The following is a 60,948-nucleotide window of genomic DNA, read 5'->3' as shown; positions in this document are numbered from 1 at the left end:
TAAGTTTTAGGAAAAACATATTAATAGTTTCCTCCATGTACACTGTGTGCCGAATTATTAGGCAAGTACTGTTCCTGGAGATAATGTTAGCAGAAGTTGGACAAGCTTATAAAAGTGAATTCAGAAATGTTACATTAGTCTGTTGCAAAAAAAAAAAAATGATTATCAGTGTGCATAATTATGAGGCAATGAATCAGAAACTACGTGGATTTTTTCTCTTCACCATCAACAGAAATAATAATTAAAAACAGTTTTAGTTATTCAGTTTATGTAAGGGATAATAAACTATTGGCCATTCTATGCAGCCCACTTTATTAAGTTTAATGTCCTGTATGGTGACCTTTCTTCTCAGTGACCATCACGAGCCTGTTATTCATTGAACCAATCAAGCTTTTGATTTGAGCACATCCTATATTAGCTGAGGCAGCTAGGACCGCATCCCAGACGCTGCTCTGAGAAGTGTACTGCTTGCCATCTTGGTAAATCTCAGTTTAGAAAGGCAGAGTAGCTTTCTATGGGGATTAATTAAGTCATGCGATGAAGGGGGTCTGGTCATAATTCAGTCAGCTTTCAAGCCTTTCTTAGCCAATCTATTGGATACTTTGTTGCATGGGAAGGGGCATTGTCCTGCATGTATCATAACCTTTTTGAAAACTGCTGACTTCTTGTTCATCACTGATAATTGTAGCCCACATCATCATGCTCCACCACCTTGTTCGCGTTTAAAGATGGTGTCCATCCACTTGGTCGATCAAGAGTCACTCTAATCATCTGTCCATGAAAACTTCGTAAAATCTTGAGACTTATCCATACCCAATCTTAAGTGTTTTACCTTGTATACTTTAGTGGGTGGATATCATATTTCAGCCTTTGTGGTTTGTTTTTCTCTGCTCTGTATAAGATTCTATTTTGACCTGTTTTAATAGCAGTAATAATTTGTTTAATAATTCTGCAGAGGAACGCATCTACAGTTTCCAGTTTAATTTCAAACAGAAAGTACTCAGACCAAATGCTGACAATGCTCCATATTTTAAAGATAGTTCTTAATTGGAGATTAATCTGTAGTGAAGCTATTGGTTGGAAGGGAAGATACAAGCAAAATACACACTTGCCTAATATGTATGTGTGTTGTACTGTTGTTTATTCCTAATAATCAATAATGACTAAAAAGTAATCAAAACTCACCAAAGAACACCAAGTAGACATCAGAGCTTTATTGGAAATCATCAATTTACTTTGATATCACTTTGTAAAACATTTACAACATTAGTGTAAGATCCTTTTAAAAGAATACATCCTGGTACAATCTATGGCTATAAGTTTTAGACACACGTTCTCTACTAATAATACTAAAATCTATCGCTAATCTTTGTTTTCTTAGAAGTGTAGATCTACATTAAATGTAGGAAAATACAGACCGTAAATAAGCCTTTTTATTACGAGAAAAAAATTAGCTCGAAACAGTCATCATACTAAGAGGTTTAGAGGAACTTGACCTCCTTATTCTCAGTTCATCCTTACAACTGATCATTTTATCAGTGGAACCTCCATTTGCCAGTACTGGTGGCGGTGGCGTGGACTCATAAAGAACACAGATGGATCCGTCTTCCCCTATCCGATAAGAGACCTCGTACGGGTCGATCCACATCGTCAGTTCACTCGGAAGCAGCAGGAAAAGTTGCTCCTGGGAGAGTCCTACGGTACTCGCTGCCTTGGCGATTAGAGGATCCATTTCGTGGTTGATCCTGATGCATCGGTAACCCGAACCTCGGCAGGGGGTTTGAGGAAACCAGTGGTGCTGATAGTGCTCTGGGGGAGGGGCGATACAAAAAACATCCAGAACTTTGCTTTGAGATCCACCAACCTTTATGTCCAAACAAATCCTCTGGATTTTAACTTCAACTTTACAAATACTGCGACTGTACGTATTACTGCTCTAACGAGAGGTAACATTCAGCTAGATACTGAACTATATTCTTATAGTGAGGTATCTGACTTCGGTAATATAACACACACACGTATGCCAATGGCACCCAAAAACTACACGCTCACGCTGTAATAAAGTCGAGACAGAAAGACACCCACCTCCCAAAGCCTTCTCCAGCGAAAGGCTGAACTGTTCGAGTTGCTCCTCCGTCAAAAGTCCGGTAGTTTTCAGCAATCTGGTGATGAAACTCGCAGCAGCCGAAACCTCAGTTTTCATTTTAACAACTTGCTTTGCTCATCAAACACTGGAAAGTACAAACGCTTTCGGGATTCGCCAAAATGGGTATATGCAAGCAATTTTACACAGGAAGCGGAGTTTTTTTAACGTTATAGCCCAATACAAAAACAAGAAAGGCCATCCACAGGCCCGTCTGAGATACACTTTTCCCTTTGTTCATACAGCTGTAACCAACAATCACAAAGCAAGTCTACTATGTCAAGACGTTCAATTAAGACTTTATGCTCTGTTAATACTAACACTGTAACCTCACTTCTTTAACTGTGGTAACCTATATCACTTAACATCAAGCTAAATTTCTTTACTTTTTACTCTCTATCGACGTTCTTTTCATCAGGGAAAATTTACTCATTCACACGGATGGTAAACATTCTCTGGCTACACAACCAGGGCCAGCCAATCACGATACGCGGTCCTCTTGACGTCAGCGCACAAAGTGGGGGATTTTGTTTTTGAGCCGCACTAGACGAACGCATTCGACGATGATTGGCTCATGATGGAGGTTATGTGAAAATCATCCAATCCGAAGGGAATGTGTTGAGTTTTTTTTCCCCTTGAAAATAAAGCGTTTTTTGTAAATATTTCGCTTGGCTAGTGTTCATTGTACTCTCATGCATGTAGTACTAAATATATATTATTGTGTAATCTGACTTTTTCCCAGTCGTTTGAATAAATCCGCCAGGTTTTTACAAATGTAGCTGACTGTATATTACTACTCGACTAACTTTATACGATAAAATGACTTGAACATGAAAACCTGAACATTGCACATGAAAAACTGACAATTGTGTCCGCAGACTTGTTATTGTAAATAAAATAAATACTAATAAGTATATTGAATGACTATCCGTAAATTGCCATGTTCCCTGTACGTGTGCGTATATACGCATTTTCAAGCCAACGACTTCAGATACGCAAGATATTTTGTCCTTATTGGCTTTCCGTACAGAGACAGCGTTCCTGCCGTATCTTCCAATGAAATTTTACCTTACTTTTTTGCTGGAAAGTGATTGTGTGGTTTGCTCAAAAAGCTGAGTGGTTCACGTTGAGTACGGAGTGGGGCTATGTTATAACAGAGTAGCGTGCTTTTTCACGACAAAACAACATTGACTGTCTGAATGTAAAAAAAATAATCATGAGGAGCAGTGAAGCGTGGCTTCTAAAAGATGTTGCTTGCTGCCCGTCATTCCTCCAGCCATTCAAGGCACATAATCGTGAGTAGACGGTCCACTGGAAGGCATCATTGTTTCAATAAAGTTACATAACTAAAGATACAACTGAAGTTACTGTTATCAATGAACCCACTGGTAGCGTGACTATAACATCTAATTAGATTATTAGTTTATCAAGCAGAAATGTTTGTGTTATAGCCTTCCGTGGGGAGTTTCAGTGTAAAACGTAGTCTGCATTTTAATTATTATAGTTAATAGGATCTGCCTGTTGCCTCATGCATTTGTTTCATATTATACATATATTATCCTTATTTCTCAGACTGAGAAGCGGCTCATTGGGGAATAAGTAAGGACCATTAGGGGGCCAAGTGTTTCACTGTCGCTGTTATGGAGTACCCGCCGAACAAGCGTCTCAAAGGGGAGAGGTACGATGCTCATCCTGATGCAGACCCGTTTGGCGATGATGAGGACTTCACCCAGGCTGACCTCGATGAAATAGATATAATCGCATCACAGGCAATCACGGACGATTTAGCGCCGCCTTCCCCCAAAGAAACCCGCGGCTCCGGATTTCCATGCCAGGGCCCACCTCGCAAAGCTGGACTAGAGGCTAGAAGGACATTTGGTTCAGCAGGAGTCAGTGGTGATGCTCGAAGGAACGCAGGGACCAGTCTGAAGAATGCAACAATGGAAGCTTTTAGTAAGCCACATTCATTTCTTTGCTCTTTATTTGTAAACAGGTGGAAATAATTATAATTGAAACTTACTGTAACACACAATGTAATCTATTTAAACGACAGAATTCAGTTTTGAAATATGTGTCTGTGTTATTCTGGTGAAATATTGTGGTGTTTGTACACAACATGAAATGGTGTGTGTTGGTTAGCATCTGACCAGTTGTCATGCAATCTTTTTTGTGGCATGGGGATGCAGGACAGGGACAGCAGCAGAATAAAACGGACAGGTGTGAGATTATCTGTGAACAACTCCAAGCACAACAAGCTGAGCTCAAGAAGAAGGTAGGCATGTATAAAAACCACCCTTTTGACACACTATACCTGTGATATACTGCATGCGTAAAGATAAGTGCATGTTAAATTTTCTTTGGCCTGTTGGTAGTGTGTGACACCAGGGCACTGAATCTGTATCCTGAAGATATTATATATTACCTTTAAGTTTATAAGGTGTAAGTTTTACACTTTTATTATCAGATTATTTATTATTTCAAAAGAATTATGTTGTATTTTATTTGTATTACATTCTTCACTTATTTTTGTTTAATTTTTCACAAACGCGCCACACAGTCTATGAGTGAGCCCAACAGCAAGGACGATAATGATTATGATTGTCTCATAGAGTGCTGATGTAAAAGCAGTAGCGATAAACTTTCTTTTAACATACACTAGATCAAGTTGAAAAGGAATCATTTTATTGAGAGTGGCACTGTGGCACTGTGGGTAGCGCTGCCACCGCACACTGCCGCTTTGTGTGTGTGGAGTTTGCGTATTCACCCTGTGGGCGTGGCTTTTTGCTGGATCCTCTCATTTTCCTTCCACTGTCCAAAAGCATGCAACATAAGTGAATTGGAGTGTCTAAATTGACTATATGTCTGACTGAGTGTGTACTGCAATGGTTGCTTGGTTCCTGTCTTGCGCCAAATGCAAGGTATTATATTATCCATCCATCACCGTTATCGCTTAATCCTAACCGGGGTTGCGGGGGGGTACGGAGCCTATCCCGGGAATAATGGGTGCAGGCAGGAACCAACCCTGGGCAGTCGCCAACACAGTATTATACTATATTATATTTAAATTATTGCTGGAATTTTCAGATTAACCAGCAGATTATACCTAAGATAACAACAATAACGGCGTTTGGGGTGTTCATGGTGTATGCTGCATCTGGGGTAATCAGCTGCAGGAGGTGGAGGAGGAGCTGCTGATGAAGAATGGGGAGATCCAGGTGCTGCGAGACTCCCTTAGACAAACCAAGCAGGAGAAGGAGCAGCAGAGGCAGGCCCAGCTGCTGCAGGAGCAGGAGAGAGCCCAGGTGCAGACTGAGAAGGAGAAGGCACTCTCCAAAAAGGTAGCAGCGGGGCCGCAGCTCCTGGGGGTGTCTGCTAAGCTGCTGTATCACCTGTGTTCATAAAGGACAAGTTTCACATTCAGACTGCAGAACTACTGTGTGCTGTTTGGTAAATACACTCCTGGGTTCAGAGGTCTCACCAATCAGATTATAGAGGAGGTGGGTCCAAGCAACAGCAGGAGGAGGGTACAACCAATCAGATGTTTTGGTCCTGCCTTCTCTACAATCTGATTGGTTATCTCTCTGAACCAATCATTTCTCATTCTGCCCTCAGAACATTTTTAAAAAGTAAATCTCCCACAAGCATAACAATGGGCCAAATCCAAACTGCACAACATTGAGCTTTGGCGCATTTTTTTTTTGCCCAAGAGTGTTGTCACATTGTTGGTGTATTGTGATATATATTGTATGCTAAATTTAGTGAAAAATATCTAAATACAGTTAAAGGCAATAATTTGATGTAAGTTTTTACATTCATTTTTTTTTCTTCACGGGATGCTCTTTATTTTGTGGTTGGTCAAAGTGAGTGGCTCAAATAAGCATGAAATTATCACTATGTACAAAACAAAGTACAGTTTTGTATATTTTAAGATTATTTACTTGGTATGTTGTGTTTTCAACATTAATAAATGTGCCATGAGCCAGCTTTCACATGCGCATGCTCCCAGCTTCGTTACCTCTCTCTCTGCAGGTTCAGTGCTTGCAGTCTGAGTTGCACTTTAAAGAAGTGGAAATAAATGAGATGAAGACGAAGCTTCTGAATTCGGAACGAGCTAAGCTGCCCGCTTCACCCACCATGAGAAACAGGTGAGCTTTCGTTCATAAGAACATAAGAACATAAGAAATTTACAAACGAGAGGAGGCCATTCGGCCCATCAAGCTCGTTTGGGGAGAACTTAACTAATAGCTCAGAGTTGTTAAAATCTTATCTAGCTCTGATTTAAAGGAACCCATGGTTTTAGCTTCCACTACACTAGTAGGAAGACTATTCCATACTCTGACTACACGCTGTGTAAAGAAGTGCTTCCTCAAATTTGTTTTAAAATGTTCTCCCGCTAATTTCCACTTATGGCCACGAGTTCTAGTATCTAGACTAATATTGAAATAGTAATTTGGCTGAACAGCATCCAGACCCGTTAGAATCTTATAGACCTGAATCATATCCCCCCTTAGTCTCCTTTGCTCAAGGCTAAACAGATTCAGTTCCGCTAATCTCTCCTCATAAGACATTCCTCTAAGACCAGGAATCATTCTCGTAGCTCTTCGTTGCACCTTTTCTAAGGCAGCAATGTCCTTCTTGAGGTATGGTGACCAAACCTGCACACAGTATTCTAGGTGGGGTCTTACCAAGGAATTATATAAGTGTAACATCACCTCCCTTGACTTAAACTCCACACACCTAGAGATATAACCCAACATTCTGTTAGCCTTTTTTATTGCCTCCCCTCACTCTCTCATGGTAGCCTCTCATGGTTTTCTTAAGCTCCCAGCGGCGGCCGCATGCTTCTTTAAGCGGAAATGCAGCATTCTGTGGATCATCGTTCGGTGGCACGGTGGTTCCTTGGATAGCATCGTTGACACACACCCCCAGGGTTGAGGGATCGATTCCCGTCCCTGTTTGTGTGGAGTCCAGAAGCATGCAGTTAGGTTTATGGGTCTCTATTAATTGCCAATAGTGTTTGTTCCTCATGCTGGACAGACATACCTGCTCAGGGTGTCCCCTGCCTCGTGCTCTTGGATTTTGAGGATAGCCTCTGCATTTCTCTGAAGTAGATAAATCGTTTGAACATGATTGTATGACTATACAGTCGTCTCTCGCCATTTCACGCTTCGACTTTCGTGGCTTCACTCTATCGCGTTTTTTTCAAATACATTTATTAATTAAAAAGTTGATAGACAATGAAAATGCGCGCTCGATTGTCTGAGTCAATTATACACCTTTGTATTACAATTAAAATTAAAATTACTGTACGTATGGCTGTAGGCCTATGTATTCGAGCACCCCCGCAAATCCTTCAACGCCAGGTGCAGCCGAATAATAAAGAAATAAAGAATCCTACTTCACGGAAATTAATTTAACGCGGTAGAGTCTGGAACGGATTAACCGCGATAAACGAGGGACGACTGTACACTGTTTTTTTTAAGAATTTCTTCTCAGTTTTTATGATTGTATTTATAAGATTTCTACGTTACTTGCACGTGCGACTAAGCAGCCTAGTGATCCGGATCCATCTGGAACACATCTAGCAAATGGACTGTAAAAACGAGCTACGCCTCCTTAGTGGAAGTGGAAGTCGGCGATACACGGCTGCTGTTGTGCTGTGAGCTGGTCTCGATTAAAGTCGCCATTCTCACCGTTCCCCCGTGTCCCCCCCAGTCCGAAGAGGAGATCCTTGCTCCCGCACCCTCAGGAGGGGGGCGGGCCCTCTGCCGGCGTCAGCCACTTCCTCACCAAGGAGGCCTTTGCAGCCCAGCTGCCCAAGGGAAGATCGCCACTCAAAGAGCATTCGAAGGAAGGTAACATATTTAGCACGCTTACTTCATAGCTTAATTAAGGGGTCGTATGCAACTGCTCTGTCGTCTGGAAAGTGTGAAGAAACAGACTGATCCCTAACCCACACCCTGACTGATAGCTTAAAACACAGGTTATTTCACCAGTGAATAATGAATTTGTTAAAGTAGTGCTCCCTCTTTTGGAGGGCAGGAGCCATGCATCCCTGATCTCCCGGGGTGTACAGCATTGTACATTTTCACCCATTTGTTTGTGAGCATCCTTTGATGACCTCAGAAGACTGCTGCTGAGACAGTGGACCGGTCGTCACCCCCCAGTAACCACACTACAAGATCAGCAATGTGACCTCATGCAGTGTTTTATCACTACTATCACTGTAAACTGTCCCTGCATAAAAAAAAACACTAACAGCCAGAGCTGCAAAGGCCCAGTGTTGCTCAGGTTCCCATGCCAACCGTCCTTGGCGTGATCTTCAAAGTACCCTTATCTACCCTCCTGGTCTCATGAGACACTTTACCACCAAGTTCAGGATCCTGTTTCCGAGTTCCTGGGCCGTCTATTGTCCCATATTGCTTCAAAACAGAACGGGTGGCTCTAATTAGAAGAGGTATTAAATCTGGCAGAATAAAAGATGATGTAACGTAATCATCCCTGGCACGTTTCATGACAGAGAAGCCAGAGCAGTTTTACATTGGATTACTGAGATCTGAGGCAGAAATATTGAAACGCAAGCAAAAAATGGTTTTCATTTATGATTTTAATGCTGTTGAAAATGAATTCCATCTGTTCCATTTTCTCTGTTCCCTGCACTTCTGCATAACTTCCATGTTGGAGCTGGTGCTTGTGGTCAACCAGTCAGTAAAGTCTATCGCTATAAACCCCACCCCAGTAGTTCCTGGTTGTCCGAAAAGTGCCTAGTCTAGAGTAGGCATTTAAAAAAAAAAAAAAAAAAGACCTGGAATTACAATCGGGCTGAGTTCCTGTGGTGGAAACAAAACAAGTTTCTGGTTTCTGAAAGAAGTTCCTGTGATGGGAAAGGTCCTTTGCGCTCTTATTTAGAGTATCTATTTCATTTTGTGCTTTTCACAGTTTCACATTCACACTTTGATATTGCCCGGTAATTACTGACAGTAACTGATGTATCTTGCTCCAGGCACAACAGTAAACAAAGAACTTCTCAGGGAATCTTTTGTTTATTCCATCCTTAGTTCTCTCAAAAACCTGAATGGACTGATATTAATTAAAGTGACAGAACCTGCTGTCGCACAGGTGCCCTCAGCTGTGATAATTCTGTCCTTTTAAGATGGAAAACCTGTGAACGGAACTGTGAATAACATCATTGATGATGCACATCGAGGCAAATCGTCCAGTTTGCACTCGTGTCATAGTCAAGGTAAGATATTTGTTAGGTTTATTCAGTAACATGAGCGTGAGTTAAGGGGATTCCTGACAAGCCGCCATAAACAGCTATTTAAATACAGATGAATTTGTGAAATATCTCCATGACTATCAAGCTGATGTTTTGTGGGTTTCTGCTGGCATGTTTGCACTGTGACTCATGCCTTACTTCCTGCTCCTCACTTCCTGTGTTGTCGCCACATCCTCTCCTGAAGGGTCTTCTCTGCTGAACCTGCTGCTCCAGCACCCCCTGGACCCCAGTACGCTGGGCCTCTGTCACCTGCTGTGCGTCAGCCCGGATGCCCTGCCCTGGCCGCTGTCCCAGAATGGCTCCATCAGCCTGTAAGGCTTGGCCCTGGGGGTGGGGGTACTTCATGCTGGTCACTTGCAGTGTTTACTGATTAGTTAAATCAAACAGGAACTGAGAAATGGTTAAGGAGGATTACCCATGACTAAATGGTTGTGAGTTTGAGGCCTTGAAGGGGCTCTGTTGTCATGTATCCTGTTAACCAAATATTTACATTAATTTAGCAGATGCTTTGATCCAAAGCGGTCTAAACTTAAGGGCTTAGCTCAAGGCCCCAGAGGTGATGATAGTGATATATAGTGACAGAATGAGATTCGAACCCACCACCTTCTGGATGCGAGGGCAGACCCCTAACCTGCTGAGTTAAACACCCACATATAAATATATAAAGTAAATGATGTGATTATACATTTAATCGTTTCAGAAGAATCAGATCCTTTAATTTGTTAAGAGGGATCTCCCCTTTTATTGTAACTATCACCAGACATGAGCCTTTCTGCAGACCTGTCTCATCCTGTCTATAGAGATCCGTTCAGATCCGGGTCATGCTGGAACAAACAGCTGGCTCTTTGTTTACAGGGTAATGCAGCATGCCAGGTGCACGCAAATATGAGCAGTCCACCATGAGCTTGGTTCTCCTTCTGTGCAGAGTTCCCATTTTGCCCTTGGCTATGTAAAACACGTCTGTGGTTTGCATTTTGGGAATTCTCTCCCCCCAGAGAGTCTTCCAGCCGCGCCCCTATGGAAGCCAAGCAGCAGGATGGGGCCTTCGGCAGTTTCGGCCGGATACAGAGCCTCGCCATGTGTGGCCTGTCCAGGCTGGCACTGGGATACCCCCGGCTCCCTCCTCAGGCGCCCATGTCGGAGCGCTCATGCCCCGAGGCGCTGAACCTCCTGCCCCTCCTCCAGCAGCATGTGGACCTGTTCTGCCGGGCGCTGGAGGCAGTGGACAGGCCAGCCGGGAGTCTGCTGAGGGATGCCTCGCCTCCTGACTCCGCCCCAGCTGGTGAGGAGTCCGCCAGCAGCTCAGAGGAGTTGGCCCTCGCCTCGCTTGGAGCCTTGCGCCACCTAGTGTCACACAGCGAGGAGGTGGTGCGCGTCCTGCTGTCCTCTCAGGCCCAGGAGCACACGGACGAAAGAGATGTGGAACGGACTATGCCCGGCCCGGCCTTTCCAGAGCCTTCTGGGGGGAATCGTGGTGAGGGGGCGGAGCTCTTGCACCCCCTACTGCGCTGGCTGCTGCGGTTGACTGACCCGGCGGTGGCCGGTGCCGCCCGTCGGAGGGACGCGGTTCTGACGAGCAGCTTGAAGGTGCTCAATGCACTGGCCGAGGATTCTGGCGGAGAGCTGCTGCGCATGTGAGTTTGTGTGGTTTTCCTTTTCCTGTGCCTCCCGTGCCATTAAGTGTGACAACTTCTACTGAGACTCTGCAGCCACAAAAGTTCTTTATTATTATTTGCAATTTCAGGGCATTATTTCCTTTGTCATATGGGTGGAATTTTCTGGGGAAAAAATACCTGACTCTCATTAGTGCCCCCTACAGGTCTCTCTTTCACACTGCAGGCCGTTGGCACATTGAGAAATGTGGTGCATTTTCCTGTTCAAGCCAGCTCTCCTGCACCAGGCCTGTTCTATATACGTAATACAGGCAGACCTAAACATTTAAAATAATAGAGCACATTCCTGTCTAAAGAAATCCAAGTCAATTAATGTTGCCTGGAGATTTTTGAGGTATGAATTGGAGTGCAGTAACAGTTCTGTGACAATAGACAGAATAGGAAACAAAATGAGCTTAACCGTGACCTGGGACTAAGTAAATTACATTTCTCACTTCATTGCTACGTGTGTGTTTGTATGTACTGTAGATAAGAGCGAGCTCCTCCTTTATGCAGGGCCTGGGGCCACAGAAAAAAAGGCTGAGCTCTGGGAATAATTAAACCCTAGGGGGAGCTGAACAGTATTTTACTCGAATTCTAGATTTTTTTATAGATATTTCTTTGTTGTCTTGGTGTGGCTCAGCACTTCACGCTTAATTGGCCCCACACTGGATGTTGTACATTCTTGGGAGATTGCAGCCCCCCCTCCCCCCACAACCCCCTTGCTCATAAACATCATCCTGAGCCATCCTGCTCTTCGTTCCATGTGTCTGTTTCACATTGCAGGCATTCTGATCCGGTCAAGATGACCCAGGTGACATAAAACCTACAAAAGAAGTGCATTAATTATGAAAGTGTACACCAGCAGCTGACATACTGCTCAAAGGCCTCAGGCTGCGATACTCCTACCTGTCTTTTATGAGAGAGAGATGGATGGATGGATGGATGGGTGGATGGATTGATAGGTAGATACTTTATTAATCCCTTAGGAAATTGCAGGTTTACAGTAACATAATACACATTTTACACATTAATAAACGGTAACAATGAATAATAATCAATAATCAGTAACAGTGCAAAGAATGTTGGAGAAAGTATTGCACGGAATTCTGTAGTAAATCATTTGTTTTTCAGAATAGACCACAGCCAGCACTTACTGGGGAACAATCTGACTTTACAGTACAATGGGAATATGCAGGCAGACTGATGCTTTTTTATTTACTGCAGAGGTGGCTTTGTGTCTAGGTGAATGGACATCCCCACATGCACTGAGCTGCTGTCCTTCCTCCTCAGGATGAAGAGCCTGCTGTGCCGTCAGTCCGTGACCCGGTGCCTGAGCGCAGACGCGTCCTCTCAGACGGCGCACCTGTCCGTCAGTCTGCTGGCCGTCGCCGCCGCCAACACGGAGGTGGCAATGCTGCTGTGCTCGCATGTGGGTAAGGGCCCCTCGCCAGTGTTCAGGAGCCGAGCTGAGCACCAGACCTGGGGTGATGAGCGTGCCGTTTCCTCTGTATCACCAAGGGAATATGTCCTGATGCACAGTCAGGCACTTCACACATGATATGCCATCCATCCATCCATTAACTTCCGCTTATCTGAGGTCGGGTCGCGGGGGCAGCAGTCTCAGCAGGGAAACGGCCACTTCCTCCAGCTCCTCTGGGGGAATCCCGAGGCGTTCCCAGACCAGCCGAGAGACATAGTCCCTCCAGCGTGTCCTGGGTCTTCCTCCGGGCCTCCTCCCAGTGGGACATGCCTGGAACACCTCACCAGGGAGGCATCCTAATCAGATGCCCGAGCCACCTCATCTGGCTCCTCTCAATGCTGAGGAGCAGCGGCTCTACTCTGAGTCCCTCCCGAATGACCGAGCTCCTCTCCCTATCTCAAAGGGAGAGCCCAGCCACCCTGCAGAGGAAACTCATTTCGGCCGCTTGCACTCGCGATCTCGTTCTATTGGTAACTACCCACACCTCGTGACCATAGGTGAGGGTAGGAACGTAGATCGACTGGTAAATCGAGAGCTTTGCCTTTTGGCTCAGCTCCTTCTTTACCATGACAGACCAATGCAGCGCCCGCATCACTGCTGACGCCGCACCGATCCGCCTGTCGATCTCCCGCTCCATCCTTCCCTCACTCGTAAACAAGACCCCGAGATACTTAAACTCCTCCACTTGGGGAAGGACCTCCTCCCCGACACGGAGAGAGCACTCCGCCCTTTTCCGGCTGAGGACCATGGTCTCGGATTTGGAGGTGCTGATTCATTCCAGCCGCTTCACACTCGGCTGCAAACTGTCCAAGTGAGAGCCGAAGGTCACGGTCTGTTGAGGCCAACAGAACCACATCATCTGCAAAAAGCAGAGACCTAATCCTGAGGTCACCAAACCGGACACCCTCAACGCCTAGAAATTCTGTCCATAAAGGTTATGAACAAAATCGGTGATAAAGGGCAGCCCTCACCGGGAACGAGTCCGACTTACTGCCGGCAATGCGGACCAAGCTCTGACACTGGTTGTACAGGGACCGAACAGCCCTTATAAGGCAGCCTGGCACCCCATACTCCCGGAGCACTCCCCACAGGACTCCCCTAGAGACATGGTCGAATGCCTTCTCCAAGTCCACAAAACACATGTAGAATGGTTGGCCAAACTCCCACACACCCTCCAGGACCCTGCCGAGAGTATAGAGCTAGTCTACTGTTCCACGGCCAGGGTGAAAACCACACTGCTCGTCCTGAATCCTAGGATCGACTATCTGACGGACCCTCCTCTCCAGAACCCCCGAATAGACCTTACCAGGAAGACTGAGGAGTGTGATCCCCCTATAGTTGGAACACACCCTCCGGTCCCCTTTCTTGAAGATGGGGACCACCACCCCGGTCTGCCAATCCAGAGGCACCGCCCCCGATGTCCACGCGATGCCGCAGATGCGTGTCAACCAAGACAGCCCCGCAACATCCAGAGCCTTGAGGAACTCCGGGCGGATCTCATCCACCCCCGGGGCCTGGCCACCGAGGAGCTTTTTAACCACCTCAGCGACCTCTGCCCCAGAGATAGGCGAGCCCACTCCCAAGTCCCCAGACTCTGCTTTCTCATTGGAAGGCGTGTTTGTGGGATTGAGGAAGTCTTCGAAGTATTCCTTCCACCGACCCACAACGTCCCGAGCTGAGGTCAGCAGTGCACCATCCCCATCATAAACAGTGTTGATGCTGCACCGCTTTCCCGCCCTAAGAAGCCGGATGGTGGACCAGAATCTCCTTGAAACTGTCCGGAAGTCGTTCTCCATGACCTCGCCAAACTCCTTCCATACCCGAGTTTTTGCCTGAGTGACCGCCGAAGCCGCGTTCCGCTTGGCCCGCCGGTACTCATCAGCTGCTTCTGGAGTCCCACAGGCCAAAAAGGCCCGATAGGACTCCTTCTTCAGCTTGACGGCATCCCTCACCGCCGGTGCCCAGCTACAAGCACCGACCACCTTACGGCCACAGCTCCAGTCAGCCACCTCCACAATGGAGGTGTGGAACATGGTCTATTCAGACTCAATGTCCCCTGCCTCCCCCAGGTTCTGCCGGGGGGGGGGGGACACGGAATTTCGCCAGATGTTCCCAGCAGACACGCACTATACGCTTGGGTCTGCCAGGTCTGACAGGCTTCCTCCCCCACCAGCGGAGCCAGCCCACCACCAGGTGGTGATCGGTTGACAGCTCCGCCCCTCTCCTCACCCGAGTGTCCAATACACGCGGCCGCAAGTCCGATGACACGATCACAAAATCGATCATCGAACTGCGGCCTAGGGTGTCCTGGTGCCAAGTGCACATATGGACACCCACCCTTATGCTTGAACATGGTGTTCATTATGGACAATCCGTGACGAGCACAGAAGTCCAACAACAAAACACCACTCGGGCTCAGATTGGGGGGTCGTTCCTCTAAATCACGCCCCTCCAGGTTTCACTGTCATTGCCCACGTGAGCATTGAAGTCCCCCAGCAGAACAAGAGTGTCCCCGGGAGGAGTGCTCTCCAACACCCCTTCCAAGGACTTCAAAAATAATTCTGAACTGCCGTTTGGCGCATAAGCGCAAACAACAGTCAGGATCCGTCCCCCCACTCGAAGGCGAAGGGAGGCTACCCTCTCGTCCACCGCAGTAAACCCCAATGTACAGGCGCCCAGCCAGGGGGCAATAAGTATACCCACCCCAGCTCGGCGCCTCTTCCCGTGTGCAACTCCAGAGTGGAAGAAGGTCCAACCCCCTTCGAGGAGACTGGTTCCAGAGCCCAAGCCGTGCGTCGAGGTGAGCCCGACTACATCTAGTCAGAACCTCACAGCCTCGCGCACCAGCTCAGGCTCGTTCCCCATCAGAGAGGTGACATTCCATGTCCCTAGAGCTAGCTTCTGCAGCCGAGGATCGGACCGCCAAGGTCCCCGCCTTTGGCCACTGCCCAACTCACACTGCACCAGACCCCTTTGGCCCCTCCTATGGGTGATGAGCCCATTGGAGGGGGGACCCACGTGCCTTGTTCGCGCTGTGCACGACAAGGCCCCATGGCTGCAGGCCTTGCCACCAGGCACTCGCCATCGAGCCCCACCCCCAGGCCTGGCTCCAGGAGGGGGCCCCGGTGACCCGCGTCCGGGCAAGGGAAATCGTGGATCCAATATTTTGTTCATCATTAGGGGTCTTGTGAGCCGCACTGGTTCCGTCTGGTTCCTCACCCAGAACCTGTTTGTCTTGGGTGACCTTACCAGGGGCATAAAGCCCCAGGCAGCTTAGCTCCTGGGATCATTGGAACATGCAAACCCCTCCACCACGATAAGGTGTCGGCTCCAGGAGAGGCACATATGTAACGGAGTAAAATAGATGTATAATAATAACTAATTAATAATATGTAGAGTACTGTGCAAAAGCCTTAGGCAATCAGAGGTAATGTTTAAATGATCATGTTATTGGTGTAGAACTATATTATGATTAAATACTAAAGTCTCCCCAGTATTTGCACCAACCATCCAATACACCCATGTGCTTTTCTGACCTAATCCCCGGCACACCTCATACAGCTAATCAATACCACATTGAACTGAATAGAGGATTACAGCATGTTGCCACACCCGCCACACCACCTCAGGGATGAGAACCTGAGTGCAGCGGGTGATACCTCAGCACCACACCAGTCCAAATGGATCGGTATGAGTTTTTTCTGGTGGCTGGGGTGCTAATCTTGCCACCAACCCCCAAATTTCCCTCTAAATTGGAGGACCTCTTTGCAGGGCTGGGTGTAGATTAACGTCATACCCAGGACAACGCAAGTGCAGGTTCAGAGCCTTTGCTCAAGGGCTCAGCAGAGTAGGATCACTCCTTAGACAGCTACCTTCCAATTACTGGGAGAGATCCCCAGAAATGAATTACTTAATTAAGCTGGTGGTGAAAATTAACAAATACCTGGAGTGGCTGGGGTGCCTCTAAGGACAGGTTTGGGAACTGAAGCCGTGTTCATCTAACCATCCAGCGAGATATCAGTAACTTTTAGAAAAAAAATGATGAAATTGAAAAAAAATATTTAACTATTCATTTGCATGTATTCTAAAGTAAAATTGTTTATTTCTGAGCAAATATATACTTACTACCCAGATAAATAGGCAGTCAAAATGTATAAAACTAAGACTTTAGCACAGTACTGTATGTTCGCTTTAACGCTACTTATTTAGTGCTGTATGCACAAGAATTTACCTCTGGGATCAATAAAGTTAATCTAAAATCACAGAATACAGATATTTACAAGATTATATATACATAAATAACAGACTAGTAACAGAGAATAAACAGTGTGAAAAATATGCATGCATATAATTTAATGTTAATGGTACTAATGCCCTAGGAGCTTCTGTTCAATGGGGTCAATGCAGATGGGGGGAAACCCTTCAGATGTTGCTGTTTTTGTTGCCCCCAGATGTCTGCCCTCTCCTGAAGATATTCCAGTATGTGGCCTCCAGACCCAACGTGTCGATGTCAGAGAGCCAGTGGTGTCAGTTCGAGTTGGAGGTAATGGGCGTTTCTCTGTGTTTTTCGTGTGGTAACGCAAAGACGTGACCGGTGCCTGGACATGTTCTCTCCCCCGTCTGAAGGTGGTGAAGCTGCTAACCCGGCTGTTCACCCAGGCGACCGCCATGTGGATCGCGTTCAAACGCTCGTCTTGTCAGTGCGACAGTGAGGTTAGGAGCGCGACTTTATATCCAGCCTTTAGACAGGGACCCTATGTACAAAAGAGCGTACATTAGCATATACACAGATAGAATGAATTCACTTACAGGCGTGTCTCTTTTTACGTTAATGCTACTATAAACTATGAATCTCAAATGTTTTTGGTACAAGTCAGTTTAATGTAAATCGAGAGCTGCCTGTATGTTTTTATTAAAACCCGTAATAATTTTCTTTGCTACGCTGGTTAGTTGGATTAATCCAGGATGTGATGCAACTTGAGATGTAGCTACTTGCTCCGTGTGTCGCGGCCAGGTGGTGCGCACCCTGGTGGTGATCCTACACCGACGGTGGCTGGAGGTCAGGGGGCAGGAGCGGCAGGAAGGACGGAGCACTCCGTGGGGGGGGCCCGGGGCCAACGTGCTGAAGGAGACGCTGATGCTGCTGCACTGGCTGTCCCTGAACGATGGCGCCTTCGCGGAGCACTGCCTGGACGTGCTGCACCTGTACGACCAGGTGGTCCCCGCCCTGCGCGACGGCTTCCGGAAGATTCCTCATCTCACTGAAATCGAAGGTCTGTAGGTTTGGCTATCGGCTGGGCCCCACGCCTTAAGCTCTCTGATTTGCTAATACGTTTCTTTTCAATCTGGCCAGAAATGGCCTTAGATGATATGTGTCGCCCGGAAAGTGAAGATTCCGAAGATATAGATGTGGATGGGGGGTCCTGATACACATCATGCTGCTTGCGGATCTGATTATTATGGATGTATTAATGTAACTGTAAAATTTTTATGGTTCTTAGAACTACTTTTGTATGATTAAATGTTCATTAGTGTCACCATCCAGTTGGTATATGTAGCTTTTTGCAGGACCTCAAAACGTTGCCCATTAGTATTGAACTTGGTCTATGCAAATGGTAGGTAGGGAAGGTTTTCCCTGATGTTTTGAGACTTAAGAAGTGCAACATGGGATTAGAGGTGTGCCAGAGATCCACCAGACACTTCAGAAGAAACAAGTATGGAAAATCCAGGCAAAACACCTCCTTCAGGAGGAGCTGTATATCCACCTGGTGCTGACCAGCATTTGTCAGTGGGGGGTGTTTCTTCACCATGATGGAACAAGCCCTGAAATGTATGTGATGCAATTTCTTTTAATTGAGCATTTCTGACTAAGGGGAAAAAACAAGTATTTCTCTGTCTGAAATAAATGGATTGGAATGAATGGAACCTGTCTTTCACCCAACCCAAAGGAGAACAGCTGCAAAACATGCATGATCTCTTTCAATAACAATCATTCTAAAACAGCATAAAAAGTTACTTTTATTTGTAATCCCATTTAAATGTATAAAATATTTCACAGAAAGCTCTCAGTAGAAAAAAAAAACGTATGAAAAGACATTCTTAGTTTCTCCTACTACATGAAACATCCTGGAACTTGTCAGTTTCTGTTACGTCTAGGTGTTGATTTGCCATGGGAATAACGGCAAAATACCCCAAACGTGGTTTTACAGTTATGGATTAGGCGTGTCCCCTCAGTAACCCGTCCGGGGAGGGTCCACGAACGCTGGGTTGTAGGAAGGTTGTGTGGCGCTGTAGTCCATCTGGACGGGAGGCGCAGGAGGGTAGTTGGTAGGGGCTGGAGGCTGGAGAGGGTACGCCGGCTGCCCCATGCTGTACCCGGCTTGGGTATAGGGTGCCAGGGGAGGTGGGTACGCTGGAGCAGACCGAGAAGGAGCACAAAGAGTGAAACGTCTCTCCATCAGAAAATGGGGAAGCTGGCTATATTACAGTAACACGGCAGTAATTTGTCAGATAACAGCTAACGATGCTTTGAAAGCACTTGAACTTTTTCCCCACATATACAGATTTATAAATAAAAGCCATACCATAACTCCTGGCATAACTCAGTAGTTTGATCCTGTTTCATTTTCTTACTTCTCTAAAACTAATTCTGCCTGAGAGCTGACAGTGAACGACATCCTCCTCAGATGTTCTAGGGACATGATTCCCAGCTTACCCATCCCAGGATCCTGGTACGGTAGAGGTGGTCCTACTGGGGCGTAGGGCTGTGCCAGGTACTGGCCTGGGGGCATAGGCTGAGTCCCCGGGGCAGGAACGGGCACCTGCTGGTACCCTGGGTATGGACCACCCTGACCGGTCTGTACTGGAGCAGGCGATGGCACGTCTGCCCTCTGCATCACTGTGGTTGTGTGTGTTGTCGCTCGTGCTGCGAGGGAAGAGCCATTGACTGTTTGTTCCAAAACATTCAGCCGTATCTATCAGAGCATGTGAGCGGAGCGGAGCGGTGAGAATTTCCGCTCCTCGCTCACGAGGCTGTTGGCTCCGCCCGCTCCTCCGCTCTAATTCGCACTAAGCCGCTCCGCTCAACACCGCTCCTCGCTCCACTAAAATGTCCTCCCGCTCCAGTCAAATCGCTCCACGCTCGCTCCAATTTAAAAGAGGAACAAATAATCTGCATGCCTAACAAATGTCACCTTAAACCGAAGCCTTATGTCATAAAGAAATATGAGCAACGGCAACATTGCCAGTCAGAACAGAAAATATTTATTTTTAAGCAACCTATCGGCAACAACGGACAGGTTTGGACATGGCATTCCACACAAAAATAGGCTTAAAAATAAAGGAATCAGTGGGTTTAATAGCCTAAAGAATATACAGACACGTTTTAAATTCCTCAATTTTTTTCTGTGGATGCAGCGCGTCTCTAAAATAAAATTTTACGTTACGTGAAATTAAAAAAAAATCTTATTAGACCTACTTTGAATGACAAAACGAATTTATTTGATTACCAATATTTACTTTATAGGCTTTTATACTTTAATTTACTTTATAGACTTGATATGCTACAACCATATAAAACTTGCACGCGTTTTGCTCTGGCTTCCGCTTGTTCGCGTAGCACACTCATGTTTCTGAGAAAAGTGATTCCAAAGTGAATCTTTACTCACTGAAACAGTTTCACCACATTGTTGTTCTTGCTGTACATTCTTGTCATCTATACGTTTGATAAGAATAGTACACTTGTATGATTTATCAGTTTCCTTTGTGAAATACTTTGCGAATTCCATCTCGGCCAATTTGTGTAACAGTCTTGATAATTGTACAGATGAATTCTGGGTAGATTTGGGCACGCCTCAGAATTGTAGTGTGAGCGGTATCGGAGCGAAATTGGAGCGAGCCAAAGCGACCGCTCCAGCCTTAATTAGAAAACCCGCTCCGCGCTCTGACCAAATTCCGCTCCTCGCTCACGCTCCGCTCACATGCTCTGGTATCTGAGTACTCGCTGAGAAACACAAGATGAGACTGTCTGCAAATCTAAGACATAAACTTTAAAACAACAAGACTGACTCAGTTGATGAGGTCATCATTAAAGAATGCTGTAGAGGAACCTCAAACAGAGGTGGAACCAGTGATTTATGCAGGTATATTTGAGAACAATTGATGCAATGATGGAATATTGTTTTAAAATGGTGGATAAATCTTAACCTTTTTTTCCCCAACTTCGAAGTTAACCAAAATACACTGTTGTTACTGTATAGCTTAGCACCTCAGCAACAATGTGTGTGTGTGTGTGTGTGTGTGTGTGTGTGTGTGTGTGTGGGGCGGGGGGGGTTACAAATGAAAACCCAGAGCCAGGTTAATAAATACTCTGTGAACAGCTCAAACAACTCACAACAATGGACAGGATGGGACAGACTGATAAAGAACAGCGGTATATATACTCACGCCTGGGCTTCCTACATGTTATACATACCGCAGCAAGGGCACAGGCACCAGCAGACGATGACAATGATGATGATGACAATAAACACAACGCCAACGACAATGTGGCTAATGTGGGCGGTCATGTTGCTGGGACTAGGAGGGGTAGACATGAAGAAAAGGGTTACAAACCCAACAAAAAGGATATCTGCCACTCTACAATCAAAGGCCTAATTTACTTCCTTCGTCATAAAAACATCTTAAATCTAATATCAGTAATATCTACTATCTTACAAGCTTGAAAAACCATTAGAAATAAGTAGTGATGTCAGGATACCAGAATTTCAACCTTCGAAACGATACCATTTTCGATACCCAGCACTACGAAAGTTACGTCGAGATCACTAGATATTTTTCTTGGGATCTCGACATCACGGGTTTTATTTGTTTATGGTTTTCAAATATCTCGAGATATTTAAAAGAATAAACCCTTAACAACGGTATCCGGACGATCAACACTAATCAAAACAACCTTACAAGATCGCATATAGCCGAACAAAATAACTGCAGACCATTGTATTAATGTGATAATATTTAACAGACTACAAAAATGTTTTAACCCATAGAAAAAAAATCAGAAAGAAGACACCTACATCTGGAAACTAGCTGTACTGCGTCGCGTGTCGGTCCTAGTTTTGCTAAATTCGTGGTGTTCGCTTTTTATCAGTTTTGCGCGGTGGAACAACTTGCATACAGGCTTGCATATGTCCTGTGGTTTACCATCTTCGTTTAGCACAAAACTAAAGATTACCAGACACCACTCCGGTTTATTAAGCGCAGTGGTACAAGCTCTGACACGCCTGAAACAGTAATGTTTTAATTATGGCAATTTCGGCGCCCAGGATCAACCCTTTCCGAACACGTCCGAAGCTTCTGTGGCCAGTACTACGAAGCGGGGTTACTGGCTTATCGGGGTAACTTGTCGGATTTAAGGTACCACAGCTTAAATGGACTTCATATTCGCTCACTTACATTTTGCCCAGACTACCTTAAATCCAACAAGTTACCCCGATAAGCCAGTAACCCCGCTTCGTAGTACAGGCCACAGGTCTCAATACGGAGTTTACGAAATGTTTCGAAACATCAGTCACGTGACCACCGTGTCATTGTTTACGGCAAAAGGAAAAACCCAAGAGAGTCCAAGAGACTCCAGACTCTCTGTCACTACCGAAAATGTTACACCTACCGAAAATGTAACTTCCGCTACTACGCATGCGCACGCTTGCGACTTCTGGAAGGAGGCGTGCTATTTTTACGGCCACGCGTCACATTTCATCGTCTGTTGATTTTTGATAAGAATGTCGACAGCGAGAAGAAAGACAAGATTTAACCGGATAATGATGGAGTCCTTCGACTTTAAAAGATTTTATTCCGCATAGGCCTTTAATGCCCAACGTAAAATACAGGGTATGGCCATCAATTTTACAGTCAAAGGTGACATTACTCTAATGTTACCATTATGTACTACTCCCAGTTCGATGTGCTGTGAAGTTACTTAAACTAAGCCTGCTTTTTTTCTCCTTAGTCATTTCATTTCTTAATTGTATCAGTGTAATTACCACACACTCGTGTCAGTTATGGCAGCTGTGTCTTGTGGTGCTAAATAAAGCAAATTATATTTGTTTCTGACAGACGACCGATTGTTTTTTCTTGGGCCAAACCGCACAACATATATAAACATTGTTTATGTTGTGCAAATAAAAGTTCTTAACTATTATTTTGGTGTGATTTTTTTTTTTAGAAAATGCTGTACATATATCACAGCCCCTTGATAAGCAATATGGGTACACAAGATTGATATACACCCCAATTTTATTACGTTTTCTAAAGAAAAGGCATCTATTCAGCAATACCCTTGGGAAAAACCTTATGTAAGATTACTGTCAGGCACTACAAACAACGCGCACACAGATGCAAATATTACAATCGGCAAAGCAATATGGTTTAAATACCACACTAAAGTGACGGCTGAACTACAAATATAAACATCAAAAATGACCCATCTCACAATACGTGACCAATGAATAATGATACACGATGTCCACGCCCTGAATCACGCAATCACGGTCTGCCGCAAAATGTGAATACATGCGCAGTATCGGGCCTGTGGAAGTGTACATTACGCATGCGTAATAAAGAAGTGCCAGAAAATGTGGTTTCGTGGACGCATGCGTGATGAATGTGCGCATGCGTAGTAGCGGAAGTTACATTTTCGGTAGGTGTAACATTTTCGGTAGTGACACCCTCTGCAGCTGCTGTGGAGCGTGGAGTTTTACAGTAAGTGGAGTTTAACCGGAAGTGGAGCGTGGAGTTTTACAGGAAGTGGAGTTTAACCGAAAGCGGAGTTTTACAGGACGTCCCTCCTTAAAATGAATAGAAGTGGAGTTTTACAGGAAGCCCCTCCTCAAAATAAATACGCAACCTCATCTCGGTAAAATATTCTCGGCATTCCACTTTATTTTACATTTTGGACAAGAAAACAGTGGACTTATTAAAAAGTAAAAACATATATTTAATATATACACTCACCTAAAGGATTATTAGGAACACCTGTTCAATTTCTCATTAATGCAATCATCTAATCAACCAATCACATGGCAGTTGCTTCAATGCATTTAGGGGTGTGGTCCTGGTCAAGACAATCTCCTGAACTCCAAACTGAATGTCAGAATGGGAAAGAAAGGTGATTTAAGCAATTTTGAGCGTGGCATGGTTGTTGGTGCCAGACGGGCCGGTCTGAGTATTTCACAATCTGCTCAGTTACTAGGATTTTCACGCACAATCATTTCTAGGGTTTACAAAGAATGGTGTGCAAAGGAAAAAACATCCAGTATGCGGCAGTCCTGTGGGTGAAAATGCCTTGTTGATGCTAGAGGTCAGAGGAGAATGGGCCGACTGATTCAAGCTGATAGAAGAGCAACTTTGACTGAAATAACCACTCGTTACAACCGAGGTATGCAGCAAAGCATTTGTGAAGCCACAACACGCACAACCTTGAGGCGGATGGGCTACAACAGCAGAAGACCCCACCGGGTACCACTCATCTCCACTACAAATAGGAAAAAGGGGCTACAATTTGCACGAGCTCACCAAAATTGGACAGTTGAAGGCTGGAAAAATGTTGCCTGGTCTGATGAGTCTCGATTTCTGTTGAGACATTCAAATGGTAGAGTCAGAATTTGGCGTAAACAGAATGAGAACATGGATCCATCATGCCTTGTTACCACTGTGCAGGCTGGTGGTGGTGTAATGGTGTGGGGGATGTTTTCTTGGCACACTTTAGGCCCCTTAGTGCCAATTGGGCATCGTTTAAATGCCATGGCCTACCTGAGCATTGTTTCTGACCATGTCCATCCCTTTATGACCACCATGTACCCATCCTCTGATGGCTACTTCCAGCAGGATAATGCACCATGTCACAAAGCTCGAATAATTTCAAATTGGTTTCTTGAACATGACAATAAGTTCACTGTACTACAATGGCCCCCACAGTCACCAGATCTCAACCCAATAGAGCATCTTTGGGATGTGGTGGAACGGGAGCTTCGTGCCCTGGATGTGCATCCCACAAATCTCCATCAACTGCAAGATGCTATCCTATCAATATGGGCCAACATTTCTAAAGAATGCTTTCAGCACCTTGTTGAATCAATGCCACGTAGAATTAAGGCAGTTCTGAAGGCGAAAGGGGGTCAAACACCGTATTAGTAGGGTGTTCCTAATAATCCTTTAGGTGAGTGTATATATATATATATATATATATATATATATATATATACACACACACACACACACACACAGTGAGGTCAATAAGTATTTGGTCACCCTGTGATTTTGCAAGTTCTCCTACTTAGAAATCATGGAGGGGTCTACAATTTTCAGCATAGGTGCATTTCCACTGTGAGAGACAGAATCTAAAAAGAAAAATCCGGAAATCACATTGTATGATTTTTTAACAATTTATTTGTGAATTACTGTGTCAAATAAGTATTTGATCACTTGATTCAAAAAAAAAAATTGATATTTGGTACAGAAGCCTTTGTTAACAATTACAGAGGTCAAACGGTTCCTGTAGTTCTTCACCAGGTTTGCACACACTGCAGGAGGGATTTTGGCCCACTCCTCCATACAGATCTTCTTTAGATCTGTCAGGTTTTGGGGCTGTCGCTGAGCAACACGGAGTTTTAGTTTCAGTTTTCTATTGGATTTAGGTCTGGAGACTGGCTAGTACAAAATAAACAAGAACTTCTTAGTGTAGTGTTTACGGAGGATACAATGAACTTCGGAGGAAAAATATTCCCGTCTTTCCTTTACATGTAGTTTTGTACTTTTGACAGAACATTGTTTTTACCATTTATGTTGTTATTGTTAGACATTTCTTAACGTGTGTGTGTGTATGTATAAAACATACTGCAATGTAATCTTTTAAACAAACAGCAGTAATCAATTGTGTCTATTACTATTACATGTATAATTTGCAGGGTTTGTTTGAGAAAATAAAAAGGTGTCTTGGTCCTTCGGCAAACCTTCGGCTCTCCGTAGTGTTACTTAAATTTTTGCTCTTGTGCGATTGAGTCTTTCTGTCATGTGTGTACCTAAATGATGGGAATAATCGCATCTCGAGTAATGTACGTCTGTCATAAGGCATTGCTCAGGGAACGCACTTTGGTAAAGGAACAACTTCGCTAAGATATACCTTCAGAGTCTTCGCAACACCAACAGACAACGTTTTTGGGAAACGCACCAAATCTTTTTTTTTAGAAGATTTTAATCAAAGCAAAATTACCACAGTCTTGCAAATGTTATTGTTTTTACGTGTTTGGTAATAAATACAAATGTATGGGGGGGGGGGTTATTAATTGTGTCTGTTATTATTACATTATCCATAGAGCAGGTTGGAGAAGAGAGGATGCTGTCTAAGCTGACATATTTTACTTATCACCTGTCTAACTGACATATCATCTGTCTTTAATTGCTGTTACTGATTTGCAGCTTGCTTATACACTGTATATTTCACCAGGATCATTCACACCCCACCCCACCCCCCACATTTGTGTATATATCTCTGTACATTTTTTTATTTGTACATAAAAACTTTGGTTGTGTGTATAGACAACTGACCTACCTGTTCTTGTTCTTCTATATTCCCTTTGCATAAGAGCTTTGTAACGCTTAAATTTCTCATTTGTGGGATAATAAAGGTTTATTCTATTCTATTCTATTCTATTCTATTTTATTCATATAAACAATTATGATTGCATACTGCCGATGAAATGTTAACTTTAAACTTCTTCATGAACACACACTACATAAATTTATTATTATTAATCTGTTAATATTTCAACACTTTAAAACAAAGCATATTTATCTTAAAAATTATGTTGCCAGAAATCTGTTATATCGTGGATGTAGGTTATGATCCAAAATTCATATGACAAATTTGAAGTTGAGATAAACATTTATAAAACATAGTTTAATGGGACATTTAGTTTCAATTTGCACAGTGTACAAAAAGTACACAGTGATGCTTTGGGATTCACATAACCCATCTGGCTGCAACAGATTCTGCCGGGCACTGGAGGCAGTGGACGGGCCAGCCGGGAGTCTGCTGAGGGATGCCTCGCCTCCTGACTCCGCCCCGGCTGGTGAGGAGTCCGCCAGCAGCTCAGAGGAGTTGGCCCTTGCCTCGCTTGGAGCCTTGCGCCACCTAGTGTCACACAGCGAGGAGGTGGTGCGCGTCCTGCTGTCCCCTCAGGCCCAGGAGCACACGGACCAAAGAGATGTGGAACGGACTATGCCCGGCCCGGCCTTTCCAGAACCTTCTGGGGGGAATCGTGGTGAGGGGGCGGAGCTCTTGCACCCCCTACTGCGCTGGCTGCTGCGGTTGACTGACCCGGCGGTGGCCGGTGCCGCCCGTCGGAGGGACGCGGTTCTGACGAGCAGCTTGAAGGTGCTCAATGCACTGGCCGAGGATTCTGGGGGAGAGCTGCTGCCCATGTGAGTTTGTGTGGTTTTCCTTTTCCTGTGTCTCCCGTGCCATTAAGTGCGACAGCTTCTACTGAGACTCTGCAGCCACAAAAGATCTTTATTATTATTTGCAATTTCAGGGCATTATTTCCTTTGTCATATGGGTGGAATTTTCTGGGGAAAAAATACCTGACTCTCATTAGTGCCCCCTACAGGTCTCTCTTTCACATTGCAAGCCATTGGCACATTGAGAAATGTGGTGCGTTTTCCTGTTCAAGCCAGCTCTCCTGCACCAGGCCTGTTCTATATACGTAATGCAGGCAGACCTAAACATTTAAAATATAATGGAGCACATTCCTGTCTAAAGAAATCCAAGTCAATTAATGTTGCCTGGAGATTTTTGGGGTATGAATCAGAGTGCAGTAACAGTTCCTTGACAATAGACAGAATAGGAAACAAAATGAGCTTAACCGTGACCTGGGACTAAGTAAATTACATTTCTCACTTCATTGCTACGTGTGTGTTTGTATGTACTGTAGATAAGAGCGAGCTCCTCCTTTATGCAGGGCCTGGGTGTTGCGACCAGTGGTTGGTGAGCAGGCAGGAAGCGGGGAAGGACGAGGCAGGCAAGCGAGTATTCAGAACACAAGGGTTTATTACGGGGAATCGAGGGACGGACAGGGCAGACGGCGACAAACATCAATGACAGATTTGGGGATACACACTCTGACGTGGACATAAATGCACAAGACTAAGGGACGGAAATGCAGAAAAGCTGAGAACAATCGGGAATTCACAAGGAGGTAACGAGGGGGGTGTGGCAAACAGGAGGATCGTACGCGCAGGTCATGACACTGGGGCCACAGAAAAAAAGGCTGAGCTCTGGGAATAATTAAACTATATGAGGAGCTGAACAGTATTTTACTAGAAGGCCTGTGTCGAATTCTAGATTTTTTTATAGATATTTCTTTGTTGTCTTGGTGTGGCTCAGCACTTCACGCTTAATTGGCCCCACACTGGATGTTGTACATTCGTGCGAGACTGCAGCCCCCCCCCCCCCCCCACAACCCCCTTGCTCATAAACATCATCCTGAGCCATCCTGCTCTTCGTTCCATGTCCCTGTTTCACATTGCAGGCATTCTGATCCGGTCAAGATGACCCAGGTGACGTAAAACCTACAAAAGAAGTGCATTAATTATGAAAGTGTACACCAGCAGCTGACATACTGCTCAAAGGCCTCAGGCTGCGATACTCCTACCTGTCTTTTATGAGAGAGAGAGATGGATGGATGGATGGGTGGATGGATTGATAGGTAGATACTTTATTAATCCCTTAGGAAATTGCAGGTTTACTGTAACATAATACACATTTTACACATTAATAAACGGTAACAATGAATAATAATCAATAATCAGTAACAGTGCAAAGAATGTTGGAGAAAGTATTGCACGGAATTCTGTAGTAAATCATTTGTTTTTCAGAATAGACCACAGCCAGCACTTACTGGGGAACAATCTGACTTTACAGTACAATGGGAATATGCAGGCAGACTGATGCTTTTTATTTACTGCAGAGGTGGCTTTGTGTCTAGGTGAATGGACATCCCCACATGCACTGAGCTGCTGTCCTTCCTCCTCAGGATGAAGAGCCTGCTGTGCCGTCAGTCCGTGACCCGGTGCCTGAGCGCAGACGCGTCCTCTCAGACGGCGCACCTGTCCGTCAGTCTGCTGGCCGTCGCCGCCGCCAACACGGAGGTGGCAATGCTGCTGTGCTCGCATGTGGGTAAGGGCCCCTCGCCAGTGTTCAGGAGCCGAGCTGAGCACCAGACCTGGGGTGATGAGCGTGCCGTTTCCTCTGTATCACCAAGGGCATTAACATGTCAAAGGAAAATGTCCTGATGCACAGTCAGGCACTTCACACATCATATGTAACGGAGTAAAATAGATGTATAATAATAACTAATTAATAATATGTAGAGTACTGTGCAAAAGCCTTAGGCAATCAGAGGTAATGTTTAAATGATCATGTTATTGGTGTAGAATTATATTATGATTAAATACTAAAGTCTCCCCAGTATTTGCACCAACCATCCAATACACCCATGTGCTTTTCTGACCTAATCCCCGGCACACCTCATACAGCTAATCAATACCACATTGAACTGAATAGAGGATTACAGCATGTTGCCACACCCGCCACACCACCTCAGGGATGAGAACCTGAGTGCAGCGGGTGATACCTCAGCACCACACCAGTCCAAATGGATCGGTGTGGTGCTTTTTTTATGTAAATCGAGAGCTGCCTGTATGTTTTTATTAAAACCCGTAATAATTTTCTTTGCTACGCTGGTTAGTTGGATTAATCCAGGATGTGATGCAACTTGAGATGTAGCTACTTGCTCCGTGTGTCGCGGCCAGGTGGTGCGCACCCTGGTGGTGATCCTACACCGACGGTGGCTGGAGCGGCAGGAAGGACGGAGCACTCCGTGGGGGGGGGCCCGGGGCCAACGTGCTGAAGGAGACGCTGATGCTGCTGCACTGGCTGTCCCTGAACGATGGCGCCTTCGCGGAGCACTGCCTGGACGTGCTGCACCTGTACGACCAGGTGGTCCCCGCCCTGCGCGACGGCTTCCGGAAGATTCCTCATCTCACTGAAATCGAAGGTCTGTAGGTTTGGCTATCGGCTGGGCCCCACGCCTTAAGCTCTCTGATTTGCTAATACGTTTCTTTTCAATCTGGCCAGAAATGGCCTTAGATGATATGTGTCGCCCGGAAAGTGAAGATTCCGAAGATATAGATGTGGATGGGGGGTCCTGATACTGTACACATCATGCTGCTTGCGGATCTGATTATTATGGATGTATTAATGTAACTGTAAAATTTTTATGGTTCTTATAACTTCTTTTGTATGATTAAATGTTCATTAGTGTCACCATCCAGTTGGTATATGTAGCTTTTTGCAGGACCTCAAAACGTTGCCCATTAGTATTGAACTTGGTCTATGCAAATGGTAGGTAGGGAAGGTTTTCCCTGATGTTTTGAGACTTAAATGCAGCATGGGATTAGAGGTGTGCCAGAGATCCACCAGACACTTCAGAAGAAAAAAGTATGGAAAATCCAGGCAAAACACCTCCCCCAAACTGCCTGAAAGCTCTCAGGCGACGTGCTCCTGTACTGTATATCCACCTGGTGCTGACCAGCATTTGTCAGTGGGGGGTGTTTCTTCACCATGATGGAACAAGCCCTGAAATGTATGTGATGCAATTTCTTTTAATTGAGTATTTCTGACTAAGGGGAAGAAACAAGTATTTCTCTGTCTGAAATAAATGGATTGGAATGAATGGAACCTATCTTTCACCCAACCCAAAGGAGAACAGCTGCAAAACATGCATGATCTCTTTCAATAACGATCATTCTAAAACAGCATAAAAAGCAACTTTTATTTGTAACCCCATTTTAAATTTACAAAATATTTCACAGAAAGCTTTCAGTAGAAAAAAAAACATATGAAAAGACATGCTTAGTTTCTCTTACTACACGAAACATCCTGGAACTTAGTTTCCTACCAAAACCAGCTTAAACAAAAATCCCAAACAATTACTGGTAAGCCAGTGCAGCAAATCTTAACAGTACAAAAATAAAGCACAGGTATTTTAGGTAGAGCTACCTAAAAAACAAACTTCAAAAGATTGAGACAACAAATGAATTTGGATTTAATCCTAAGAAATTCTTACAAACACAAATTATATTTCCTAAAAGCATAAAACCCTTAACACCAAAAACTTCCACATTTAAATACAATATATAATTTTAGATGTCTGCAATAGATAAACATCTACACATACTCTCATACTGTATGAAATAAGCATAGCACTATGGAATAATACTGGAGAAAAAGGGGGGGGGGGACATTGGTGGTGTTTGTGTGCAGCTGATGATAGGATCATCACAGGCTTGAATGGAGTGAAGCCCCCCCCAGACAATGTACTGGATGAGTGGCTTACATTACATGAATGAATAATGTAACAGCAGTGCATGTGGGGGTGTAACAGGAAATGTTCACCTACAAATCCAGCTCAAAGTCAAATCTTTGCACAAAAAAGACGGATACCTACAGAATGAATAGCATTTGGTTTTTTCTTTTTAAGGCCAGCATATGGAACAGCAGACTTATGGATTAGGCGTGTTCCCTCAGTAACCCGTCTTGGGAGGGTCCACGAACGCTGGGTTGTAGGGAGGTTGTGTGGGGTTGTAGGGAGGTTGTGTGGCGCTGTAGTCCATCTGGACGGGAGGCACAGGAGGGTAGTTGGTAGGGGCAGGAGGCTGGAGAGGGTACGCCGGCTGCCCCATGTTGTACCCGGTTTGGGTATAGGGCGCCTGGGGAGGTGGGTACGCTGGAGCAGACAGAGAAGGAGCACAAAGAGTGAAACGTCTCTCCATCAGAAAATGGGGAAGCTGGCTAGATTACAGTAACACGGCAGCAATTTGTCAGATAACAGCTAGCGATGCTTTGAAAGCACTTGAACTGTTTTCCCACATATACAGATTTATAAATAAAAGCCATATCATAACTCCTGGCATAACTCAGTAGTTTGATCCCGTTTCATTTTCTTACTTCCCTAAAACTAATTCTGCCTGAGAGCTGACAGTGAACGACATCCTCCTCAGATGTTCTAGGGACATGATTCCCAGCTTACCCATCCCAGGATCCTGGTACGGTAGAGGTGGTCCTACTGGGGCGTAGGGCTGTGCCAGGTACTGGCCTGGGGGCATAGGCTGAACCCCTGGGGCAGGAACGGGCACCTGCTGGTACCCTGGGTATGGACCACCCGGACCGGTCTGTACTGGAGCAGGCGATGGCACGTATGCCGTCTGCATCACTGTGGTTGTGTGTGTTGTTGCCAGTGCTGCAAGGGAAGAGCCATTGACTTTGTTCCAAAACATTCAGCCGTATCTATGAGTACTCGCTGAGAAACACAAGATGAGACTGTCTGCAAATCTAGGACATAAACTTTAAAACAACAAGACTGACTCAGTTGATGAGGTAATCGTTAAAGAATGCTGTAGAGCAACCTCAAACAACCTAGTCTGCTAGTAACATTGTTCCCGGCGTTGCTAATCTTCTTTAGGGTAATCTGTGGAGCAAAATATTATAATCACTGTTTTTCGCATTTTGCCTAAGTAATCTAAACAAATTCTGAAATACCTTTAAAATTAACATGTCATGGGAACTGTCCATTATAAATACTTAGTATCACCCTTAAACACCATCCAAATATGGAAGGTAATACTGGAAAATTTAATTGTGATTCCACCTACTCAACGAGGTATTAGTCAAAACATCACCCACATGAATACACATATTTTAATGAAATTATCTTAGGTGTTTTAAAAGGCTGTTGCATTTCAACTCCAGTACCGGGGGTCCCTGTGGTTAGGACTTTCAAAAGCATTCACCATTTACATCTGAAGGAACTCGCCACTGCTTCCATTTGCTAACAAAATAACCACATTTAGTTAATATAATCTCAGCTTCCAGTGGGTGAGGGGTGTAAGACTGGTGGAAAACTGCACACGGCCCACACCCCTTCATGGTTACAACAGATAGTGCAGAGGGCGGGCCGGAAAATACCCATGTTACGCCTCAACGTGCAAGGCACAGATGTGCCTCAGGTGACAGGTTTCCTGCATTAAATTTACACACAGCTCTCGCGGGAAAAAACAGCAAGGAAGTGGTGAGGTTATTTATTTAACTTTTTCCATTTGCATGAAAAAAAAGAGAAGACATTAGTGCAATATGTCAACCCATATGGGGCTATAGTGATCATTATGCAACTGGGGAAATTTCACATACTTGTGGGTCTGCTGAAAAGTACATTGTGCAAAATGGCCATATTCATAACTCAGGGTTGCCAAAGTAGCCAATATTTGCTAGTACTTAAAATTCTACAGTAATGAGTCACAAAGAGGAAGAACACACAGCTTGTGAAGGGGGCAAAGATGTTTCTTATTTAAAATATTTCTTCCTCAAAAATAAGACACACAAGCAAAAACATAAAAGAGCCTTATTGATTTTAAAATTAAAGACAATAAGTTATTGGTCATTGTTGCTGCAAAGTGATTTATGCAGGTATATTTGAGAACACTTGATGCAATGATGGGATATCGTTTTAAAATGGCGAATAAATGTTTTTTTTTCCCCCAACTTCGAAGTTAACCAAAACACACTGTTGTTACTGTATAGCTTAGCACCTCAGCAACGATGTGTGTGTGTGTGTGTGTGTGTGTGTGTGTGTGTGTGTGTGGGGGGGGGGGGTTACAAATGAAAACCCAGAGCCAGGTTAATAAATATAAATTCATAAGTACTCTGTGAACAGCTCAAACAACTCACAGCAATGGACAGGATGGGACAGACTGATAAAGAACAGCGGTATATATACTCACGCCTGGGCTTCCTACACATGTTATACAGACAGCAGCAAGGGCACAGGCAGCAGGAGACGATGACAGTGATGAGGATGACAATACCCACAACGCTGCCGGCAATGCTGCTAATGTCGGCGGTCATGTTGCTGGGACTAGGAGGGGTAGACATGAAGAAAAGGGTTACAAACCCAACAAAAAGGATATCTGCTACTCTACAATCAAAGGCCTAATTTACTTCATTCGTCATAAAAACATCTTAAATCTGATATCAGTAATATCTACTATCTTACAAGCTTGAAAAACCATTAGAAATAAAGTAATGATGTCAGGATACCAAAATTTCAACCTTCGAAACGATACCATTTTCGATACCCAGCACTACGAAAGTTACGTCGCGATTACTAGATATTTTTCTTGGGATCTCGACATCACGGGTTTTATTTGTTTATGGTTTTTAAATATCTCGAGATAGATCAAAAGAAAAATAAGTCGTGATCTCAAGATAACGTGAAGACAAAACTGATTACTTCCGGACTTAAATAAAACAGTATGCAATGTAACTATAAAAAAAATCAACTGCGAATTTGTTTGCAGGAAAAACTTAACAGCCATTTGTACACTCATATCACTATATCTAAAAAACGTTGAATTGCGTGGTCAAAGCATAAGTACAGTAATAGCCATTGTAATCACGCGGTAATCGCGTTCAGAGATATTCACCAGCAGTAAATACACACTATTAACAATTAGATGTCACTATTTGTTATTATAAGGCATAAGAGAACAGATACATATTACTTTTACATGCATTCTTTATCTTGTGTCTCAAAGAACAAACCCTTAAGAACTGCACGACTATAACTTTGTATCCGGACGATCAACACTAATCAAAACAACCTCATAAGATCGCATATAGCCGAACAAAGTAGCCCCAGACCATTGTATTAATGTGATAATATTTAACAGACTACAAAAATGTTTTAACCCATAGAAAAAAATTCAGAAAGAAGACACCTACATCTGGAAACTAGCTGTACTGCGTCGCGTGTCGGTCCTAGTTTTGCTAAATTCGTGGTGTTCGCTTTTTATCAGTATTGCGCGGTGGAACAACTTGCATACAGGCTTGCAAATGTCCTGTGGTTTACCATCTTCGTTTAGCACAAAAAGATTTCCAGATGCCACTGCGGCTTATTGATTAAGCCAGTCTAAACCAGTAATGTTTTAATAAGGGTTGATACCTACGTGAAGAATCTCTGATTTGGGTAACCGCATTCCTCGCAACACGTTTATGAAACTCAACTCAGGTTTTCGCATGCGCATTAGTAGCCAACGAGCTTCAGTGAGCAGAGCGAAGCGGAAGTGCAGGCTGTAGAATCGATGCCAAGAAAAATTGAGAATTTAAACCGTTTTACACACGTTAGAATCGATACCTTTGACAACAATAGCATTAAGTATGCCTGTGCATTTTAATCTGTCAATTATTTACGTCAAAAGACGTATTTTAAATAAACATTTGAAAACTCAACAATTATATACAGTATACCAAAATAAAGCAAAATCATATTTAAACAACTTAATATTACTTTTAGGCCGTAAAGCCTACTTAATGCAAACTTTAGTATTGTTTTAAATAGAAACAATTCAACAACAATGATTTTATTCTAAATATTAAATATTGTGTGCAATAATGAGCACCAGAGGGGTTTGGGCACTGCTGGATTCATACTTAAGAAGGCAATAAGCTTTCCACACATTACAAATGAGTAAAGTAACCCTGGATGTCTGGGAATTGAATTCTACTTCCAGTATCTGTGTATATACCTGTGTATATTAGGGCTGTGAGGTTAATCACACCTAACAATAAAATGTACAACCATATATATTTATACATTGAATCCCCAAATAAATGTACAAATAATACAAAGGGGAGTATATAGGTCATTATCACACACTCATAACTGTACCTTAATTTTCTCAAAAAAAATTTATTACTTTGAAGACTGACTCAAAGTTCACAATACTGTTGTCTAAACTGTCGATTTTGCCTCTGGGGTAGTTATCAGTTTTGCTATGTAACCATTCATTTTTGTAATAAAATACTTAATAAAATCCAGGGCAACTGTTACTGAGATTAGAAAAAATGACAAAACTAGCAAAAAAAAAATGAACAAAAATATATCTCTTAACTTAATTAACTTAAATTAATTAATTAATTCTTAATTGTGCACAAATTGATTACTTATTAGGGATCCAGGGTGTGACCAAAAATCTGTGCAACCAATTTGTTTCCTTGGACGCACTGGTGTGCCTAACATTTCGCAGGTCTATATGGCTCTGACCCTGGAAAAAACACAATCAAAGGCAGAGAAGGGGCAGGCCTTCACCACGTTTGTAAATGTATAGTTTCAAAAATACTGGTCTAAGGAAACACATTCTGTGTCGTGACAAGTGTGTAACCACTAGGGTGCTTCCCCCTCCCCACAGAATTTCAGCGTCAGGCAGCAGCAAATCGAAACTTTTTCTATAGGCCTATGCATCTGGGAGCAGCACACACTTTTGGACAGGGGTGTAACGGTACACAAAAATCAGTTTGGTACGAACCTCAGTATTCATGGCAATGTTTGGTATGTTTTCGGTACAGCGGGGGTAAAAGAAACAAAACCTAAAATTGCTTTTTTTTTCTTTATTAAACAATGGTTTAGTGAACAAAGTATGACTGTCTTTCTTAATTAAAAAGTCTCTGTTAATACTACTGCAACCTAGTAATAAAAAACTAAAATTTACTTATAAGTAAATCAAAATAAATTTTCTCTGTAGTAAATAAAAAATAAAAATCCATTAAGGTGCACATTTACAAAGTTAACTGTACTTGATCTGTACTGTAATCTTGTATTAGCAGCATTTAGCTTCATAGTAGAACTGTGCGACAAAGATATTGTCTGAAAAAATAGAAAGCATAACAAAAATATCCATTATGGTGCAGCAGTTAAAAAAAATACCTGTGCTGATTTTCAGCTACCTCTTCGGGGGAAAATAGTTTAAAAATAAATAAATAAATAAATCCAGACCAACGTATGACATCATTTTAATACACCTAAAAAGACCAGGTACTGTCAATTGCGCTATACAAAAAACAAACACTATTTCACCACATTTTTTGCTGAAAAATTCTCAATGAGAATGACCCATGTTTTAATATTGGTTTAATTTGTGATGTACAGATTATTCATTTCCAACAACAAAAAATACTACTTGCAAGCAAGTACAAGCTGAATTTCAATGCTTTCAAAAAGCACTGATGAATAGAGGGCAATAAGAACAGAAAGGGTATTGTATTACTAGAAGGGATGTTAAATGTTTTTTTTTTTTTTAAATCACACGCCATGGCAATTAATGGCGTATATTACTTGTACTTGTATATATGGTCACAAGTACTCAATAGGTGGATCAAAACGCTATTCAATCCCGATCATGTGATTGATCTAAAATCTTAAATTTTAATTTTAGATTTTAAGATAAGGTATAAGCCTTCAATAAAATAACACAAAAATTGCATATTATGATATTTTTAACCTACATAAGCGTCCTTCTGGCAATGTTTTAATACAAAATACACCAGGTAACACCAGTTTTCCTGTGAGATGCTAAGTGAATGTTTTGATTTTCTGATTTGATGTTTCTGTGTAAACCTCCATCTTTCTTCCTTCAAATATGAAATAATAGGCAACAGCAAAATTACAGAGAAAGGGTGATCAACTGGCTCCTTCCCTTTCAGCAATTTAATTTGTCTAATTTTAATTTGGTGATCGTTGTTGACACACCACAGCACACAGTGCACAACAACGAAATGTGTCCTCTGCATTTAACTCGTATGTGACATCGTGACATAGCAGGGGCAGCTAATTCAGCGCCCGGGGAGCAGTGCTTGGGGGCGGTACCTTGCTCAGGGTACCTCAGTGGTACCTTGCTGGTCGGGGATTCAAACCAAGTGCACTTCCCTAACCATTAGGCTACCACCACCCCAATGTTACGGATGTTAGGGATAGAGATGGGCGATCCACATTTTTTCAGTTCTGATCCGATTCCGATACACAACTGCCGATACCGATACAGATTCCGATACAAGAGCTCTTTTTACTTTGTTATACTTTATATATTATTTTTTAAGCTAGTAAATACAGATGGAAAAAATGTATGACAAAAAATATTTAATTAGGCTACTACAAACATACATAACGTACTGTTCCACCTCGTTTGTTTTAAGCGTTTTTGAGGCATTTGTAGTTCAATATGAATATCTTCAAAGCAAGTATACACAAGTATTGTATTGTATTATTTATTTATTTCACACTTGGTTCAACAGTTCCAACAGTTTATTTTTTCATACACACAAACCGTGATTTCTCTTGATATAACACTGCACCCATGAGTGAAAAGGAGCAGGAAGAAGAAAATTCTTATTAAATCCTGCCCCCTATCTACATAATATTACAGGTAAGCACCCTTAACCAAGGAACTAGGGATGTAAGCAATTAATCGATTATCAATTAATTGTCGATAAGAAATTACTCGATTAAAATTAATTAATTGCAATTAATTGTATTTTGAACCCATAATTCCTTGCCAGTCCTCGTGGGGCGCACTTGACGTCAGACGTACTTGACGCACACGCGGGAACACAAGCAAACAACAGATAAAAGAGAAACGGTACACAGGATGAAGAGGGCAAAACGGAGTGCAGTATGGAGCCACTTCAAGTGAGCTCAGAATAAACCTTTGATTAAGGAATATGATTTGCATTTTTTCTTCATATCATATAGAAGATAGCATTCTATGTTACGTATACAGTAGATCAGCGGTCACTAACAGGCGGACCGCGGTCCGGGTCCGGATCCAGAAACTGTCCCATACGGACCCGGACAGACAGCCAAAACATTTAGTTATTATTTAAAACCTGACGGTTTTTTATTTTAACCGGCGCAGCGTTTGTAGTTTTTTCGGTAGTGGTTTAGCAGTAGAACCGCCAATGAACGTAAAAACGCCTTTGACCGCCAAGCAAGACGTATAGTTCGGCGTATGCAGCCCTTTGTCTGCGCTAATGTGCCTTTCATGTTATTAGCAGCAGCGAAGCTAACACCCGCAAACTAAAAGCGTAATGTTCCTAACAGAGTGGCTGCACGCTCCTGAAATTGTAAAGCTGAAAAGTTTTCAAATACAATATGTATTATATAACACGTTGGATAAATAGACGTAGCTAGTTTATTGTTGATTTCATGTTCGTTGAAGTTTCTGCATTTTAACATATGTATAAAGTAATGTTATCTGTTATATAAATAAACTCATGTGAAACAAAAAATGTACGTTTTCAGGGTTGCCAAATGTCAAGCATCTGGCATGACACTCAGGCTTTCAGACTCATGCTGGAAATCTTACGGCAAATCTATATTATTCCATTATAAAACCTAAAATTACGTCAAAAGTGTATTTACATGGTTAAATACAAAAGCAGACTATTTACAAGGTAAGAAGCTGTTACATGTGTGCAGACATCTCGAATTGAAAATCTCACTCCAGCCAGCTGACATAAGTTCTATGTCACGTGACAATAAATGTCAAAACGATTTTGAATTGTACTGAATTAATTTTATTTGACAGTCAGGTACTGATTACATAGAATGTTGATGCAACTAATAGGCTACTTAAATATATATCACACTATTAAATAGTTAGACATTATAATCTTCCGGACCTTTGCTTCAAGAATTTTTCTCTAACTGGACCTCTTTAAATTTTAGTTGAATACCCCCTGCAGTAGATGGAACCTATTCAGAGGGAAATTCAGCTTCTCAGAAAAATTGCCGCTTAGCAATTAATCGATCATCGATCGATAAGATGAAACAACTATTGATTAATGAATTACTCGATAATTTGCATCCCTACAAGGAACACACTAGTATTTATCTACAAATCTTCTAACTTGGCTCTCAGCGGAGGCGGACGCACTTCTCTCCCTCTCCCTCCCCTTATCTTCCCTGCTTTGCTTCTCTCGTCTCGTCTAGTCTACTGTCTTACTGTCTATACTTGAGAGACCCTCTCAGCCCTGCTCTTCAAAACTAAGGAAATTATGGATTTGATCAACTGGTCTCTCAACGCAACTGACACCATCTTCTCGACGAGAAGCCCAGGTTCAGGGGAACCTGACTGTCCTGCAGGAACATACGCAGCTGGCTACACGATGGACGGATGGGAGAAGTGGAGGGTCGTGTGTCTGGCAGCTCTTTCCGTGGAGAACATCGAAGACATTTACCTATTCGGAACCATGATTACAGGTCTGATGCTGATTGGATTAGGCATTGCCCTGACTTATCGGAAATTGAAGAAAACGGTGACAGCCGCTCAAAGCCCAACTAGGCTGCCCGGGATGATTGACGGACTTGGCAGAGCTGTTGGCGCCCAGACTATGGCTATAGATCGCAAACTGGATAACATCACTGTGTCTAATGACCGCAGATTTAATAACATCACCGTGACTATGGACCGCAGATTTCATAACATCACGGAGACCAGCATGGCCATTAGAGGAGCTGCGAAATTACAGTTTCTCGCCTGAAAACCCAAACAAGCCCATTCTATCTGCTTTTGGCTCCCCCCTAATCAGCACGGGCCTTGGCCAAGGCCGCTGCTGAGCTCAACATCTCCCCCTGAAGAACAAGGCAGTGAGACTCTCTTGCATTCCTCTCCCCCAACCACAAGGACACCCTCCCCCCATCCCACACCTTCACTGCTTCATACCCCCAGCGTGAATGAGCGGGTCTATGTACAGCGCCGTTGGCTGCAGGACCGGATGGCTGTTTGTCTATGCTGGACTACCTCCACCTCCCCATTCCCCTCCCCTGTTACAAGTCTCGACTTTAGTGTTGTGAGATGTGGTGACTATGTGCTTATTGCTGAGGTGTTTTTTTCTGTTCCTATATTGTACTCCCTACTGGAGTACAGTCTGGGGGCTGTTTTTTTTATTCACCTCCACTCTCCTCACATAATCTTGTTTCTCTGAGTTTTCCTATAGTCCCCTGTCTTCCTGACCTGTCTACCCCCTATTTGTGTATGTGATGTTTGTATATGTATGGTCAGGTTGATGGCCAGTTTTTTCGCTGGTACTTGTGACTAGTGACATGGTGTATAGCAACAGCAATAAAGGGTTTCATCAATCAAATCATAACTCAAACCACAAGAAGAATACAATCTGCAATATACCACACCACATAAGGAGAAAAATAAATAAATAATAATAAAAATAAGGAGAGAAAACTCGTATTTCTTTCATGTTCTTCATATTGACTTATTGTTTTAAACATGTAGCACTTTTTAAAGCTATGTATATTTGTACAACTCTTAAGATTATAATGAAGAGAGTTCCACAATCGTATACCCATAACCGTTGGACTCATTAGTCTTTGTGTAGTCCTAGCAAACTGATGCTTAAAATAATATTTCCTTCTGCTATCCTCACCTCCTAAACACATTGAAAATAATCTTTGTAACTCGAGAGGCAATATATTATTTTTAGCCTTAAACATATTTAGTAATGTCCGTAATTTCAATACTTCTAATTTCAATAGTTTCGATTTTATAAACAATTTGTATGTTCTCTATATTAAACATTATGAATCATTCGTATCACTTTCTTCTGTAATAAGTATAGAGGTTTTATAGTATTCACATATGTATTCTCCCAAACTTCCACACAATAACTGAGATAAGAAAAAAACAATGAAAAATATAAAATGCGCATTGCCTTGTAGTCTAACAAATCTCTAACATTTCCCAAAATATGTTTTTGACCATCTTTTTTCTAATATACTCAATATGAGATTTCCACGTTAATTTTTCATCTACTATTACACCCAAAAAACGGAATTCATTAACTCTTTCAATCAATACTCCATTAATGAACATACAAGTGGCGAATACTTAAAATTCTAACAGTTTCTCTCACATTGGCGTCAGCTCAGTTACACTTTTGTTGCGATGGCAGCCCCTCTTGTATCACAAGCTGCAGCGAGTTCACAAAACAGTCCAAGTTAGCGACTCCCAAATCATCCATTGCTTTGTTTTGTCTCGCAGTTGCGTGCGCTTTGTTAAATAGGATTGGGATAAATTGGGATTAAACGCTATTCCCACCTCAAAACTTTATTTTACATAGATTGCAAATCGCTGTGCTACTGGTGTCTGTTAAAAGCGTATAATACTCCCAGATCGTCACGTCTTATCTTACGCTCCTCGTACTGCGAAGGGTATGCGCATGACGTCACAGCATGCGGAAGTCACTGTACTCACACCCACTGAGTAGCAAAAAAGACTGAGGGGCAGCGTTAGCGTTCGATTTGAATGCCGCAAAAAAAAACATGTAAAATGGGAAAGAGCTGTCGTGCGATTGATTGCCAAAAACTAAATAAGTACTGTAAGTATAGGATGTGGATCGGTCACGAATGGCCGATACCCGATCCGTCAAATAGGTCTGGGTCGGCGCCGATACCGATCCGAATATCGATATCAGTGCATCTCTAGTTACGGAGATAAGATTATTCTACTTGAATATGCCCATTTCCTTCCAGTCTTAAACACACAGCAGACAAAGAGGAACTTAGGAACAACAGCATGTCCCCATATATGAAAACACATAAACAGGAAAACTGAGAAGACAACATCCCTTGTTATATAGCCTTGAATTAAGGTAACAGAAAAACACTTCTACCTTCCTATATGCATTTATTAAAGAAACAGCTGAAAAGCCAGTGAGACGGGATTCTAGAGGGAACCATAAGATATCACAGGATGATTACGTCCTTCATCTAAACAGGACATGTGCTTTTTTCCCCCTCATAATTACATCTGGACAAACTGCAGACACATTAGACTTTAATTTGATCCACACACGGCTCAGGTAGCAATAACAAGAATAAGACAATTTTAACAAGACGCCATGTACCATAGCAACAATACAAACAAATTACAAATGAAAATGTCAACATAGACGATGGTGCACATACCTCTGGCATTTATCTTGTTTGTCATCATCAAATTCAAGTTCTCGGTCTCTGCAGCAGTATTTGTATGAACATGAGCCACAGCAGAACTGAGGATAATAGCAAACCTGGTACGGATGTTTGACACCAGAGATGGATGTGTAAGCCTGGCAGGAATCAGCTAAAAAAAAAAGGGAAGAGGGTGATGTGATGGGATCTCTTGCCAGCAAACATCAGGAAAATTTCACTAGTACATTCTACCCATGCTAAACCATCCCAGCAAAATGTGAGAAATTAGTGCAAAAAGCCAAAGGTCTGCAGAAGACATGGGATGTCAGACTGCAGTAGAAGGAGACGAAGTACGATTCTGTGCAATATTCACTGCCAGCGTTTGTCACATAGTTTAATGGACATTTAGTTTCAATTTGCAGAGTGTACAAAAAGTACACAGTGATTCTTTGGGATTCACATACCCTTCTGGCTGCAACAGATGCATATATAGGTGTGGGCAGTTGGGGATAAGGGCCTTGCTCAAGGGCCTACAGGAGACATGATTACTGAACCTCCCACAGACTTCAAACCCATGACCATACACAGGCACAGAACCCCTAACCTGCCGAGTTACACACTGCCCAATGTAATAATAATAACAACAACAACAAAAGTTTACACCAATATTCCCACTGATTCACATGTTGGTCCCTCACCATGACATAATTGCCTGTGCAACATAACTAATGCACATGAAGAGAAACAACTTAACAATCCACACCTATATACAGCCGTGTGTATAGATATATGTGTGTGTGTGTGTGTGTGTGTGTGTATGTGTGTCCAAACTGCAGCCTGGATCTTCTCTGTTTCTCATTAATGAAGGGCTTCTTCCTTGCTTTATGGGACTTTAGTCCCCCTATCTTGAGCCTGATACAAACTTGATGCCATCCTCTTGATTCATGAGAAACTGTCGGATAAATTTACAGTCATCTCTGGCATTAGAAAGTCACTTCCGCCATTTACATGGCTGGTTTCTGGTCGTTCCCAGTGTCTCCTGCTTCGCCTTAATCTCCTGTACTGCAGTCTAAGAAATTTAAAGCCTGGAAGCAACCTGCTGCTCAGCGTAGCCTTCTGCCAGCAGAACGACGATTAAAGTAAGATTTTAAAATGCAGATGTTTAAAAATATAGAGTTTCTTAATTTTTCCACAGCTGTGTGTGTATTAGGACATCCTTTATATTTCTACTATCCACTCAGACAACAAAATATTTAACATTTCTAAAACGTCTTCGACCTCGATTCTCTTCGCCTCGAACATACCCAGAATCTATCAGTTCGCCTGTTAACCAACGGAAACTGTAGCTAAATTACACGTAAACACAATAAGAAAAAAGTAAACACTGCACTTCAACCTGGTACCGGTGTTCTGTCGATATATGCTGCCTTGTCGAAAAATGCTACCGTAGTGCTAATCGATAGCCCTAACCCTAACCCCCCAAAACCCTTACCTTAACCCTAACCCTAACCCCTAAAACCTAACCCTAATGCCAAGACGGTGGAACTGCACATGCGCAGAAAAGCTCGATAGCACGTCTCGATAGGTAGTATTTTATGACAGAACACCGGAGCAAGGTAGTCAGCAGTGGGTTCGATATCGCCAGACATTCACAGATCTTCCCTCCATTTTCTCTATTAAACCATAACAAGATCTAGCAATCTCCACATTCACAGAATCGAGTATGTTTGTGAAATTACACGAATACCTTGGTTATTCAACTGCTACCGCCAATAAATTGTGAAAATGCAAAATACTCCAGCCCCTCTTCAGAATTCACACGCTCGCTTCGCTTTTGACGGTCGGCGACGTACGTTATAAAATAAAAGTCCCGAATGGAATACTATAAAATAATGTCTTTTAGCTTGTAATCAAACGGCATGTGTAAATCTATGTATATCATGCACTTTGACACTTGTGAAACCTGTAAATAATTTGTGAAATTAACTGAAATCCCTTATTTCCTTTGGTTTCTATGGATGTTGAAGATACAGCATCGTATTGCTCCAAAACCAAAGACCCCATTAACTCAATACCAGCTTGGGGTCAAAGGGCACATGGCAACCGGAATGTTTTTCTATTGGTGGCATTTCTATGAAACCCTGCAACTATATCTGGGGCCTGTACTATGAAGCGGGGTTACTGGTTTATCGGGGTAACTTGTCGGATTTAAGGTAATCTGTGCAAAATGTAAGTGAACGAATATGAAGTCCATTTAAACTGCGGTACCTTAAATCCGACAAGTTACTCCGAAAAGCCTGTAACCCCGCTTCGTAGTACAGGCCACTGACCTATAATACACAAATAAAATCATATTTTACATATCGGTATCGAAACGCCTACCAAGTTTACATAAATATATGAATAACCATTATAACTCATTATTAAAAAATAAATAAATCGAAAATACGTGTGCTACCTAGCTGCCTGGGCGGCTACGCAAATATCAAGTACGAAAAAAAAAAATAGCAACAGGCCGCAGGCATTCGTTTTAGCAAGTACGTCACATAAGTTTAGTAAAGTGGATAAAATGAAAATATTGCTATTTAAAACGGCACTAAACGTCCAAGAGAACTACATACATTTAGCAGATGTTCCGCCCTCCCGACACGCACAACAAGCAATTGAAAAGCTCAATAATATAATGTACAACTAAAACAAAAACAAACTTACCGACGATTATGGAAAATAAAGTAACGGAGAGCGTAAAAATAAAGAAAGTTGTTGCCGACATAGCTGCGCTTCGGCTTCGCTGAGTTTAAGTGACACGCAAGCTGCTGACAGAAAGCTCACCCAGTCACTCACACACTCCTTTTTCGTCACATTGGGGAGTTGCCACGCCGAATGTAGCATGGCAGCTCGTCGACTCCCAGCAAAACAAGATAGCTGTGTGAAGCTGGCCGATCTGGGATATAGTGGAGACGGACCGAGCAGATCCTCCTTTACTGGCATCGGTCATGGACCGTGGTATTGATCCAACATGGGAGATTTGTGGTTTTTGCGATATAGATAGGAAGCCAGTTAGATTAGATTAGATTAGATTACATTAAATCAGATCAGATCAGATCAGATTGGAGGTACAGATGAGGCATCTGATCTCGGATGATTTAAGCGACGCACGGAAAATACCCCCCAGATGTAATGTGATGTGATGTTTTTATTGTCACTATTCAGAGTACAACAGTTATTGCGGCAGTCCCAAATGGTGCTTGCACACATAACAAGTAATTCGAATGTAAACTGAGGTATAACTAAACTACAGTGTAGACACACGACATGACAAAATAACACCATAACACGTGTACATAGGATACCATAAACAGATGAAATGCAAGGTGCAGTAAATACAACCACCAGTGAAATTAATACAGATTAAATGCGGTTGGATGCAAACATTTACGGTGTTGTTTTAAAGTGACTGTAGTGACAAAAATTAATGTATGAATACTGTTGGACATAGGACATCACACAAGACATAACACAATAAACCATATATGGACATGAAGTAGGCCTACCATAGATAGTTGAGCTATTGCACTGAAGTTGCTAAGGTTGCTACAGATCCACAGGTCAGTGTCATTGTTTCACAGTGTTCCGTTCACATGTAGCTCTGAGGTAAAAGCTGTTCTGTAGTCTGTTTGTCTGTGAAGTGATAGACCTGAAGCATCTGCCAGAGGTAGCAACTCCAACAGATGATGTCCAGGAGGGGGGGACATCCTTTAATATGTTTATTGCTTTACTTAGACAGCGGGGGCTGAAAAGGTTCTCTATAGAGGACAATGTGTATCCAATGATGTTCTGGGCAGTATTGATACCCCTCTGAAGGGCTCTTTGCCAGTGTACCACGTAGTAATGCAGTACACCAGCTCTCAATGGAGCAGTGAGGGAAAGACATCAGCGGCTTCTCTGGTAGATTGTTTTTCCTGAGGATCCTCAGGAAATAGAGTCGCTGTTATGCCTTTTTGATTGCCCCCGTAGTGTTGGTGGTTTAGGAGAGATCCTCTGAGAAATCTGAAAGCAGGAACCCTTTCCACACAGTCCCCGTTGATGTGCAGTGGCTTGTAGTCTGTACTGTATTTCCGAAAGTCCATTATCAATTCTTTTGTTTTGGAAGCATTCAGGGCGAGGTTGCTCACTGCGCATCATATTGCCAATTTTTGGAAAGGGTTAGGGTTAAGGTAAGGGTTTTGGGGGGTTAGGGTTAGGGTTAGGGCTATCGATTAGCACTACGGTAGCATTTTTCGACAAGGCAGCATATATCGACAGAACACCGGTACCAGGTTGAAGTGCAGTGTTTACTTTTTTCTTATTGTGTTTACGTGTAATTTAGCTACAGTTTCCGTTGGTTAACAGGCGAACTGATAGATTCTGGGTATGTTCGAGGCGAAGAGAATCGAGGTCGAAGACGTTTTAGAAATGTTAAATATTTTGTTGTCTGAGTGGATAGTAGAAATATAAAGGATGTCCTAATACACACACACAGCTGTGGAAAAATTAAGAAACTCTATCATCCCTGTAGGCTGTCTCGTCTCCCCTTGAGATGAATCCTACCACGATTGTGTCATCAGCAAACTTAATGATGTTGTTGGTGGTGTGGGAGGGAATGCAGTCATGAGTGTACAGCGGGTAGAGAAGGGGACTCAGTACGCAGCCCTGTGGGGTGCTGGTGTTGAGTGTAAGTGTGGAGGAGGTGTGGGGGCCTAATCTAACCATCAGACGGTGGTTAGTCAGGAAGTCCCTGATCCAGTGGCATTTGGGCCTGGAGAGTCCTAGGTCTAAGAGTTTGGTGAACAGTCTGTCCGGGATGACAAAGAGCATCTTTACATAGTTCCCCTGCTTCTTAAGGTGGGACAGTGCAGTATGAAGTGCATGAAGTTGAAGATCTTTGTGAAGACCTCCTAGAACTGTTCTGCACATTCTTTCAGCACCTGACCTGACACTCTATCAAGACCGGCAGTCATTCTTGGGTTAACTGCACTGAGTAAACGCCTTACATCCTGCTTTTGTAAGTTGAGGATGTGTCTGTTGCGGATGTTGTGTCTGCCTTTGCTGCTTCCGTCCCAAAGCGAGCTCAGAAACAGTTTAGTTCCTCTGCCTGTGCTGCATCTGCTCCAACAGTCATGTGATTGCTGGTCTTGTGACTGGTGATATAAAAAGTGTACAAACCCCTGTTAAAATGCCAGGTTTTTATGATGTAAAAAATGAGACCATGATTAGCTTCCTTGATGGCTCTCGCAGTGCTGCAGTGCAGAGTTCTTTCTCGCCTGACCTGAAAGCTGTACTCTGGTCTTTGAGGAGAGTTCTCACTGCTTTTGTCATCCAGCATTTCTAGCTCGGGTGTATCTGGATACGTTTGTCAACTGTGATGTGAATGCAGTTCTTTATATAACAGAGAACAGATGTATAGAACATTTTGTGGCATTAGGCAATTGAAAGTGCTTTACGTGATATGCATAAAATACGGTAAAGGTATAAAATACAAAAATGGTAACGCAGCAGCATTTCAGTTCAGTAATAGTGCGTCACAGTACCTAATCAGTCAAATGCCCAGAAAAATAAATTTTTAATTTTAATTTGAAAGCTTCTACTGTTGTGCCATCTCTAACATGTTTTATACCTCAAAACCTCAACAAAACATTTTTAGGGCGTTTTTAGTTTTACTCAAGGTTTACCCCAGCCTTGTGCTCTATGTTGCTAGGAAAGACTCCAGGACCCCCAGCGACCTTGACCAGAATGAGCGGTTAGAAAATGGTGGGATTAGCTGTGGTGAGGGGAATTGGGAGAAATAACGTTCCTGTAATGTTCATCATTTTTTTTTTGCTTCATGAGTTTTATTAATGGTTCTGCCCTGTATATATGGGAGTCTGTAAGCTTTCTCTGTGGTTATGTTGAGTTGGGTACACAGGCTTCCCTCCTCATCTGTTTATTTGTGGTTTAAGCGGATTGGTGCTTCATCGAGCGTGTGTCCTGTGAGGGACTGGCTGTACAGATATCCTGCTGTTCATGGAATAGACTTCAGGTTCGCCACCACCTTGCTGTGAATAAATGTCAGTGAATGATGGTCTTTGTCTGACTCATAGGCCCGGTTTCCTGTTCAGGGATTAAGCCTAGTCATAGACTATATTTCATTTTAAACCTGTATTTATTTTAGTGGATTTCTCACACATGGATTAAAATAGTCTCAGACTTGCACTAGTCTTGATTTATACACTCATCTCCAGAGGTAAGATTACAACTCATCTAGGTCTATATGACGTCTTAAACCTGGTCAGAGGCAGGTTTAATTTCAGATTAAAGGCTGTTTGCCTTAAGGCTCACTTTCACAACTGAAGAAAATGGATTAGCTTGGCTATTTCAATGATGATCAGAAGCCTCTTCATGTCTTTCTCCATCTCTTTCATAGACAACTCGAGATAAACAATTTTCATTTCGACTTCACACTCTTCTTTTAGTATAGAAATCTATGGCAAGTTTCTCATGAATCATCAGTCTTTTCCCCATTGGCCTGCTGGTTACCTCAGAGACTGCTGGCTGCTGGATTTGTTGTCTGATCTTTCTGACTCTGCCTCCCCCCCCCTTGGTGAAGATCAGGTCATCTTTGCATCTAGTATTACATTTCAGTTCAAGGGTTGAGGTCATTACATCATGTTTATTATGAGAGCAAGAGACAACACATTAAAGTATATTGGGTGGGATAGCACAGGCCGAACCTCACGCCGAGGAGAAGGATGGAGGTGAAGGCAGGCGTGGGGGCACAGCAAAAGGGACTTTATTAAAGAAAACCACACTACAGGCAGAGCAGAGGAAACAGACCACGAGGGGTTAAAATGGGGTACAGAGGATCAGACAAGGGGACTAGACACAAGGCACACTGAGGTGCACACACAGGCAGCAACATCATGACTGGACTGGGGATCACAGGACTGAAGGACACTTTATACAGGGCAGGTGAGGGAGCAGGTGAAAGACACCTGGGGTGACCCACATGAGGGCTGTAACGAGCGGTAAGTTTAAACAAGCAACAGGTGTGGCTCTGTTAGCTGGTCTGAGCATCCAAGGCGAGCAATGAAACAACCAATCAGGAGACCCCGTTTTCCTTTATTTTTGTGCACTGTGTTCACCAAAATTCAGCCCTTTTTCAAACCCTGTATGCAACTGTTCCCTCCTAAAGCTAACTGGCATGTAGTCAACTGGAGTCGATCCATTATACATACACCCATAAATAATTTACATAAATATTTACACGTAAACCAGAAATTAAAATTCCCCTCTATCCACTTCCCACATGGTATCTCCCTCCCGGAACTAATAAAAAGTGATAAAAACCCCAGGGAGCTCTTTTGCCAGAACACCCTGGGAGAAAGAGAACAGGCAGAGGTGAGTCATGTTCCCCACACAATAGCATCTCCATTACAAACAATATCCATATGTTTGCTTGTTTTAAACAGGGTTTCACTATACTTATTTAAAGTGCATTTTACTATTGCCGAGAATGTCCAATTAATGCAATTTCTGTACCCCTCTTCACAGTTGATCCAAGGCAAACAACCTGGCATTGACTTGGACCATGCCCCAAGCAACTGCCACAAACAATAAATCATATATATAAACAATCAATAAACATTTTAAAAATCCATGTGTACTAGGTGTGTTAGATTAGGGCTGCACGTAAACTTTGCAGGGTGGTAGATCTCCAGTAGCAGGGCTGAGTAATCCTGGTGTAAGTCTTTAACCCAGCTAGCAAAGACTGTATTTCGAATTAACTAGCTTGGTCACTTCCCAAGGTGGCATGGTGGACATCTCCAGGGTTGTAGGTTCAAGTTCAAATTTATTGTCATATACGGATAACAATGGAACATCATTACCTGTAATGAAATTTCTGACTCAGGGCCAGGGGGCGGTATGGTGGTGCGGTGGCTAGCACTGTTGCCTCACATCTATTGGGTCTGGGTTCGGCTCTCCGCCCGGATTCCATACGTGTGGAGTTTGTATGTTCACCCCATGTCATCATGGGGTTTCCTCCCGACATTCCAAAAACATACTGAGGATGATTGGAGTTGGCCAATTGTCCATAGGTGTGCTGGGGTGAGTGAATGATGTGTGTGTGTGTGTGTGTGTGTGTGTATGAATGTGCCCTGCGGTGGGTTAGCGCCCCATCCTGGGTTGTTCCCTGCCTTGCGCCTGTAGCCTCTGGTATCTGAACCCCCCTGTGACCCTGAAAAAGACATATAAGACTATAAGTAGTAACAGAAAATGGATGGACACAGAACCCCCCTTAAAGTTTGCACCCTAAAAAAACACTTAAAAGGGAAAAACATTTAAGTAGAATAAAGTAGCAAAATAGTACAAGTAAATAGTAAAATAAGGTGCATAGTACACAGTGATTTTCACGTACTTATAAAAGACTGTCATACAAAAGAGTGTAGTGTGTGCATGTACCTGTATATATACTCCTGTGTACGTACAAAAGGTAAGTTTGAAGTGATTGTAGTTTTTAAAGCATTATCTCATTCTCAGAAGATATGCTTTTAGGTGAAATGGTGTTTTTGAATTGGCCATAGTGTGTATCTGCCATGTGATTGACTAGCATCCCATCATAGGTTTACCCTACCTTGTGCTTTCTAGGATTTTACATTAGAATTATAATTCACTTTATACACATACACATACAACTGCATGTATAGCTGGTCGTAGACTTGAGACTGAACGACCGCAAGTATGTGGCCTGCGCGTCTGGCAGGATGAGTGCTGCCCAGAGTGTATGACAGTTTCCGTCGCAACTGCCGGCGGCAATGAACTAGGGAAATGGTGATAAAAAGGTTAAAAAAACACCAAACAATATGACTTAAAGATGATACAATTTTATTATACAGTATACTATACATACAATCAGGGTGCACATAACTGGTACACATTCGCCATGTAAAGAGATACGCGTGTATATTACGAAAAGATATTACCGTGTACTTTTTAAGGTATAAAAGGTAAAATGCACAGTGATTTCTTGTCTTAGCAGCGGTGGCAAGGCTGAGGTTGTTGATGGCCTGTGTGGTTTTGGGTTAGTAGTTGGTGATTTGTGGAGTCCTTTCCAAACGGAAGCTGAGTTGTTGGTTGAGAATTGCTGCTCCAATCTCTGATACAGGCGTTTGGCTGCCTTCAGCGCCTTGCTGAGCCTGTGTTTTGCTTCTTTGTACCCATCCCAGTCCCCGCTTCCGAAATCCTTTTCCTACGTAGCCGTCTGAGTTTAGCTGTGAACCAGTTTATAATTACAATACACAACACATTACTTGCAACTCAAGCTGCATGTATCTACTGCAATCTAAATAAAATAACTTTATGTATATAGTTAACTGTATCCAGTTGTTTATTGATACTGACAGGGAAACTCAGCATATTTTATGTTTATTTATAATGTGCTTAATGACAAGACTGGTGGAGTGGCTTCATTCTGCTCTGTGATTCACCCTCTGGAATTGATGCCATAGATATTGCAAATGAAACATGCATTTCCAGACACAACACATTAAAAGTAAAAGAAGTTTAAGACCACATGACATATTAACTTGCTGACACCTTCTCTTATTAGGTGTATGAAGGTGTGATTGGCTGCACAGAAACACACTCCAGTACGTCACCCGTATACCGTGATGCATGAGGTTTTTCAGCTTTCAGTGAGGTTACCAATGCTGCATCCAGCAGTCTAATTGAACTTTAAATTTTATCCATTCTCACTTTTATTTACTACATGTTTTTAAGCAGCAGTCCCTTCAGTGTTTGAGATTTGGAGATAATCTCCAATCCATCACACTTAACATGTCCAAATGTGTACAGTCATGCAAATGTAAGCGTTACATTGCCCAGAACCACCACTGTCATAAATTAATTCCCTCCAGATGCTCATGATCCTTACCGGCAAGTTTTCTTTAAAGCCACAATGCAGCAGCACAAGAAATGCAAACATTATAGACAGACATTTTCACTGACAATAACTGACAGGCAAACAACAAATGTTGTCAACAAATGGACCTGAGCCATCTCTCTTTAAAGACAGAACTGATTCATAGCCTGTTCTCTAATATCATGTCTCAAACTTTTATTTTAAGAATGATTTTGGCCCTCAACAGAGTGTACAAATGCAGACTTGTGACGGAAACTAGGAGCTAGACAGCTAATCAGGAGAGACTTTAGTATTTTTTAAAGTGGGGGGTATAAGAGAGGGCATAATTCATACAGAGGGGCCAACCTTATCATTAGCCAATAATATGTTTTGAATCGGTGAGTGGCAGGGGAGGGGCATGCCAGGGGCCAATCATCAAGGGCCAATGCCCCTGTGGCCCGACTCCTCTATGCACCCATGTAGCTAAATAAATAGCCAGGAGGGAGAGAGGGAATGGAGAGTGAAACATGGTTACTGTGGATATGTTTTTGGATGTAGGTAGGCCTGTGGTGAGGAAGTCCTCTCATAGCCTATTTGCAGACTATTTTTGTAGACTGTTTTTACAACGCTATTTCAAATATTTTCTAATTCGTGGCAGGAGCAGCCTACTCTAGCGTACTTCCCCTCCCTGGAACATTCCTGGTTGTGCTCTGCCACTTCGTTATCCTGCCAGAAATAGATCCAAAGTCAAAACCGGGACAGACATGAAAGAGGGTGCTAGTGATCCCCTCAGTGACCCGTCCGGGGAGGGTCCACGAAAGCTGGGTTGTAGGGAGGTTGTGTGGGGTTGTAGGGAGGTTGTGTGGCGCTGTAGTCCATCTGGACGGGAGGCACAGGAGGGTAGTTGGTAGGGGCTGGAGGCTGGAGAGGGTACGCCAGCTGCCCCATGCTGTACCCGGCTTGGGTATAGGGTGCCTGGGGAGGTGGGTACGCTGGAACAGACAGAGAAGGAGCACAAAGAGTGAAACGTCTCTCCATCAGAAAATGGGGAAGCTGGCTAGACTACAGTAACACGGCAGTAATTTGTCAGATAACAGCTAACAATGCTTTGAAAGCACTTGAACTGTTTTCCCACATATACAGATTTATAAATAAAAGCCATACCATAACTCCTGGCATAACTCAGTGGTTTATTCCAGTTTCATTTTCTTACTTCTCTAAAACTAATTCTGCCTGAGAGCTGACAGTGAACGACATCCTCCTCAGATGTTCTCAGCGACCTTGGCCCTGCCCTTATTCCAGGCGTACCCCTCATTATCTCCTGGTAGGAAGGTGGTGGTCCTGCTGGGGGGTAGGGCTGTGCCTGGTATGAAGCTGTGGGGATAAGCTGGACCCTGGCCACCTGCTGGTACCCTGGGTCTGCGCCCCTCTGTTGGGCCTGGCTTGGTGGCAGCTCTGTCACATATCCTGTGACTGTAAAGACAAGAACAAAGTAAACCCACGCTTCATCCATCATTAATTCTGAATTGTGCAAAACACTTCGAAGTAACATGGAATAATTTCTCCCAAAAGTGACATCACTATGTCCCAAAAATTACTGAACGTCTATAATTCTTTAAATCCGAAGAGCAAAGAGTTTCCTTGTATTATTTCCTAAATTGACATACAGTGCATTTTAACTAGTGAGCAACATAATCTTAAATATTTTAAAAACCCGTTATGTGAATTTTCATTGACTATATATGACCATACTCATAATTAGATTTGCTGCTTCTAGCATAAATTGACATACAAATATTTCAAGTTAAAATATGCTTGTTAAAAATATGTGAATATTATGTGAAATTAATAGTTGAATTGATATATGCTGTACCAATATAACTGTTGTATGTGGTTAAATTGTATTGAACTTATTGTTGAACTTGTTTCCTAGCAATATTAGTTAATTCAATACCTGCAGGTGTCTGCCTGCTTAGGGCTCAGTGGCCACCAGGGGGCCCCATACCTGTTTTTGTGTCAGCCTTTTGTGTGCCATATTTTTTTAGTTTGAAAGTGGCAACCTCAGTGTCTAGCTGCACGTTTTACCTGATGCACCACCTATTTATTGCATATCTATTGCACATTATTTGTTGCAGTTCCTGTATTGCATTGCGGTTTGTCTTGCATTATCTTGTCTTTTACTGCACTTTCGTTTGTTCTCTTGTTCCCCCAGGCACCTGTCCCATCCCCCGTAACTGTGGCACAAGAATTTCACAATGTTCCTCCAAACACGTGACAAAAATCCTATACTAACCCAACCAGGATAATCATTCTTGTTTAGAGCTCCAAAAAGTGCTGGGCTGCTCCGGGTCATGCTGCATATGATCACACACTACAGGAGTCCAGGGAATAACAAAGAATGAACTAGGCAAGGTGTGTAGAAGAAGCTCCGTCACAGGAGTCCTGCTATGGAGTGCCTGTACTCACACATGGGGCTTCTGCACTTTTTGTAGAGCCAGCATCGGGGACACATCATGCAGAAGCACAGGGTGAAGAACAAGGAGAACATCACGCAGGGGATTATCTCAGCAATCATCATACCAGAGGTCGCTCTCTTCTCTCTTCTGTGTTTCTCAATGTTAATTGGAGGGGGGATGCAGGAAGCATGAAAAAAAGAAGAAATATTTCATCCATCCATAAATCTGTCTATCACGCAAACCCTTATCTGGTAGAGGGCCACTTCAGGGCCTGGACACTATCCTAGACACACCTCACATGGCAGGAGAACACCATGGACAGGACACCAGTGCATCGCAGGGACTAAAATATGCCGAGCAACATTTTTTTCATCCAATCTCATCTTCACACCAGATTTCCTTGTGAGGACCATAGCAGCGGTAGGCCTATTTTCCCCATCCTGGCTGGAAGATATAAGCCCTCCTGTATGAATTATGGCCTACAAAGGGCCATAATTCATAAAGAAGGACCAACCTTATCTTTAGCCAATAACATGTTTTGAATTGATGAGTGACAGGGGAGGGGGTACTCTGTGGGCCAATCAGCTTTCAGTTGAGGCCTGTGGCCTGGCGGCCCGGCCCTTATATATGCTCCGGCCCTCCAGCATGTCCTCTGCCTAATGGGACGTGCCACAAACAGCTCCTTTGGGGGCCAATGAGGTGGAATCCTTAATGCCCAAACCACCTTAGTAACTCCACTCAATCTGAAGGAGCAGCAGCTCCATTCTGAAATCCCTCTGGATCTCTTAAGCCCTCACCCTGCCTAGGACAGTGAGCCCAGCAACCCTGTAGAGAAACTTGCTTGTACTCCTGACATTTTTCTATTGGTCGAATTGTTCAAGCGCCTGCTGGAAGTCCCGGTCACGTGAAACCAGAAACATGACAACATCTGCAAATATAGCAGAGATGTCGCTTCTAGCTCCCCACGCCGGATGCTTTTCCTGCCACAACTTTGTCACAAACAAGTTCGGAGGGAAGACACATCTCGGCCGGAACCTAACAGCCGCTCCAAATGGTTTTGATTTTCTGCCAAGTATGCAAACCCAGTTTTTGCTACATCCGTACAGGGATGGAACAGCATGTGGTGACTGCCCCCGGACCTGTATTTCTGAAGCACCACGTAGTTATATGCCTTTTCCTGGTCCCCCGAGTTGGTCAGCACATCCCGATCATGAACGCAGCCTGAGTAAGTTCTTGCCTCCCCCTCCTAAAGTGATTTCTCAAAGCTCCTCCCCTGCATAATATATTGATCATACATCCATCCATCTCTAAACTACTTATCCTGGCCAGAGTCACAGGGGAGCCTGAAGCCTTACTCAGGCAGCTCAAGGCACAAAGCAGAGGTCCAAACACACACACACGTCAGATATACCTATCCTTATGGGGACTGCTCATTCACTTCCATGGGAAAAATGCTAATGCTAACTATGACAACCTTAACCCCTACCCAGCCCTAACCATAACCATAAGTAACCAAGCAAAATACAAAAGTTTTTGCATTTTTATTCTTTCCATAGCAGTCACCGATTTTTATAAAATAGAGTTTTTCCTTATGGGGACCAGGAAACTGGTCTCCATATGGGAAATAAAATGGATACTTATCACGTTATGGGGACATTGTGTCCCCATAAGGATAGGTATGCCCGCTCAAACACACACACACATGTTTGTATTCATATCTTTGTGGGGACTCTCCATTCATTTCTATGGGCATAACCCTAATCCCAGCAATGACAACCTTAACCCCTACCCAGCGCTAACCTTAACCATGAGTAACCAAACAAAAGATTTTTGGCATTTATAGTTTTTTGATTGCAGTCACAGATATTTATAAAACTGAATTTCCCCTTGTGAGAACAGAAAAAAATGCCCCCCACAATGTCAGAATAAGAGGGTTTTGATCACATTGTGGGGACATTTGGTCCCCACAATGCACTTCTATCCGACACACACACTGTAGGCAATTTGGAGACACTGATTAGCCTAACTACATGTTTAGTCTATGGGAGGAAACCAGACTCCTCAAAGGATAACTGCAGCCCATGGCAGGACACGCTAACTTCCACACAGCAGCACGCATGCAACTCAAACTGCCAACCCAAGTATTTTCTGCTCCTCTTAGTTCTTAGTAAAACTTAGTTAAAATCAGTTTAAAGTTAGTTAAAATCGGTTTAAATGAGATTGAAAGGAGAATGTAGATGCTTTGCTGTTCCACCTCCATATGTTAAATCTTTTTGTAAAAAAAATCAGTCTGAATCTCCAAAGCTTGAGTGCTCTTGTGAAAATGGCCTTAATAAACCAATCAGGCCACTGTATCTGTGATCGGAAGGAAATCCCACAGTCAGCAGAAAGATTTCACCACTGGGTCCTTGAGCAAGGTCCTTAAACCCCTGTTGCTCCACGGACTAGCTGCCCCTGCTTTCTCAATTGTGCGTTGCTTGGGATAATAGCTCCTGCCAAATAAACATACTGTAATGTAAAGCTTCTGCATGCCTCCTCCGAATATAAGTTTGTTGGCAATTACCATGCACACTCTTTTCAATGCACGGCTTCTTAGTATTTTCTACAGACAGACAGTATAATTGAGGTAAAGAAAACATATATTCAGGAAATGTTTAAAAAGCAATATATGCATAAATATATAAACTCTCTAATTACACAGAGGAAGTGACTCAGAGGAAAGCCATGAAAACCACTTGTTAAAAAGCTTCTGACTCGGAATAGCAGCAATTACAGTGAATTAACACGATTGTACATGATGTTAAGGGTTTTTTGGCTCAAAGTATTTTACATGCAGGGATTTTGAATCTATTCCATTCACATTTCTGTTTTCTCTATGTGCATGGGCTTAATTTCCAGGGGGGTTAGGGGGGTCATGACCGTCCCAATAATCAGATCCAGCCAATATGACCCCCCCAATAATCATGTTTCCCCTGTAATGGGTGGAGACCTCGACCCCCCCAATGTTCCAGCCAAAGTTACGCCCTTGTCTATGTGGTATAATATAATATAATAATCACCTGTTTCCTGTTATTTCGGCTTGTCTTGTGTATTTCAGTCCGCGTTTAAGTCTGTTTCCCCAGGTCTGTCATTGACGTGGTTTGCCGTGTGCTCCCCAGTTGTCCTGTCAGTCCTAAATAAACCCCGTTTACCCGCATTTTCGGCTTTCTCGCCTGTTTGCCCGCATGCAGTCATCACACACATAGATTCATAAAGTTTTATATAGCCAATAGTTTTAAAGAATTATTGTTTTTACAATTTCTTTGTAACACTAAGTTACACTAAGTTAAATAAAGAGGAGGGGGCTATAGAATTTCCCGGGAGTGGCCGGGGTGGATACAACGTAACCGATCGCGCGTTCGGATGTTTCTTCAGAACGGAACACAGTACAGTTTTATTTTTTCAATACGGGACGATCCCGTGATATATGGGACTGGGTAACTCAATTCAGAAGAGAACCGTCTTGTTCCCACTTCAATTTTATAAGCTCGGTAATGTTTAAACCATGAAAAACAGAAAGGGAAATAATTTGTGGCATGTTTGAGTATGCCTATTTTTTTTTTTTTGCAAGTGCATGGAACCTGATAGGCCCTAAATGTAAAGCTGATAACGTAATTATAAAGCAAACCAATCAAAAACTCATATAAACAACACAAAACCGGTGTAGTGTTGACCTCCTTCTTTTAAAAAATGAATAAAATTAAATAAATCAGTATGCAGCTAATACAATGAAGGTAAATAATAATGAATTTTATTTTTATTAATTTTATCGTTACTACGCTTGATCCAAGTAGCCTACTACAACACTGAAAAGGCATCCAAATATGAGGAACTACAACGAATATCAACTGCAGTTATTAATCGATATTCATTATAATGACATTTGATTTCCTTCATTAGTTTATCTACATACCTTAGTGGACATTTTTCTTGTGCATCGTCATCCAGTTTAAATGCTTTTATGGAGCAGCAGTATCGGTTTGAACACTGACCACAGCAGAACTCAGATTCCAAACAACGCCGGAAAGAGTGTCGTACATTAAAAACGTCTGTGTAAGACTCGCAGTTATCCGCTGAAATTTTTATGAGAAAATCATTATTTGAGAAAAAACAAATAAAAGATGGTAAAATCAAATATAAAACGCTTTTTATATGAAATTATGCTTATTATAAACCCACAATTAAATCCTGCCTAGTTAACATTCTGTGTTCTAATCATAATTTATAATGGGAACACTGGACATCGATCGATACCCTTTAAGTTTCATAGTATAGTTAACAAGCGAACAAAAATAATAGCATATGCGCATCACAATTACTTTCCTTAATACGAAAAAAATGAATAGTTCTAATAAATTATTTAAAACACACACAATCGTCATATAAAATAAAAATTTTAATAAAAAACTCACCAACGGCGACAAAAAGTAAAGCTGCACACAATGTAAGAACAACAAACCGTCTTCCCGACATTGCTTCGTCTAACTTTAAGTAGGCTAACCGAAATGCAGGACAGTTTACAAGCTATATACCTGTAGCTGGACCTGCTTTAATGTGTAAAGTGTTTTATTATAGCGGTTGATGGGGTAGGATAAGGTGCATGTCACGCGTTTTGCGAGTCAGTTCGTCGCTTCCCAGTTTTAATAAATTAAGTTTACTTTAAAGTTGTCTATCTATTTTGTGCCACCGGACATACCACGTAAATGGCGACAACGATTGAAAAGGATATAATCGCTTAGCGAAAACTAGTAGGAGGTGGAGTATTCTTTTCTGTGGCGCTTTCTTGTGCCCTCTTTCACTTTCTTTTTTTCTGTTGGTGTATTTGACTTACTGCAGCCACTGTAGCAAAAAAATCACCTTCTCGATAAGTCCATTTGTAAACTGGGTCGCTAATTAACCCGTTAGTTTAACTATAGTTAATTGAAACGGCGGCCCTGGAGTGCCATTTTCACACAGGAGTTTCTTTCGCCTGTTGGTTATGCCGGGTGCCACCATGCTTTTCCTCAGAGGCACATGAACTGTGTTAGCTGTTGGAACTTGTTAGTATGGTGGAGTACATAAATGGCATCCCCACGTGGTGTCCTGTCTTTAGGTGTTAAATGACAAAGCTAAACGATATGCTGTATGTGCAACCGTGATTTTGGGGCATATGATATTAGGACTCTTTAACTGCTTGGTTTAATCCGAATCCTTTCATTCGCCAAGTACAGCCCCGTTTCCAAAAAAGTTGGGATACTGTGTAAAATGTAAACAAAAACAGAATGCAATGATTTGTAAACCATATAAACCTATAGGCCTATTTAATTGAAAATACAACAAAGACAACATATCAAATGCTGAAGTGGAGAAATCTTATTGTTTTATGACAAATATATGCCACCCATCCATCCACCCATCCATCCATCTATCCATCTTCTGACACTTATCCAGGGTCTGGTCAGGGAGGCAGCAGTCTAAGCAGGGATGCCCAGACCTTCCGGGCAAGAACCATGGCACTTGGAAGTGCTGATCCTCATTCCGGTCTCCTCGCCCTCAGCTGCAAACTGCCCCGGTGCAGGTCATAGCCCGATAGCGGCAACAGGACCATCCCATCTATAAAAAGTAAAAACTTATCAGAATCAATGACAAAAGGCAGCCCTGTCAGAGTCCAGCACCCATTGGGAACAAGTCTGACTTACTGTTGGCAATATGAACCAAGCTCTTCCTTTGTTTTTTGTACAGGGATCTGATGGCCTGCAACAACAGACCCCATACTCCTGGAGCACCCCACCACAGGACCCCCAAGGGCAGAGGCGTTGCTAGAGATTTTGGGCCCCATGAAAGCATATCATATTAGGCCCCCCAGTCCAAACCAATCCAGTTATTTTCCTAATTTTTTAGGGCCCCTGTCACTCAGGGGCCCTTGGAATCGTCCTAGCTTTCCTCCCCCTTACGGCGCCCCTGCCCAAGGGACACGGTCATATGCCTTTTCCAAGTCCACGATGCAACACATGTAGACTGGTTGGGCAAACTCCCAAGAACCCTCCAGTATCCTTGTAAGGGTGAAGAGATGGTCCAGTGTTCCGCGACCA

At 43.0% G+C, this 60,948-nt stretch overlaps 5 protein-coding genes and 1 long non-coding RNA gene across 9 annotated transcripts; 3 read left to right on the top strand and 3 right to left on the bottom strand.

The window, feature by feature from the left end:
• Positions 1-1,199: 1,199 nt before the first annotated feature.
• LOC111837552 (protein BTG1) lies at positions 1,200-2,657 on the bottom strand. Its single transcript, XM_023799736.2, has 2 exons — positions 2,086-2,657; positions 1,200-1,809 (listed from the first exon to the last, which is right to left on the bottom strand). Exons 1-2 carry the CDS (start codon positions 2,201-2,203, stop codon positions 1,451-1,453), a joined length of 477 nt encoding a protein of 158 aa, XP_023655504.1. The 5' UTR covers positions 2,204-2,657; the 3' UTR covers positions 1,200-1,450.
• Positions 2,658-3,200: 543 nt separating this feature from the next.
• Positions 3,201-18,477, top strand: LOC111837516 (ATR-interacting protein). The gene is made up of 14 exons (XM_072715570.1): positions 3,201-3,438; positions 3,716-4,096; positions 4,330-4,415; positions 5,311-5,481; positions 6,173-6,288; positions 7,859-7,998; positions 9,297-9,386; positions 9,607-9,733; positions 10,418-11,056; positions 12,368-12,510; positions 17,009-17,100; positions 17,184-17,270; positions 17,572-17,830; positions 17,911-18,477. Exons 2-14 carry the CDS (start codon positions 3,784-3,786, stop codon positions 17,982-17,984), a joined length of 2,337 nt encoding a protein of 778 aa, XP_072571671.1. The 5' UTR covers positions 3,201-3,438; positions 3,716-3,783; the 3' UTR covers positions 17,985-18,477.
• Positions 18,478-26,562: 8,085 nt separating this feature from the next.
• On the top strand, positions 26,563-28,904 carry LOC140592257 (ATR-interacting protein-like). The gene is made up of 2 exons (XM_072715148.1): positions 26,563-27,035; positions 28,646-28,904. Exons 1-2 carry the CDS (start codon positions 26,563-26,565, stop codon positions 28,902-28,904), a joined length of 732 nt encoding a protein of 243 aa, XP_072571249.1.
• Positions 28,905-29,511: 607 nt separating this feature from the next.
• Positions 29,512-29,940, top strand: LOC111851522 (uncharacterized). Its single transcript, XR_002840028.2, has 2 exons — positions 29,512-29,668; positions 29,749-29,940. It is a non-coding gene; the product is annotated as an uncharacterized lncRNA (long non-coding RNA).
• A 484-nt stretch (positions 29,941-30,424) lies between these two features.
• Positions 30,425-45,337, bottom strand: LOC111837553 (uncharacterized). Its single transcript, XM_072715571.1, has 5 exons — positions 45,179-45,337; positions 42,482-42,638; positions 33,450-33,583; positions 31,703-31,912; positions 30,425-31,399 (listed from the first exon to the last, which is right to left on the bottom strand). Exons 1-5 carry the CDS (start codon positions 45,237-45,239, stop codon positions 31,197-31,199), a joined length of 765 nt encoding a protein of 254 aa, XP_072571672.1. The 5' UTR covers positions 45,240-45,337; the 3' UTR covers positions 30,425-31,196.
• A 6,013-nt stretch (positions 45,338-51,350) lies between these two features.
• Positions 51,351-59,903, bottom strand: LOC111837590 (uncharacterized). Of its 4 annotated transcripts, XM_023799781.2 has the most exons (5): positions 59,290-59,903; positions 58,791-58,950; positions 54,849-54,985; positions 53,691-53,855; positions 51,351-53,374 (listed from the first exon to the last, which is right to left on the bottom strand). In XM_023799781.2, the coding sequence occupies exons 1-5, from the start codon at positions 59,348-59,350 to the stop codon at positions 53,172-53,174; spliced, it is 726 nt and encodes a 241-aa protein (XP_023655549.1). In that variant the 5' UTR covers positions 59,351-59,903; the 3' UTR covers positions 51,351-53,171. The 4 variants fall into 4 exon arrangements, with proteins under 4 accessions (XP_023655549.1, XP_072571669.1, XP_072571668.1 ...); XM_072715568.1 differs by lacking the exon at positions 58,791-58,950; XM_072715567.1 differs by lacking the exons at positions 58,791-58,950; positions 59,290-59,903 and adding an exon at positions 57,898-58,784 and having other exon boundaries at positions 54,849-57,330.
• Positions 59,904-60,948: the final 1,045 nt, after the last annotated feature.

Source organism: Paramormyrops kingsleyae, chromosome 8 (assembly GCF_048594095.1).
Source record: "Paramormyrops kingsleyae isolate MSU_618 chromosome 8, PKINGS_0.4, whole genome shotgun sequence".
In the NCBI taxonomy this organism is placed as follows: domain Eukaryota; kingdom Metazoa; phylum Chordata; class Actinopteri; order Osteoglossiformes; family Mormyridae; genus Paramormyrops; species Paramormyrops kingsleyae.
The sequence above is the reverse complement of the archived record's forward strand: the minus strand, read 5'-3'. Positions and strand labels throughout refer to the sequence as shown.

Excerpts from the sequence above, each read along its gene's own strand:
- LOC111837553 (XM_072715571.1), bottom strand. The coding sequence starts at position 45,239 with ATGTCGGCAACAACTTTCTTTATTTTTACGCTCTCCGTTACTTTATTT. Across the intron at positions 33,584-42,481 it reads AAACAAGATAAATGCCAGAG|TCCCAGCAACATGACCGCCG; the intron begins GTATGTGCACCA and ends TACCCCTCCTAG. Across the intron at positions 31,913-33,449 it reads CATGTGTAGGAAGCCCAGGC|CACTGGCAACAACACACACA; the intron begins GTGAGTATATAT and ends CTTCCCTTGCAG.
- LOC111837516 (XM_072715570.1), top strand. The coding sequence starts at position 3,784 with ATGGAGTACCCGCCGAACAAGCGTCTCAAAGGGGAGAGGTACGATGCT. Across the intron at positions 4,416-5,310 it reads AAGCTGAGCTCAAGAAGAAG|CTGCAGGAGGTGGAGGAGGA; the intron begins GTAGGCATGTAT and ends TGGGGTAATCAG. Across the intron at positions 12,511-17,008 it reads GCTGCTGTGCTCGCATGTGG|ATGTCTGCCCTCTCCTGAAG; the intron begins GTAAGGGCCCCT and ends TGTTGCCCCCAG.
- LOC140592257 (XM_072715148.1), top strand. The coding sequence starts at position 26,563 with ATGCTTTGGGATTCACATAACCCATCTGGCTGCAACAGATTCTGCCGG. Across the intron at positions 27,036-28,645 it reads GGGGGAGAGCTGCTGCCCAT|GATGAAGAGCCTGCTGTGCC; the intron begins GTGAGTTTGTGT and ends CTTCCTCCTCAG.
- LOC111837552 (XM_023799736.2), bottom strand. The coding sequence starts at position 2,203 with ATGAAAACTGAGGTTTCGGCTGCTGCGAGTTTCATCACCAGATTGCTG. Across the intron at positions 1,810-2,085 it reads GCTGGAGAAGGCTTTGGGAG|AGCACTATCAGCACCACTGG; the intron begins GTGGGTGTCTTT and ends CCCCTCCCCCAG.
- LOC111837590 (XM_023799781.2), bottom strand. The coding sequence starts at position 59,350 with ATGTCGGGAAGACGGTTTGTTGTTCTTACATTGTGTGCAGCTTTACTT. Across the intron at positions 53,856-54,848 it reads AAAGTGCAGAAGCCCCATGT|TCACAGGATATGTGACAGAG; the intron begins GTGAGTACAGGC and ends TTGTCTTTACAG. Across the intron at positions 53,375-53,690 it reads CTACCAGGAGATAATGAGGG|CGTACCCACCTCCCCAGGCA; the intron begins GTACGCCTGGAA and ends TGTCTGTTCCAG.